Source organism: Sardina pilchardus, chromosome 15 (assembly GCF_963854185.1).
Source record: "Sardina pilchardus chromosome 15, fSarPil1.1, whole genome shotgun sequence".
NCBI classification, from domain to species: Eukaryota; Metazoa; Chordata; class Actinopteri; order Clupeiformes; family Clupeidae; genus Sardina; species Sardina pilchardus.
In genome coordinates this window covers 24,145,579-24,206,705 of record NC_085008.1, presented here as the reverse complement: position 1 = coordinate 24,206,705, position 61,127 = coordinate 24,145,579, and the positions used below count along the sequence as shown (strand labels likewise).

Sequence of the window (61,127 nt, the reverse complement as noted above, 5' to 3'; positions counted from 1 at the left end):
TCTGGTACCGAGGCCAACGCGTCAGCCTGATCTGACCCAGCCTTTAGAAGCTGGAACAGCTCTTCTCCCCTGCCCCAGGCAACAATGGAATACTTGACAGCATTCCAGCATCTCACCTCATACTACAGAACGCAATTATGACCGCAAGGTGAATGGAGTTGGAAGCAGACCAACAAACTGATGGTGTACATAATCAAGTCTACATAATTTATGTTTATGAGAGATATTAATAACCCATTTCAAAATGTGGACTTTGGGACGACAACAATAACCTGCTTCATAGTTATTACGTAATAATTTCTTCCCTGTGGAAAAGGAGGAATATCTAAGAATGGACATATTGGGAAACAGGGGGTGTGGAATTAAAAGTCCTGAAATAAACATAACATTCCAGGAACGGCATCTTTCACAGAAATCAAGAATGTTTGGACCTTTGAACAGCCTTTAATGCTGGCCTTCCACTTTCCTGCAAAGACTGTGCCAACACCCATCACACATAGATGACTCATTGAACTTAGAGTGTTTATCCCCTACATTGAATCATAAACAAGCTCTGTTTATTGACGGTAACTCCCCTGAAATGAGGGGAAAAAAACAAGTAGTTGTGTTTCCAGAAAAGACTGATAGGATGTTCATTAGTCCATCAATAAACTAATATCATCCACATATAGCATGAATAAATAAGGTAGTGCAGCAGGTCTGGGTCCCTGTTGAATGAATGTGAAAGCTGGGTAACCTGAAGACTGTGACCCAATCATAGCCTTTCCATGTACTGGCTGCAGAGAATACAGGTGTTTTGACCAAAAGAGATTCCTATCTATCGTCTTACTTACACACCAAAACAAGGAGCTTAAGATTGATGGGGACTGTCAGGAACAAAGAGAAACAAAAAAGACCTCCAAGTTCAGTCTACCAGGCTGGTCTGCAATGACTGTAGACATGCAGACAGCAGAAAATCAAGCCTAATTATCAAAGCATATTCAACATGGAAATCAATGGGATACTCAAAGCAAGATTCTGGATCCAATTTGAACCGGATGATTTATACTTGATTATTAAGGCCTTTAACCTAGGATAAGTGTTTACACAAAATACTTCCAGAAATAATGTTGGTGATATGGTTTGCATTTAAAAGTAAGAGATAGATTTGGGTTGTAATCAGAGTCTTGTTCAGTGCCAGAAGTCCATCTGGCACATTATGGCAGGTGAGAGGGCAGCAAATTGGGCAAAATGTAAGCTGGATTTTCTCAGAGGGTGTTTGCAATTAATGGCCTCTAATTGGATAAGGCACTCGCTGTATACAGCACACACACACAACTTCTATAAACAGTGAATTAACCTTGGGCCTCTTGATACGCCAAAGAAACATGTTCGAAAGCAAATATATGGGTCACCACCATTAGCTCCAAACAGCCTCCCCACACGGAAGACTGACTGGGGTTTAATGGCACTGACAGACAGTGCAGCTGAAGTGAGTTTATGACACGGTTAGTTCAGGTAGAATGGTGCACACATGGTCTCATTTCACATGGAGAGTATAGAGTACTTGGAGTATGATTTGAATGCATGTTACATTCACAGAAATTAAGTACATACAGTACCATGAGACCAAAGGTGTAAAGATATCTCTAAGTGCTAGACTTAAGCCGTACTCAAATGTTGTCACATGAATAAATGTCTCTAGAACATGGCCACTTGATATAAGTGATAAGTCATTTCTTTGATAGTTAAGCTCCTTGAAGTCAATGTCACAATATGTGTAAGGAATCTTGAGGCTCTTGAAGATAGACAAATAGAAAGACCCGCATTATTAAATACTGAGTTTTTTTTTTTTAATAGGCTTTGTCCCCTTGCTCAAATACTGCAATATATTGCGATGCAAATCAATTTTAAAACTTGACAGCAGACCAAGTGATAATTTCAGAATTCGTGGCATGTATACTTATTTTTGCATTTCTCAGGCTAGTTGAGGGGAATAAGCTCCGCGCTCGATATACATTTAAAAAGAAACAAATCAGGTTGACCATTGTATACAGTAATTCTACCCAATCAACAGAGCGAAGGGTACAGTGGAAAATCACAATCAAATGTGCTCTCTTTAATATCAGAGCAAATTTTCTCAGCAGAAGTGATATGAAACATTATACATGTGCGTAACAAGAAGCGCAGACAACGCAAACGATTTAAACATAACACACACACACACACACACACACACACACGCACACACACACGTGCACACACGCACACACACAAACACACACACTCACACACACAACAAAACCCCATACCCTCAGCACTTAGAAGTAAAATTAAATATGATTCCCAATACTGCTCTTTGGAAAAGAAAAAAAGAGAAGGTAAAACTGAATGAAAGCAGAGGACAAAGCAGCTTCTCAATGCAAATAACATTTTAAACACTTTTAAAGGAGGGCGAGGGTGTGTCATGAACGACTGCACCTGCTCCATCCCCCTACAAGGCGTGTGTGTATATATGAGATTGTGTGTGCACATGATTTTTGAGTGTGTATACATGATTTCTTTTAGTGTGTAAGAGTTTGTATGTGTACATGATTTTGTGGGTGTATACACATGTTTTTTTTTGTGTGTGTATGAGTTTGTGTACGATGTGTGTGTGTGTGTATGAGTTTGTGTACGATGTGTGTGTGTGTGTGTGTGTGTGTGTGTGTGTGTGTGTGTGTGTGTGTGTACATGATTGTTGTGTGTGTGTGTGTACATGATTGTTGTATGTGGATGACTTTTGTATGTGTACATGATTTTTGTGTGTGTGTACATGATTTGTGTGTGTGCACATGATTTTTTTTCTCCATGAGTGTGTGAGTTTTCCGGACGGTGACGGTCCTTTCCTCTACGCCCGAAACTGAGGCAGAGGGTAATGTAACAATAAAAAAGACAGAAAAAGAAAAGAAAAAAAAATACATACATACAAAAAAAAAAAAACCTCCAGTATCTCTTTGATGTTTGTGTTGTGAATACATTCAAGCACATGGGAGGAGAAGCGCTTCCTCCGGAGGTATGTTTGGCACAGACCGGCCTGTTTCCACCGTCTCTCTCGACTGGCTGTGCGGCAGTGGGCCTTTGGTTCCTAGCTGCTCTCCAAACCCCCCCACACCCAAACGCCACCCGCCCAAATACAGATAGGCCTTCTGCCATTGAGGGGCGGGGCAGGTCAAGTCCCGGCAGGGCTGGGGGGGGAGGCAAACAGTACTGAGAGGAGCCTGGGTGAGGGACGGTGAGAGGGTGGGTGGAGTTGGTTGGGGGCAATGCACTCCGCTGTCCCCTCTGGGGCTTCTTGTCCCTCAGGTCAGCAAAGAGGCTGGGCTGGGTCGGGTTGGGTAGGTAGAGGTGGTAGGTGGGGTGGATGGATGGGAGTGGGGTGGGGTTGGGTTCTGTCTCAGATACCATTGGTCAAGTCCTGTATGACCCCCGCCTTCACCAGCTTCTGCAGGAACTCTTTCTCCTTGGCTATGTTGTGTGTCCACGACTGCAAAAGGGAAACAAACGAGAAGAAAGCAATGAGAGTCAGTAGGTTTACATGTACAGTTTACATTAAGTTGAGCTGCGGCTACAGCCCCAACAGGCCATTTAATTGGACTTCCGTCCTTGTCCCAGTATACAACCACAGGAGGGGAATCAATTTACTATCGACGTACTGTACGTCCGACTCAGCTATCAGAAGCCCCCTTTCATTCAGCTTGTTAGGACAGACAGGGCATTCCATCCAGCACTCGCTCCTATTTGCACTTCTTTGGCACGACAGTCAGAACCCTGCTAATGCTGCTTCTTCTGTTACTTCCGATGTCAAAATTCTTGAATTTCCCCTTGGGGATCAATAAAGTATCTATCAATCTATCTAATTGCCAGTTTGGGTCTATATGTATACATGCAAGAATAATTCGACTACCAACCACATTGTCTGGGTGTGTAAATCCGACAGAGGAATTCCATTACTACCATGTTTAAGTGTGTTTTACAAGCCATGGTTTGGGTTGAATAAACCTGTTAATTAGTTGTTGCTTTTTAAACATAAACGTAAATGTAAATGTAAACGCAAACGTAAACGTCCTGAATGTTTGTGTGACAGAGATGGAGAAAAGGTGTGTACGTGTGTTTGTGTGTGTGTGTATATACACAGTATGTGTGGTTGGTTGCTGGAGATTAAACGTTAAGGAAGAAAAAACCTTGCTGAATGCAGGAATATCAACTAGTGGCTTACGCTCAAAAACAGAGCCCACTCCATCAGTGGAAACATGGAAAACTGGAGAAAACCCGGAAAAACACTCCGAGGGCTCAAGGGAAAGGAATTTCCTCAGACACATGAAAGACGTGTATATATGTTTACTAGCTCCACGTCCCTACTGGGAGCACACCAGACCTATTATGGAATCTCAAAGCGCTCAAACACAATCACATCCAGCTTTTCACTACACACCTTCCCTAAGCCCTCCGAGGAGTGACGGAGACAAAAGCTGCTTCTGTGGATCACCTCTGAGTAAACAAGCATTTCAAGTCAAGAGTCCATTGTGTTGCACAATAGGGCAGTGCTCTTAACATACAGCTCTGGGCTTTTATTTCTGTCATGAAAGCACCAATCGGTATTTCATGACACAGCGGAGGCCTTTTTCCACTGTGGGTGAAACCACTTGGAACCACAAAAGCCGGCAAGAGGACTGGGAGATAACACAAAGCTACTAGTCGGGAAGAGAAAAAATATAATAATAATAATAACAAAAAAACAAACGCGCGGATTGGAAAAGAGCCGTCATCCTGACAATAATCGTGAGCATGTGGGGTATGCGTGCTTATGGAAGCAGGTGAATCATGAGGTGTGGTGACTCTTTGAAAGTGATTGAAGTGAAGGGCAAGAAGAAGAAAAAAAAAGAGAGTGAGTGTACGAGTGAGAGAGAGAGAGAGAGAGAACAGTCTGTTTGCATGACTCAGCTGCGATACAGCTGTAGCTGTCGACGGTGAAAGTTTACTCTGCTGCCAAGCGTTCCAAACCACTGTTAACAAACCAACAGCTCAATGTTTTTAATTGACCGCACGGCACGTTTGAAAATGACCATTATAAACCTTAAAAGAGGGCCATCCAAAAAGAGAATTAACAAGTATGCGTCAAGTGTGTTGACATCTATGTATATGACTCAGTTTGTATGTATATATGTGTGTGTGTGTGTGTGTGTGTGTGTGTGTGTGTGTGTGTGGGGGGGGGGGGGGGTATATGTGTCAAAGCTTCAACAGTAGTTGCTGGTGGACTTTAGCATTTAAGCCGTGTGCCTACAGGGACAGCCAACTTTGATTGGCAGCTGACGGCGAGTCGAGCCGAGTGATGGGCCCCAAGCCAATAATATTCTACACGCTTGCCAACAGGGCCTTGGCTGGGCTGTCACTTATTTCTCTCTCCCTCTAGGTATGTGTTCTGCTCAGCCATCCAGCCCAAAGCAAGTGGCTCTGCCCACGGGCCAGGATTATCAGCTCTCTCTGTCCCATCTCAACCCCACTGCTCCGATAACCTCTACACACACAAACACACACACACACACACACACACTTCAACTCCTCAGCCGGGGGACACCTGAACTACTCAAAGCTCTCACCTCTTCAATCTTCATCTGCGGAATTTATGTTTACTCATTACGAAAGTACACGACTAAGTGCTTCACTAACTTGTTTACAAGAGCGTGTTCCCTAAATTTGGAAGCAGAAAAGTACTTGATAGTAAATATGCAATATGGATGTGGTTTTTGGAGAGGCTAACTTTTCCCCCCCTCCAACGTGTACCAAGAGGCTTTATCTTTGGCTGCGTATCTTAAAACAAACTAAGGCGGCACTCGACAGACAGAGTGTCTCCAGGACACCGGACACATGATATGAACGAGTGTTTCATTCCTGTTTTGGTTCATAAACAGTGGACCTAGACATCAGTCAAGTGCTTCCGATGAGCTGCGAGCCCCCTCCCCAACCCCCCCCGCCTCATCCCTCTGCTCTTGGATATGGGGGTGGGTGGGATGAGGAGAGTGTGTGTGTGGGGGGGGGGGGGTATCAGGTCTGCGCAATCCTTGCTCGATGCGCAAGGGTCTGCGAAGATCACAGGGTCGAGTGCCTGGAACTCCGTCCCTGCCCCTGGGTTACGCGCCAGAACAATAAGTGTCCTTGAATAATTCAGGAGGACGGAGGCTGCAGCCCGAGAGGTGGGCCGCTGTCACGGCGAGCTGAAACACAAGACCAGGGCAGGGTATGTAAGGAGAGAGAGAGAGAGAGAGAGAGAGAGAGAGAGAGAGAGAGAGAGAGAGAGAGAGAGAGAGAGAGAGCGAGGTGTAGGTGGAAGAATGAAGAGAAAGAGAGAGTCTCATAGGGTGAGACGAGTGAGGAGTGAGACAGAGAGAAAAAGAGGGTGAGAGAGGGAGAGAGAGAGAGAGAGAGAGGGTGAAGCGAGGTGTAGGTGGAAGAATGAAGAGAAAGGAACAGACACTGAGAAAGAGTGTCACAGGGTGAGACGAGTGGGAGAGATAGACACAGACACATACAGACAGACAGAGAAAGAGAGAGAGAGAGAAAGAGAGAGAGAGAGAGAGAGAGAGAGAGAGAGAGAGAGAGAGAGAGAGAGAGAGAGAGAGAGAGAAAGAGAGAGACGCACAGGGCGAGGCAGCGAATTGGGAGGGGGGGGTGAGGGGGTTGTGAGCGCGGTGACACTGGGTGCAGAACTGGATCACATGTCATGCTAAGGAAGCGGCTCTCCAGCCCGGCTGTCCCTCGGCCTGAGAGTGATTTACGACCTGTGTATTTAAGCGAAGGATCAGGTGGCCACGCACACTCTTTAGACACACAGACACACACTTCATATCTCCGCGAGCGACACCCCGGCGGCTCCTCAGGGCTCTCGAGCCCGCTCCGTGGCCGTGGCCGGGGGCGAGGCGTTCCCGCTCCTGTGGAGGGGAAAGTCGACGCGTCGCCTTAAAAGAGCACAGGAGAGAGATGGAGTGCTTTCCCAGGGAAAAAGGTCAACATAAACTTCCTCCCCTGCTGGGGTAAACTCTTAAAGCTAAACAGCAGGACGCATTGGGGACCGAGAGAGAGAGAGAGAGAGAGAGAGAGAGAGAGAGACACAGCGCACGCACACACACACACACACACACTCAGCGCGGAATGCTAACACCACGGCTGATGTTTCAGCAGTCTGGAGAGCGAGTGGGCGGAAAGGCGGTTCCCATAAGGGCACTGAAACAAGATGGTGGCCGGGGTCATGTGATTCAGCCGATGATTCATCAGCGTGAGGAGCCGGGATTCCCTGCTGCTCTCAAGCCAACCTGGGCGTTTCGCCGCCGCCATGCGAGCACACTCGGCCCCTCGTCTGAGGACATGTACTGGATATGTTCCAACCTGTTGCTCATTCGGAACTGGACGCCATGAAAACATTTGAAAAAGACGGATTAATTGAACTGTTATGAATGAATGAATGAATGAATGAATATGATTAAATAAATTCAAATGTTGCTGTTGTAAAATACACTGAAGTATAGTATTGTTTTACTTTCCCCTACCCCACCTACATTGTTGCGTTCACTTTCTACAGCGTCTTTCCCTTTTCAAAATCCTTTGTTGCATTCTAGAATAGCACAAGAGCCTTCCATAAGTCCTAATGTAGAGCCCTGCATAGAGACGAAATAGTTCAAATATTTCAGAGAGACGCTCCATTCATATGTACGTATTATTTATGTTATTGTTTAAAGAAAGACAAGCTGAACAGGTTCACTGGCTACACTAGCAAGCACGGAGCCATTCGGTCGTATGACCTAAAGATAATTTTAAACAAATGCTCGACGACTGCTGGAATGGGGTAGCACTAACAATACCACTTGTGTTGCCGCTCATCCTTTATAAGGACACGTCTATACCTTTGTCTCAGCGCTCAGGAACTTGGGCCTGACGCTCACAACACAATCAAGTAAATAAATACCCCCAGAGACAACCAGTGGGGACAGTGTCTCCCACAGACGCCTCGGAGTGGGCCGGGGTCAAACGTTTGTGTACTGTATGGCTGGGCCATCTTGAACAGATCATGACGGCGCTTTGGGTAAATGTCAGCCTAAGGCCTGGACGCGAGGACGAGGATGGTCGGCTGACTTAAACATGACACACTTCTTTCCATTCACGAGGCAGGGCCACGGCACGGCAGTGGGCGCTTTAGTGGGTGGGGGGGGTGGGGGGGGTTGGGGGTGGATGAGAGAGTAACAGACCGTTTGTGTGTGGAGGGGAGGGGGAGGGGGAGGGGGAGGGGGAGGAGACAAATGAAATGGAGTACCTCTTTGATGGCTGACATCTTGACTTTTTCGTAGTAGTGGAGCGGCGCGTGGGGGGTGTTCATGTCGTAGCCGAATCCGGCCACGGCTACCTCATCGCAATTATGAAGGGCCATCGTTATGGCAACGGTCCCCAGGGTAGGAATGTTCTGCAAAGGGAAAAGAGGGGAGGGGAAAAAAAAGAGGAGACACAAGTCATCCACTGAGAGACTAGTTTTTTTTTTTTTTCTCATTATCACATCTCATCTGGCGTAATCCGTTGAAAAAGAAAATTGGATAGGAGACGGAAGAGTAAAGGTCATAAATGAGAGCGGAGAGAGAGAGGTCCGCCTGATCATGAATGAAGTCAGGGAAAAGCACCATGTGGCCCTGCCGCAGCCCTTGTGGAGGCGGGTTATTCCCACTGGCGTGCGCTCACGTCTGCACAGTGAGTCCGGCAGGCTTGCTGATAAAGCCCCGCCAAGCAAGTAGCTACAAATAAGGGCTGAGGCCTGGGGAGAGCGCGGCCCGAGGTGGAGATAGCCCAACACCTTGAGTGATGGACTTATCAGCGGGCTGTGTGGGGATGAGCTTTATCTCCAGAACCGATGTTCTAGCACAGGCGTGCATGCACACACACACATATACTGTACACACACACACACACACACACACACACACACACACACACACACAGGGGCCCTTCTGACAGACACGTGGTGTGTGAGCAGTACAGGCCGTGCAGGTTCCTGCTGAAAGGCTTTATCTGCACAGAGCTCACGGCAGCTCTACTAATCCCCTTCAGCGGCCGCACTGTGTGGCCACCGATAACAGGAAACGCATCACACCTAAAGCCCTCTCTCTACCCAGCACACCCCCCCGCCCTCCTACAAAGCCTGTCTCCATGGTGACCCCAATAACAATTAGAGTGAGCGAAGGGCATCACTGATAATGCATAATAGAACTCTTGGACCTGAAAGTGACTGAGTCACTGCTTGACTCCTAGTGTCGGATTAGGAAGTTCACATCTCCCTGGCTTAGGGGCTGTGACATTGAGCGCTAGAGTCAAAAAATCAGCCTAGACCTTTTGTTATGGGTCAACATCCCAAACACTAATCTGGTGCTTTTTCACCCCCCTGAGCCACACTAAAAGGAGAGAGGTTGAGAAAGCATGAGAAAAGCTGAATTGGGAACCGTTCTCTTCAGTCTCAAAGTGGGCATTGTAAACCCTAAATTATGCTTAAACCCTGGGGCGATACCGAGGTCTAACTGAGGGTTACTGGGGTCAGGTGGAGTATGTGTGGGGTGGGGTGGGGTGGGGTATGTATGGTGAGGGGAACTTTGTGTGGTAGTCCATGGTCACATCTCCACTCACCCCTCGTCCCATCACGCCGTTGTTGAGCGGGAGGCCAATGAACTGGAAGGCTGCCTCCTGGATGAAGTAGGGGTTGAGGATGCGCACCTCGCTGGGTTCTCGAGGCACCGAACGGGCTACGGACTTCCAGAAGCCCTCTGTACCCCTCTGAGAGAGAGAGAGAGAGAGAGAGGGAGAGAGAGAGAGAGAGAAAGAGAGAGCGAAAGGGAGAGAGAACAAGGCAGGAACATTGAGAACAATTACATGTGGAGAACAAAATCCTTGTGAAAACTGATCCAGCCCATCTTTGGAAGCGTGCAAAACCCTCAGGAATCAGGAAGACTGCGCACATCACTCAGCGCGGCCTACGAGCAGCCCATTCTCCACAAGATAGGCTGGAGATGGTGACATGGAGCAGTCACCATGCAGCCACAATGCAGCAGTCACCTGTACAAATAACTCAAAGTGTTGCTTTTGTGATATCCCAAATAAAAGAGGCAAGCAGAGCGCTTTGATCTTGCCTGGCCCGGTGCCAAGGGCGAGCCTGAACATCAACACAACCTTTAATCGAGTGGAGAAGCCATTGTGCTTCCCTGAGCCTTCCCTGACAGGCTGGTCCACTGTACTGTACTGCCTGCACTGGAGCTCTGCACGGCCTACATGCACAGCCCTGCCACGGCCAAATACACACACACACACACACACACACACACACACACACACACAACACAGATTTCTTGGCATGCAGTTCAAAATAATCAGGTGTTAAATCATAACAACCATGCAGCAAATGGGATAACAACTTGCGGGAATTTGGTATAATACTTAACAAGTAGAGCGCAGCTTCGTGAGAGAGGGTGAATGTCTGTCTGCGTGTGTGTGTGAGTGTCTGTGTGTGTGTGTGTGTGGCGCAGCGTGGGGGGTGTACCGCGGGGACGCGTGCCACTAATTCAGGCTCATCTGTCTCCCAGCATGCAGCTGCGCTGGCCAGGCTGGGGGGGGCGGGGGGGTAGCGGTGAGGGGGCCCTCTCGGAGGCAGCTCTGGTAGTTTTACAGCTGGTGCGCGGGCAGCTTTAACAGGCTCTCACTTTATAAAAACACCCGGCGCGGCGGAGGAGAGGCGAGCGAGATGCCAGCGGCTCCGCGGATTCCACAGCTTTTATAGATGGCAAACATACCACAGGTACAAACAGAGCACGTTCCTCCCAGACCTCGTGTGCCAAGAAGTGAAAATGGGCCGCAAACACCATTCGTCTACCGGACGACTCTAGCACTGAGCACTGGCATGTTTAAGGGAAAGGGATGTGCTTAAAAACATCTAAATCATTGACCACATAGGTTCTTGACTTATGACATTTAAAGTGCAGTAGCCCTGAAAGTCGCTTCTCTAAATAACCCTTAAAGGGGGAAGGTTTACACACAGAAATACTTTAGATGATTGCAGTTGTGATGGGACAACTGTCGGAAGTGGCCAAATAAACTCTTAAGTGTCTCTGCAATTCCTCCTCAGGAATATTAACCATCCCATTACTTTACTTATCTTACTTATCATAAATGTATCAAACTGCCTTAGACGTGTGAATAAATACATACACTTGACACGGGAGTCAGTAGTTCAGTTGGTAAATTCGAACGAGTTTGTGCGCTCCTGGGACCGCGGAAACCTTTCAGCGTGATTAAGAGCGTTCTGGAGGTAGATGAAAGGCTCCCCGGAGGAACGGCAGACACCAGTGAAAATTTATCTTGACTCTAGTTCCTTCCGTAAATGTGCCAGCACACTCTCAAGACAGGCACGCCAAGCCCTGAACCGCGAAACAAACAAAAACGACTGCCGGCACGAACCTTCTCCGGCCTTTCGAAGCTCAAGCTTCATTTCCCTTTCTCTAAGAGTAAGAGGATCGCAAATTAAGAGAGGTAGCGGAACTTCTGGTAAACAAGCAATTTTCACACAACGAGCTTAGCCTGTGGTTTTCTGGTAATGACCAAGTGACAAAGCGCAAGTAAATAACGGCTATCAAAACCACGTGCTGAAATGAAACCCATACGTGCTGCCAGGTTTTGACATGTGGCTACCATTCCACTTTCCTGATGGGCACCATTGACGATAACATAATTAGATCAGCTAACCCCCATGCGTAAATTGCAGGACTGTCTTGGGACGGGGAGGGATGGAGAGGAGGAGGTGAAGGTCCTTGTGGAAATAACCTGGAGCCGTGGTACAACGGCCTTAAAACGCAGCAAGAAAAAAAGAAAAAAAAAGAAGGGCACGTCACCACGCATGGAAAAAGTGACGCGTGCTGGTTGTAGTGCAATGAAAGCAATACCCCCGCCGCCGAGGCAAGAGGGAAGAGAGGCCAGGGGTGTTTTTTTTTTTTAAAAGCCGCTGAAAAACAAGAAGAGCAAACAAAGCCACGCAGAAAAGGAAGACCCTGTATCAATATACCTGGGGCCATTAAAGTAATGAGGAGTGGCCACCGGCGCATTCCTGCCAGCTTTGTCGCAGTAGTTACCGGGATACATGTGACTAAGCCTCACTGAATGCTCCCGCAGGCAAAACATAGTAAACTGAGGCACCCAACCCACACACAGACACACACACACACACATACACACACACACACACACACACACTAACGCTGTGCTTGAGCACGAGTTAAGTCCTTTGCCATTTAGTAATGGCTCACTGCGACGGAGGGTAATAGGCCCCGGATGTTGTTGTGCTCCCTGAGCTCAGTGGGTCACTCCACACCGCAGCCCTGCAAGGCCGGCAGAGGACGACGAGAAACACACGGGCTCACAATGACCATAGTCAACTCAAAAGATCGCCACAAGCCTCGTCTCAAAGAAGAGACGTCGTTCATTTTTGGACTGTCCAGTAGTTTAACCAAGTTGAAAAGGATTCTTAACATCTGACACATTTTTTTGTAATGCAGGGGGGCCGGCCCCTCTAGGGGAACCACACAACAACGTCGTCCCCGATGTCTAAGACTTTCCCCTCCTAGGAGCGGGACATGAGAGTAATTTGCGCCGGGCCCAGGACAATGCTATCACTCAATCTCTGGCCCCTGGAGGTGAAAGCCGTGGCGGACCCATTATCTTTGCACCATCAGTCTCCAGCGGGCTGACACACTCGCTCATTCATACCCGCTGACAATCGTCACAGTTTGTGGTGTCTCATGAAGGGTGACCTCTGGCTTTGGTGCCCTCCGTCTCGCTATCCTCCTTCCTCCTCTCTCTTTCTCTGTCCTCCTTTCTCTATCCCTCCTCTGAACTTTAGGCTCTGTGCCACCAGCCAGAGGGTGCAGACTGGGTAGGTTTGTCGTGTAGGAAGATGGTATGTGTATGACCAGTCTTCATCACAGGGCTATAGTCCACACAGAATCGACCCATGCAGTTGATCGACCTCAGCCGACTCCAGAAAAGGCCCATGGTCAAAGTTTACAGTGACAGAGGAAACCTTGAATTATGTTAAAGGTTAGAGGGTTCATGGGAAAGAAACTGTGGCAGGTCTAATGTACTCTTGAACCCAAAGAACACAGTATTCCTTCAGTGTCATCATTGTGTGATAAATACAGCTCGCGATAAGTGCCCGTGTCCATACACAACAGGTCGGCCAGGCCCACAACAGAAGAAAATTGACCGCTGGCTTAGGAGCATCATGACTCCCCACAGTCTTCCTGTCTCCGCGGTCTTTGTACCTGCGTGGCTGTCGCCGTTTGAAAAGTGAGCTAGCAAGGCGGACCACCCTTGGTCTGCTGATCCAGTTGACAGGCCAGGTGATCCCAGGTTTCCCTTACACGGCGAGTGTCTGCGGTGTAACCCCATAGCCCTTTCAGGCTGCCAACGGTCACCGAAGCGCATCAGATTCCGTCCTCTGTCGAGCTGTACCGTGCCGTTGCGTGGCGTGGCTCAACCCCCCCCCCCCCCCCCCCACCACCACCACCACCACCACCACCACCTCTCTGCTCTGGGGTTCACGGCGACTGGCCTGAAGCGTGGGATGTACATCCCGTTAAACAAACAATGGAAAGAACACAACAATCTTCCACGCCATGCGCGTGTTTATGGCCACCTGTTTATGCTTGCTTTGCTGTGCCAAGTCTGTTTGAAGAACGGTTCTCTTTTTTCCCTCTCTTTTTCTTGTTTGTGGGAGGAGAGGGAAAAGAGGTCTTGCTGAAACCAGCCAGGCCTGTGTTCTACTCTGGCTGACGTGCACAGAGGCACGATGTGATGGCATTATAGAGACAAAGGCCCACAGGGAAAATAATTATTTTCAAGGATGCATGTGAAAGAAAGCAAACAATTAAATATTAAATACCACCAATGTTTCAGATCTGCTAAGAGCATTCTGCTACCTAGTATGGTAGTAGAAATTCTTCCTGCTTTGTTTGTGTGACATTCTTGCTTCGAAATGAAACCTGAGAAGATTTAGGAAGCTCTTCAAAGAAATCAAAGGGGATTAATATGCGAGCAAAGTAAAGAGTGAGGGGTTTGAAAGATGAGGCTGTATGTTTGGTTTCTATAAACTGTACGCGTTTGATGAGAGAAAGTTGATAAACAGCAATTGCATACACTTTGACTTGTGCTAGAGTAAAATAATATTGGGCTGTGTGAGAGATACATATAAATGATGGACCTAAGGTTTCATTTGTTCCTCTGAGTTCCTCTCAAACTCTTTCAACAAACAAGGAATATTGCCCTTTAAGTCATCAACCTTACATGGTATTAAAACCTACCTGACAAAATAAACCAATTTATTGGGACTAATTTCGTGGGAGGAGTGTAGCTACATCAGTATGGCAACAAATTGCTAGTTCAGTTGTGTGGCAGGGCATGGAAGATCAAAAGGTGGAACAAAACCCTAAAAAAACTAATTCAGCTCAAATTAAGCTCTTACTGCAAAGTAGCCTTGCCAAAAAGTATTTGGTCTTATCAATACAATGGACATGTGCCTTGTGGCAGTGAGAGGCTAATAGTTCAGGCACCAAGCGATAAAACCACCAAAATACTGAATCAAGAAAGCTCTTTAGGACGTTTTGTAGAAGTTTTGTAAGTTTTGTAAGTTAGACGAGGTACACATAGATACTCTTGGTCGACCCTTTTTAATATTTATCCAGCCTCTAAAGGACAGTAAGTCCACTTACGAAAACACGACTAGGGCTTCTCTCAGGGTGCTGAAGCCTACTGGTATACCTGTGTACAATTCAGCTACAACATATCTCACATATCTTTTAAATGTAAAATAAATAAATAATGATAATCAAATAAAGAAAGTGGGAATAATTTTCCAGTAACACAGCTATGATTTAGTTAACATTGATCATTTCTTTTGCAATTTTGCACCTGAAGTACAAAACAGTACACAAAGAAAAAACAGAGGGGGCGCTGCTGCTTACAGGATATCAGTAGCGCAATTTCATTTTCATAACAGGAACAAAAACTGCTTACTAACAGAGGCTCAAGCGACCCACACACCGCAAAGGCTCTACCACACAAATAAAGCCACTGAGCACGTCCAAATAGCTATTTTAAACTCCCACTGCAGGGAAACTTCTCACATCACAAAATAGCTAGCCAGCACTACTACCAACTAACACTTACTTTGTATTCAAACCAATGCTACAGTGGCACTCCAGGGAAACTCCGGTCTAACAACAAAGTCGGGTCTATTTTTGGATGATAACGAGTATACATTTTCATCTGTGCATGTCTGTCCTAGTTGATTATTGAATTCTCCTCTTCTTGTGTCCATTGACAGTAGCTTGTACCACAGTTGGTATTCGACTTGTATGGACTTTCTCCACATAAAAAATCCTGAAAGAGCAATGACGGTACAACAATTGTATATAGTTATATCTATCTATATACAAGCAAAGCAAATATCTTCCTCTCCATACTAGCATACATGCTTAATTGTGTTTTTGAGCCTAGTTAATAGCTTAAAAACGGTTTCATTTGATGTAGCGAAGTTGCCTACAAAGGCTATGCTATATGATATTCAGTTGTAAAAGAACATTCAAAACTGAGGTGGTTTGGGTCCCGGATGAAACTTTACATTCTTTATCATCCACAAACAGACTAGATTATTGTTAGACCCGAGTTTCCCCTTTAATTCAAGCTGACACTTGAATGAAAACAGACAGTGTTTTGGTTTGCCCACTCTAGGCCTCTGTACAAAACATGATGAGCTCCATGGAAGAAGATCCATCCCAAGTGTAAATACGAAGAGCTCAATCTAACAAAAACACAATGAATCCTAGTTGCAGGTGATTATACACAAATCTAAACAATTACTATAAATATGATATTCAATTTCTGCTAGTAGATCCCCCTGCACACCTTGCAAGATGGGTCATAAGTTTAACTGATAAACGTATTCAAATGTTAAAGACAGTTGAAAAGAAGGCTATGCAGCAGTTGATTGACATCTGATTGTTAATTGAAGTTAAAAGGAAATCGTAAGCTGTTCAGATAGTTTAAGAAAATCTATGCCACAGCATGCAAAACAAAAACGAAAAAAGTAGGCAAATCTTCATAGATTTAATGATACAGTGCCTATAGAAAGTCATCAGACCCTTTTGAAATAGTTACTTTTTTTGTCTTACAGCCTGAAATCAAAACCCATTTTAAAAAAAATCTTTTCCAGTTTTATTAACAAATTTAGCTGTACAACATCAAAATAATGGAAAAAAAAGTAAACAGTTCTGAAAATTAATAAAAAATGAAAAACTAGAATAACAGGGTTGGAAAAGTCATCATACCCCTGACTTAATACTTTGTAAAGCTTCCTTTTGCTTTCATTACAGCCATCAATCTGTTTGGATATGTCTCTATTATAGCTTTGCACACCTAGATAGGGGAACAATTTTCCGTACAGAAATGTTAAAATTTAGTCAAATTCTGTAGGGAATGGCGATGGACGGCTCTCTTCAAGTCAATCCACTATTTTCTATAGTATTTAAGTCAGGGCTCTGACTTTGCCACTCAAGGATATTCACCATCCTATCCTAAAGCCACTGCTTTGTTCTTTTGGCAGTATGTTTAGGATTATTGTCGTGTTGGAAGGCGAATGACCTCCCCATCCTCAGCTGTCTAGGAGAGGGACGCAGGTTTTCCTTAAGAATGTGGGTGTACTTGGCAGCATCCATTTTCCCTTCTATCCTGACCAATTGCCCAGTTCCCGCTGAAAAGAAACATCCCCACAACATAATGTTGCCCCCACCATGCTTCACACTAGGTATGGTGTGTTTTGGGTGGTGTACTGTGTTGGTTTTCGCCAAACATTGCACTTGGAGTTCAGTGCAAAAACACATCTGGAATATTCTGCTACCATGCGGAAAAAGCTTATATGGTCAGATGAGACTAAGATCGAACTTTTTGGAGACTAAGATTGAAGTTTTTGGACTGAGCTCCAGGCGCTAACCAAACACAGTATACACACCCAAACACACCCAAAACACACCATACCTACTTTGAAGCATGGTGGGGGCAACATTATGTTTTGGGGATGTTTCTCTTCAGCGGGGACTGGGCAATTGGTCAGGATAGAAGGGAAAATGGATGCTGCCAAGTACACCAAAATTCTTGAGGAAAACCTGCGTCCCTCTCCTAAACAGCTGAGGATGGGGAGGTCATTCGCCTTCCAACACGACAAAAATCCTAAACATACTGCCAAAAGAACAAAGCAGTGGCTTAAGGATAGGATGGTGAATATCCTTGAGTGGCAAAGTCAGAGCCCTGACTTAAATCCTATAGAAAATATGTGGATTGACTTGAAGAGAGCAGTCCATCGCCATTCCCTACAGAATTTGACTAAATTTTAAAATTTCTGTACGGAAAATTGGGCAAATATTCCCCTATCTAGGTGTGCAAAGCTATAATAGAGACATATCCAAACAGATTGATGGCTGTAATGAAAGCAAAAGGAAGCTTTACAAAGTATTAAGTCAGGGGTATGATGACTTTTCCAACCCTGTTATTCTAGTTTTTCATTTCTTATTAATTTTCAGAACTGTTTACTTTTTTTTCATTATTTTGATGTTGTACAGCTACATTTGTAAATAAAACTGGAAAAGATTTTTTTTTTAAATGGGTTTTGATTTCAGGCTGTACGACAAAAAAAGTAACTATTTCAAAAGGGTATGATAACTTTCTATAGGCACTGTATATGCCATAAAGTCTTCTGTAAATATTTTCACTGTCAAAGCACATTGGCCTCACACACACACACACACACACACACACACACACACACACACACACACACACACACACACACACACACACACACACACACACACACACACACACACACACACACACACACACACACACACACACACACACACACACACACACACACACACACGCACACACACGCACACACACGCCATGTTCTATTGCTGTCGTGTTGGTAGAAACTGGGATTCCAACACTGATGCTAACACTCTCTTATTTATGAGTCATAAACTCACTGCACTAACCCATCCAGTCCCCTCTCTACACACAAGCAGGAGGTCCATCTCTAACCAAAACACTGTTTTACGGCCACGGTTCCTAAATCCCGCAGGGAGCAAACAGTGGGTTTTAGTGGGGAAGCAGGATGCACGGCTCTCTCTTGCCCGCCCCTAATGGGTCTTTCCTTCGGCTGCAAGAATCCTAATGGACTAATGGAGGTAGTGTGCAGCTCCAGTCTTTGCCATGGGCGAAAGACTGTGCATCTCCACAGAAGTGTGGGGTGCCTGGGATGAAGCTTTGGCTTGTCATTTTTTATGAGCGTGGCAAAGGCAAACAAATAAACATTAAAAGGACCATCTGCCTGCATCTGATCTTAGCAGCCTCTAGAGAGCGTGCGACTGTGAGCAGTAGCTATTTTGATAGGCTGAGATGTGAATTTTTATCTGGTAAAACTGGGCAGTCTATTTCCTGCATGTACTCTACTCGTCGTGTAAAAGGAGTCGACTACGGAACAGGATGACTGTCAACAGTTCAGCGTACAGAGAAGGGGCACAGAGAGATAGTGAGAGAGAGGAAGCACTGCTTTGATAACCCTGTTCCATCCTGAGCGCTTCTCAAAAAGATGACCTAACAAAACTCTGCGAATGCCAGGGTAGTGAGTGGCCCCTCCTCCAGTCTAACGGACAAACAAGTGTCTACTAAGTTACAACACTGCATCCCTGATAACAGATGAACATCCTTGGAGTAAGCAATGATGGCTACATTTGCCATGGGAGAGACAAAGAGTCTTGAATACAGAGACTTGAGGCCAGATGTGAATCGCTGAGAGGCTGCTTTCTTTACCGGGGGCTCACACTGAAATAGAGAAGGAGCCAATTCACCGAATGGCCACTCTCTACCCTTGGAGGAGATAAGGAGTCTATTCACTGTCACAGACCTGCCAATTAAGCAGATCATTAAGTGGCTGTCACTCACCTGGGGGGAAATGGTACACTAGGCATCAGACAAAGGCAGCTGCCTCGTGGGAGCCATTCGACCAGGTCCCCCCTTCTCCTTTGAGAGCAGCAGCCATGAAGCCTCCCTGACAATCCACTGAATAGATGTGTTTTACTGAGGCGGTGGAATGTCAGCAAACATTGCTGGGTAAGGCATGTTTCGGGGAGCAGGACTATGCCAGTCTCAGCGGAGTGTAAACAAGATGTTCGCATTCAAAAGCCCAGTTGCCTAAGATAGCCTCCAGACAGCTTTGCTACTCTCCACTGCGGTGTGACGAATGGCTGATTGCTTTATCACTAACCTGCTGGCACTTGTCCCGCCACGCATATTGGAAGCATAAACGCCCCCCCGCCCCCCACCCCCCAAAAAAAGAACATGAATAATATTTTTCTTTAGAAAACCCCTCAAGAAGCCAGACAGGGTCTGTCATTACACAACAAATGGTTCACAGAAGTGGGTAAACTGTTTTGAACACAAGCGGTTGAGTTCAAGGAATTTGGAGTTAAACAAATGTGCGCGTTGTAGTGAGCTCCCAAATTCAAATTCATTTGGCAGACTTGACAAAACCGATCTCGCTTTCAACACTTACATTCCACACTTTGCTTACAAACAATGCCATAGTCTACCTGCACACCACTGCCCCCTACTGAGAGTTTGCCTTACCAGCCTCTCCTTGAAGACCATGTGTCGGAGCCACTTAAAGTCCAGGGGCTTGAAGGCAGAGAAGACGAAGATGGAGTCCTTCTCGTAGTGCTCCGGTTTCTGGATGGCTCCCTCGGGATAGGTGATGCGCATGGTGGTCTTGTAGCCCACGTCTTTTTCGTAGCCACTCACCGGGGCCTCATTCAGCCTGCAGCAATGAACCATCAGCATGAGAACACTCCGCACACACATGCATCTTCTACCACAGACTGGTGCACGTGTGTGTGTGAGAGAGAGTGTGTGTGTGTGTGTGTGTGTGTGTGTGGAAAAACCATAAGGCAAGACTGAGAGTGATGAGTGGGTTTTGAGGGCAGACCAGAAACATCATTAAGTCACAACAGCACCATTGTTTTACTGACCTGATGACGACATCGTACTCGTCTATCACAGAGCCCAGCGACTTGTTGGAGAGGATTCCACCATTTCCGATGATGATGCACTTTGTACAACTCAAACTAGAAACAACACAAGCACATTAGGAACACCCAAACCTCAAGATTTTCTTTTTTCTTGCCAAAGCTTAGTGAAGTACCACCCCCCTCCCCCCCACCCCCACCCCTCTCAAACTGTTTCGCATCAACCAGAGCACTACCTACTTGGTCCGCAGTGCTAGGCCGAGGTTTGAGAGTGAGTGACATCTCTACCAGGGCAATGAGGATGCGTGTTTACAAAGAGGAAAAGTTCACTTGTGGATTTCCCACATTAATCACGGGAGAGCCTGACAAGGCCTGATAGGAGCAGACTGTGAGCTGCTGGGGTTGTGGGTTGACTGGAAGGTCACTAAATGGCTGGAGGTCAAACAAATGAGAGAGAGAAACTAAATGCTCATGAACAATGGGCAGATTGGATCAGCGCTGATTTATAAGGTTTCTGTGACCCCAGTAATGACCTCAAAGAATGCCCAGTAGATGAAAGGGTAAGTTAAGGGGGCTGAAGGAGTCGGTGCCGAAACGTGAACATTTACCAGAGAACAATAACTGCACATAAGAACCTCTCTAGGTGTTTCCAAAATGTATTGGCATGCACAGAAGGGGCCATATGAGAACACTTTGTGTCTTTTACAATAGTCTATCCCACCAAATTCGAGTGAGAGTGAAACTACAAACTCAACATGCCTTGTTACAATCAGGGCAACACAATTCTTAGTAAGTGTAGTGAGAAAAAAAAAATGCTCTTCAGAAAGCCAACACGCCATGAATTTTTTCCACTCGTCAGAGGTTAAAACTTAAATGTAGGGACCTCATCCAAGATGTAAATGTATCCATTGATTACTTGTTATTATTTTAGAGGGAGCTGCAGAGTGGGAGGGGCATTCATCAGTGCTGAACTATTGCCCAGTAAGTCTGATTATTTTCTTAATTACGGCAGTCGATGCATCAGCTCTGCAGTACGGTTGTGCGAGTGAGGCAGGATTCCCGGGGGGCCTCCATGTGAGCCAGCCACATACAAGCCTCCATTCCCCATTACAGGATCCTGCACACTCCCACTTATCTCTGTGTGGGCCTATGAGAGGGTGATGAGTGAATCAGTCAAACATGGCTCTCATACCTGTCCAGCTCCGAGCCCAGCCCGTAGTTCTGAGTTGCTGATAAAATAACATCTATGATCCTTTCTGCAATCAGAGATAGGGAGAGAGAGAGAAGAGGGAGAGAGAAGAAAGTGTGAGAGAGAAAGAGAAAAAGAAAGAGAGAGGAAGAAGAGGGGTGGGGAGAAAAACAAGGGAGATCATGTAAACTCGAGACAAAGGGAGAACCAAAAACCTACTGACCACGCCGTCAGCGTGACACCTCACCTCTACAGACACTTTTCTACAGCACGGCGCTCTGATTCTGTGTGATAAATGTAGCAGGGCCTCAAAGCCAGAGGCTGGGTGGGCTGCCTGGCTCTGTGAACCCTGCCTCATGTTATACAATCATTTGGAGTGGGCAGGCAGCCTGTTGAGAGTGGGCCTCAGAAGCATGCTCTGTGAGGAGGATGTATACAGTCTGAGATACTAGGGAGTGGAAGGCGACAATGAGAAATGCCGGTTGAAGTAACGGTATTTTTAAACAAGCACATTCTTCGGATGACGAGGTAGTTTGCTGGCCCTCTGGAAAGCCAGGTTACATCATGAGTTAGGAACACCAAGCGTTCTTCCATGAGGGTCATCTTTTTCATCCCCCCCCCCCCCCCCCCCCCCATTCCCCCATTCCCCCCCACTCTCTCTCGTGTTCTCACGAATTAGTCCTTGTGTGTTTACAACTCTCCTCCTGAACTATTTTTAGTAGGATATTACAGATACATACACATTCCTCTGGGAACCCTTATGTTTGCTGGAGCAAGAGAGGAAGCAAAGCTTTAAGAGCAGTTGCCTACTGAAGGGTGAAACGGGAAGAGATGGTCTATAATGACACACACGATGCTAACACATCATTCTATATTAGCATTATACTATACTTGATACATGGTAATGATTATACACTTTTTAGTAAGATTTTATTGCAGATTCAGATTGATTTATTTAGTCGCATACACAGTTATACAGTAACAGTCATTTCACTACAGCAGGTAGTGAGATGTAAACCTGGTTAGCTCCATGACTGTGTAAAATAAAAAAAGAATATAAATAAGACATAAAGACATAAACAATTAAAAGCAATAGTTAATAATGATTAAATTAAATAATAAAAAAACACTAGTCCATTCAGTGCTTGGGACAACAGGCATGAATGCTCATATATAAGACACTGGTTAAGTCTACAGTACATCTAATTAAGACAGACTGCTTTTCCCCTCCACTCCATACTTGAAATCAAAGCCTGTGGCGTGAGTGTACATCTCTGTGTTTACAAAGACTAATCCACAGTATCTATTTTAAATTAGAGGTAATGCAGAAAAACAAGTCGGCCGCCGTGACACAGTTTGGTTTACGCCACCAGACACATCTGGTCCACGCCTATTACCAATGATGGAACGAAAACAAGGGAGTTGGGAAAGGATGGAACAACACCAACGCAAACTATTGCCATGACATTATGGACTAATTAGTTAGCACAAACAGGCACTCTAATCAATGTGGAAGGGAAGTGAAAATAATTGGTATCTCCACTGAGCCAAACCACAGAGGAAGACATAAGAAGAGGGGCGAAACGGGCAGCCATCAGTCAGTCGGAGACATTAATCTACACATGTACACCTAAATACGGAGACAGAAGGGGAATGACAGGAAACTTACAAAATTGACTCACTGACTACTCAATGGGTAATTGCAATGACTTACAGGCAGCCTCTTGCTTCATGTGACTTTTAGGAAGCTGGTTTATTTTTTGAGGGAAATAAAACAGCACATTTAGCATTTATAGTACATTCTTCAGTGAGCAAACAGAGAGTGATATGTTTGGGGTGGAGGGTGGCTCACAATCAGCAATGAAATCCATCATCCAAATCCATCATCATCCATTTCAGTCACTTTTGAAATTAAATTTGAATCACATCACAAAGCCACGACAATCACACGGTGCTCTTCAATATTATAATCCTTTCAAGGAATTACACAGGGTGTCAGAATTAGATCATTTAAAAAAAAAAAAAAAAAACCCACAAAAAAACCCTGTCCCATCGCTATCTTCTAGGAATCAGTCAGGCATCTGAGAAGCCAAACAAGAGAGCTCATCTCCCGCAACTGCCCTAAAAGGCCACAAAAAACATCTCATGACAATGGCAATTAGCCTGTAGCATTAGCATTATTATGTGTGTACAAGGCTTGGAAATACCTCACTGATTAGCACGGAGACAAATGACAAGGCGGTGGAGACTTTAAGAGCCCGGCGAGATACATTCTTTTAATGGGCTCCATAAACATTTCACCCAAGTACTCCCATGAGTTTTCAAACAAAACAATTCCTTTGATATGGACCTCTGGTGTGTGAGCATCAGCTCGGCTTCCTCGGGCCGAGGAGCCGGGGGCCTAATCATTACATGATGTGAATGCCGACTGGTGCCTTGGTCAACAGACTCGCCACTTCTGCACAGTGTTCAAGGGGCCCGAGACAAAAGACAGCAGACAGGTCTCTAGAGGAAGCATGCAAAATACCCTTGCTATGATGCTTGGCAAAAGCCCACAGGAATTAGGCATTAGTCCTTTAGGTGGTGCATGTATCCATGTTCCCCAAATTGCACAGTGGCCAGTAACTGACCTCATATCATAACAAATAACTATCCAGAAACTACTGTCTGCGCATGATTAGGGCCAAAGGTTTCTATTTTGATTGGTCTGTTCTAAAACGACAGTTGCTTTAACTATGGTTTATACTGTGCAAAAGGTCAGCTAAATGCTGTCTACTGCCAAAAATGATTAAATTCTTTAAAAGGCAGTGCATCTAGATGGGACACAGCTCTTTTTTAAAGTTTAGTCCAGCCAGCAAATTGCCACTTTTATCATACATTCTGAACATGTTTTTCTGCAAGACAATGGGATCCATTAGCTTTTAAGATATTATTAATAAAAAAATGTTTAAGCATATTTTTGGGGCTTTTTGCCTTGATTTGGAAAGAATTAGTGACAGTGAAGTCTGACAGGAAGTAAGTGGGAGAGAAAGATGGGGAGGGATCAGGAAATGGGTGCAGGTCGGATTCGAACCTCTGTCCCGATGGACAACTGGATCTGAACATACTGTAGTATGGACACTATAGTCAGTTGTGCCACAGGCCTTTCAGGATATTATTCAATTCTAAAATAATTACTGTATGGTTGCTTTATTTATATCAATTTGTGCAATATCCAGTGTTTCTTTGACATGTCTGGGTTTCAAGGACTTGTTTTGGGTTGTTTTGCTGGTTATCACAGGAACGCTATGTATGATGCCATCCCATCTTTTGAGTCAGTTAGTCTTGCTATCTCTAGAAGTACAGGCTTCTTGAGTCTGTGTGCTGAGGGATGTGGTCTTAAAAGAAATGCCTGTGACGATCAATCAAACTTTGAGGATATTTAATTGTGTAACATATTGGAAGGCCTAAACATGAATAACACCTGAAAGGTAAGGCTCTTTACATTCCTGATGTAAAAAAAATGACACCCAGATCAGAATAACACTAAGCAAGGGAGGTTGGTAGTTTAACTGATCATTTCTTACGATGTTCAAAAAAAGGTACTGTTTTGGGGTCGGAAGTGGGAGAGGAGGGTCTCGTGGTCTTTATGGTTTGGCTAAGCACACATGGTTGGAGGTGGCTAGGTTAACCCAATCATGGTGCAAAGTAGGTTAGTGCTGGTGCAACTCAGACACCACTAAAGCAATATGAGAGTTCAGTTGGGGAGGAGGAAGTGGTCTTGTGGATTTGACACAACCTGGGTGGTTACGGATATGACTCATAACAAGAGTGTGAGGTGAAATGAAAGGGCGATGCCAGAAAACGAATTTTGTTGTAGAGCACATTGTGGATAGTGACTTAACAAAAGAAGAATGATTGGGATAACATAGTTATGAATAGGAATGAAAATATTCAAAACCTATGGTGTCTCTATTTGTGTGTGCCTTCCCTATCTTTGTGCTTGTTTCTGCTTCTTGTGTTGATTACCAGTAGAACAATGTGTATGCTCTCTCACCACTACCTAAAGTCATTCTTGTTATCTGTAAGTACACTGACTTTTGTTTTCCTTGAACTGAGACCATCATGTGGATGTGATTTATCATAATGAGGGACTGTGAACAGATTACTTTTGAAACAGCATGACTCGACTCAAACATATAGGCTTATTCAATTATGCCCAATTCTCGTGGCTGTTGAAATCCAGCCTGGTTAAAATCCACCACATAATGACTCTTACAAGTTGTCAAAGAAATTCAACACACTGATCCACTCAATGCATCACAAAGGTCAGCTGACAGTTTTGATCATGCCAACAATCAACAGTTGGAGATGGTATGTTCCGACATATTAGATACATTTCAAAATGACAAAATGGTGTGTGTGTGTGTGTGTGTGTGTGTGTGTGTGTGTGTGTGTGTATGTATGCGTGCTTTTGTGTGTACGTACCAAGGACATCAAAGCAGACAAGATACTATGCTTACAGAGACAAAACAGGTGCTATGTTTTCATGAGCAAACTAAGGAATGCTCTGTTCTGGTGGGTATGAGAAGTGAGTTTTCACAATATTCTAAGCAAGATACCATTTACCAGGACACAGGACAGTTCCAAAAAGCTATCAGCCAATACCGGCGATAAATCATTGGTCAGCCTTCAGAAGATAAGACTGGATCACATCATTGTATGTGTCTGTCTGCCATGACATATTTTTCTTATAATGGTTCAAAGTGCAAAGTGTGCTTTGGCAAACTCCACAAACTGGCTTTGGTGGGCTTCCATCCCAAGAACTGAACAAACTGAACTGGGAAGATGGGTCAGACATTCACAGCCAGAATCAACCAACGAGAATTAGCAAGTGACACTGGTTGCCTTCATTAAATCCTCTATGGCTGGTGTGACTAAAAAGACAATGGGATTAGGTCTAACTATGAACTACTAGGCCAACTGAGGTTCTGGTATGCAGCCCACAGCTGTTACATGTGGACAATTACAGACGAAAATGAATAGTTTTGCACCATCACAGGCCAAAAGGCATCTTCTCACTGAGCAGCGCCCAGTGCAGTCAGCCAACTGACCACAGTTTGAGACATTAAGAATGGTCAGAAAGAGAGAAATAATAAACACTGATTATATACTACTGCGATTTCTACAAGCAGTGCATTAACAAGACTGTAAAGGCATCCAAACTCAGTGCACATAGCTTGGACTAGGTGACTTATTTTTGGCAGAGGACATGACATCTTTATTTGTCTCATTAAAGTTAGTTTGGAATATATGTCTTATATTTCTAATCAGAAAGGAGGTTTTGGAACTTTTCATTATCATCTAGAAGGAGTCGAGCAATCAACCCCCCTATAAAAACGTCAAATCTAAGTCTTAAAGATCTACACACACATAGCACCTCTTCAAATTCCGTTAGTAACTAGGTCACCCTGACATGAGCACTGCCCAACATTGAACAGCTCATCACTCACCAATCTTATAAAGACCTCATGGCACGTATCACAGGGAAGAATTTCTGCCAGTTTCCTCCATAAACTTGCCTTTTCTCTACTCAATGCCTGTAGGAGTGTCTGTCTGTAGGCCTTCAAGAATGATAAGTGATGGCTATTTGTGCTTTATGGTAGAGGTGTATTCTTTTTAAGAGCCATTCACTTGTACTGAATGTAACTAAACCCTTACTTATCTATCAGTCTGTCATGTACAATTATTCTGCAACCCAATCCAGCAGAAATTCTACAGTCTGTACATTTGTGAATACAGATAGGGCTGTTTGTTTGGATAGGTGTTGTGGCCACTTGGATAATGGCAATCAAATTTGATTTTTTCCCCCAAACCTAATGTCCTCTGATTTCAAGATGGTGGTTAAGTGAAACTAGTGATTCCACTTTGGATTCACGAGGAATGAACATATTTTGGCCCATTAATCAAACATGCATAGATCTAGCTTTAATTCAAAGCCAAACGTCAAATCAAATACTCAAGAAGTACCTGACCACATCTACATTACATACAATTGTGCTTGTGGCACGATTTTATTTCAGTTAGCCTTATAGCTGGTTTGATTTGCGTTGAGAGATGATTCACTAGGTATGGTGAAGGGTATGTGATAAAAGTGGGGTTATTTGAATTCTCTATGGGGTTATTTGAATTCTCTATGGAAATTTAACACAGGGGTGTGTATATACCTGTATATACATATTTATTTACGATACATTTTTCATTCACAAAGAAAGTTGGTGTCCTTAAAGGTTGGATTTTCCCTCTTATTTTTACTTTATTTTTCATTATTAAGATCAGTTTCCAAAAGATAACATTTTATTCCTCTATTTAGTCAACTTTAGCATGGGTTCATTATGAGCACAACTGTATACCACCAGAGAGAAAGACCTCCCTCCAAGTGTTTGCCTCTCACACATTTTTTCTGCTGGACTAGCATGGCCTGCTGACTGAGTGGGTGACTTGAGAGCTGGCTTGCCAAGGTGCCGCATGAAGGAACTCTGATGCTCCTGATAAGACCAGCGTTCCAACTCATGGTCCCAACACATCCAGTTCTCTTGGGTTTGGAGCCCCGTTTTAAGGCATTTTCCCTACACCCTGTGCCCAGCTGGTAAATGACCAGCAATTTGACAGTCTTTACAAAGAAAGCACTGTAAAACTACAAACTCAAAGCACATCCAAAACATCTGGACAGCTGGCATACAACAGCAGATCAAGAAGAAAAAAAAAACAGGTTTTTGTTTTCACCATACCTTGGGTTTTTATTCCGAAAGGAGGTAAATAACTGCTGATTTTTGTCAGGCGTTTAAAATTTGGATCCAGAAACATGGGAGCGGGTTTTGTAAACCTGGAGAGAGGGAAGAAAGAGAGAGAAAGTGAAAACAGGTTCAAACAAGCTAAATCAAGAGAATCCTTTGGGCCATAAATAATAACAAAAAAAAAAAAAAAAAAAAAAAACTATGATCAGCCCCGCATGTGCCCAGGAGAGATGGAGACTTGATAAATGGGATCATACTCAAGAGGATTAGAGAGTTTGCATTTCATGTAATCCACGAGCTGTCTGTGTCTTTATCAGGGTGGTGCCTAACCAGCGGCGCACAGGCAATGCATGGTCAACATCTGACCCGACCTTGCCTTAAACCATGGGAAGAAATGTGGAAATGAAGCAGCTGGCACCCTCTTGTCAGACTGGGAGCTAAACCTCACACTTGAGGGCTGCTCGTGATTCGTTAATCAGGAATGCTGAGCATTCTGAGCTTCTGGGAAGAGTTTGCTGCTGTCAGAAACAACCCTTCATCAATCCCCACTATGCTATGACCTCTGCTCTGAAAATGGCTGGCTGGAAGCACGCTTCCGTGGAGAGGGGAGGGAAAAAAGTACCACAATGTAGCCATCCTGGTTGACCTGGGTTAAGAAAAGGCACGTCTCAGTCCTTTAAATGAAAAACTTAAAATCCCATGGTCCTACTTGGAGTAAAGGCAACCTGGCATGAATATGTGATGTGACTAATGACTGAATTTCGCTTTGAACTTGCTCAACATTTTCAGTGGTCTGGCCTTTACCAGGTATTTCCCCTTGTAATGCAGGTGCATTAGTTAAGCACAGAGTGGAGGGGTATCGATTTCCCTCTGAACAGAGTGAACAAAGTGCAAGACTGAGGCACTGCCGTAGCTCAAGAGCCCTGGGGTGTAAATGAGACTGACAACCCGGTCCCACCCTGGGGGCAAAGCAGCCCTGGAAAGAAACTGGCAAGAACCTTTTGCCACCTGGATCCCAAAGAAAGCGTGGGGGGGGGGAGGGGGGGGAAAGACTTGTCGGCATGGGTCTTAATGAAGGTCATTCTCTGACACCCAACTGTTGGGACAAGCATTGGGAGTACTATTTCTGTTACATTTGGGGATACAAGCACAAGAACAAAAAAGAAAAGAAACTAGAAAAGTACTCAGAGAGCGCAGACCTCCGCCTGTATTGTTCTTCCTAGGTTGTCATACATTTGAACCTAAACTATTCAGATTGCCACCACGAGGCCATACCATGCCATTACACCACTAAGCGAAACACATAAACGGCTCCGGAATCCCGACGGAATTACGAATCACTCCCGTAATCGTTTCTTCCTTGGGTCAGGCCTGACATTCGCTGAAAATTTCAGCGAAATCCATCCATTACTTTTTGAGTTATCTTGCTAACAGACAGACAGACAGACAAACAAACAAACAGACAGACAGATAGAAAAACAAACGCCGGTCCCCGATGAAAACATAACCTCCTTGGCGGAGGTAAAAAAGAAAGAGGTGGACTGTTACTATGATAGTGAACGTGTTTCTAGAGCCCCAAGGTCATGTGATGCGACAAAAGAGAGAAATGTCCCTGCCCTGCAACACAAAAACGAAACAACGTGTGTACAGAGACTCACTTCGTGTCAACGCTACATTGTTATTAAACTCACATCACTCCTCCCTCTGAACACAAACACACATACACACTCACAAACACCATACGGGGGGCTTAGTTACAGTAAAAGCAGTGTTTATTTTTCCGGGGCTTAGGATTAAATCTAAAGTCAGATTCAGTTAGGGCACTTTAGAGGCACGTTCAACAATGCGTGTAAGATGCAAATTACACGCTTAACTAATTTTTGTAGGTTTAGTGTCTCAACAAACATTCAATATGTAATGGTCTATTTAGTGCTAGCATCTGTTTCCACTTAGAGGCCATCGCATCGGAGCAGAAAGGCTAAGGAGCGTTGCTCTACGGCCGGCCTGAGTGAGCAGCAGCTGTGATCTTAAGGCCTCTTTTGATCAAAAGCCAGTCCTTTGGTCCATTGCATTCATTTATACAAACCAAAAAGCCCCCACACACCCACCCAACCCCCAACACATCGAGGTTTTCACATAAGAATACAAAACAAAACAGTGAGACAATTAACTGACCGAACACAACAAACAAACAAAAAAAAGTAACATTTGAGCTGCGTTCATTATGACAGACCATTATTCATCAGGAAAATTACATACCCAATCCTAGCATGAGAACATAAAGTGCTAACCACATTCATGAAGTTCGGGGTACCATTTATGAATCACTGAGCTTAATTCGCGTCTTCCTGAAGATGAATAATCACTTCAAAGTGTTTTTTTTTCTGTTTTACGTAAATTTGTGCATCAGCAGCATTTACCATTACTATCATAATATAACCTGTATTACAAAAAACCTGCAGTTTTTTCAAAGTACTGTGCAGTTATACTACAGTACAGTACAGTACAGCAGCATTTTCATGTCCAAAATATACTGCATTTCTGCAAAAATGCACAGTAGGCTACTATGTAGTACAATGCATTTTTTTGTCCAAACTACTGTATGTCCAGCATTAGAAATGGGAATATTTCCTCTAAAACTACAGTAAGGGCTATAATACTGTAATTATGTCTGGGGTAGGCCTATTTGGTGTGTGTGTGTGTGTGTGTGTGTGTGTGTGTGTGTGTGTGTGTGTGTGTGTGTGTGTGTGTGTGTGTGTTGCTCACTTGCAATTTTACATGAATCAGTTTACTATTCTAGAATTTTCCTATTTACTAATTTTCCATAATCAACTCACAATATTAGGCTACAGACGCTACGTTCTAACTACTGTAGCTAATACATTAAATCAGCTAACATCAATATTTGACTGCCTTAGGTCGGCTTTGTGAGCTGGTGTTAACATCTGAATGTTTTTGGCTCAGATGTTGAATTATTGTTGACGTGCTGTCAGTGTACACCAGTTCTGCTTTGCAGTGGACACACATTGCACCTTGTCTTCTTTTCCAAATTTGAAATGATCCCAAAACGTTGGACATTCTCTGCTTTTTACGGAGGGTTTCTTTGCTCGCTGTGATCATGCTAACACCATTGAAAGTGGTGTGTGCATCAGTAATAACAGTCCCTGTGAAACAATAATCCCTGAACTGAACAGGCCACATAAAACAAGTGATAGGAATTAAACAAAGGCTTGAGACAGAATTTTCCTTGATCATTTTTTGTAATCTAATTATTCAAGTTACTCGAGTAATCGTTTCAGCCCTACTAACGAACTAACATAATTATGCTTCCCAAAAAGAAAGAGAGAGAGAAAAAAAAAAACACTGTTGCAATTATCCTCAAGACCCTGGTCGCTGTCCCTCTTTCTGTTTTTTGTTCAGCTGTAAATAATGCACCATCCCCTGAAGCTACAAAAGAGGACACCAGCAGACTGAACACTCGGCAAGCTTAGAAAACAGAACGTAATGGCCATCATTACAGGGGAACAAAATGTGGGCTACACTACATTAGGGCCATTTTAGATCAAAAGGTACATGTCCACATGTTTCAGCAATCAGGAAGCTAAGGGCATGCAGCAATGGCTAATTGGGAGAGCGCCATCATGATCAGTTAGTGTCCTTGAGCAACACGGAAATCAAGCGAAAATATTCTCCCTGGTGGACTTCCTATGTGTAGGAATGTTAGGACAACTACAGACAAGTCTTTATCGAAATCAGTGATGGGGATCGATGGAGTGATAACAAGATACTGTGGCGTCAACAAAAAGCCTGATGGAATTATACATATCTAATGATCTAAATACATGTCTTTCAACAACAGACCAAAAAATATATTTACACCTAATTTCTTGTGGCTTGATGCTTGAACTCTGCTGAGTTCATGCACACGGCGCAGCATGGCGTTGTTTTCACGGCCTAGAACCCACAGAAGCCCTGAAGGCTTCGCAAACTGGTTCTACTCAACTGTGACATCACATAATTAGAAACAAAGCAGCTCAGGTGTTTGGCAGGATTCAGATATTACTAATCAGCGAGTGCTGGAACGTCTGGAAAACAATTAAGTGGCAGAGGTTGAAAAGGCAGTCTCCACTCACACTCGGGCATCAACCAAACCTCAACACCTGCTCTTCATTTCCTGATAGACTATTCAAGTAATAAAGGAAAATAACACTTCATTTTGGGGCCAAACTTGGATTCCGCTCGTTGCTTACAGCTCAAACTAATCGTAACAAGCCCTGTGGTGAAACAATCTGACAGCATCCCTATGGCAGCTTCACCATCGCTTTCTTCACAGTGGCGGGGCCTCTACATTGACGTCGCCCCGGACGTCAGGTCCAGCATTGCGTGTCTTCTGTGCTTGATCGCGCCCGATAAACAGAGTCCGAAGCACATCTCCCTCTCACGCACAGGCGTGGTTTAAGAGCCGAATGGGTCAAAAACAAACAGCATGCCATTTGTGTGTCCCAGCAGGGACATAATCACATCTCTCCGTTCTTTATTTAACATGTCCTGAGAACACATCCCTGGGTGAAGAGCTTTCATGGTGTGGAGCCTTGGCCGGCCATGAATTATTCAGAGGCAGGAAAGGGGATCTTTCGTCTTTCATGCCACTCTGAGCCGACCTGAGCCACTGTCTGGAAACTACTCGCTTCCATATGACGGTGCTTCCCACTGCGTAATGGGTAAATGGCAAACTGAGCAGTGCACTGACGACAAGTACTTATTGGGATGCCTCGGTAAGTGACGGTGGTGAGGGACAGCGCACAGCCTGCGTGTGCTGGCGTCTTGGAAGATTGTTTATCTACCGACGCTCGCAATAAAGTCGTCCACGCATCTGCCCTTTACATGACTACCAACCCGTCAAGCTCAGTGGGGGTAATGAATAATTTTGCCTGAGACAGTCTCAGTATTAACATCTGTTTCCACTGGCTGGCTGTTTGAAGGAGATCAATGGTATTTAACTCTTGGCAGCAGGAGCGCGGGAGGCCAGCAGAAGGGCAATGCCTTCACCAGGAGGGGTCATCGATTGTTCCATGTAACCTCAGCTGTCAGACCAGGTCCTAACTCCAATATGTGCTAAAAAGTCAAAGGTCAGGTCACCCATGGGCCCTTGAGGTGGGGACGATGATGATGCGCAAGCAAGGCCCGCCATGCAGGGATACCACATCTCATGACTAGGGCTTTTTGAGATGCAAGGCGCAAGAGTGACTCAACCCCTGCAGGGAGGGAGCCGTGGTGTGTGACCTGCAGGGAGAGTGACTGTGCATGGCCAATGGGGTTACTGAGAAGCACTGTGCAAGAGGACAAAAATAGAGGAACAAAGTGGGTCATTGCAATATGAAGGAGGCCATTATTAGATGACCTCAGTGCTAAGTTGAGTTTTGTGTGCCAGATGAGCGTAAACAGGAAATGAGACCTGCCTAATAATGTGCTTGATGTGCACATAGTTGAAATACAAACCAGAGTTACATCTTTTGCAAAACATATAGGCACTCATTTCGATGGCATGCAAAGAAAAAAGAGGCAATGAGCAAGTGTCTTGTACTTGCATGGGTGCACCAACCTGACCCAAAGTTTGCACTTAGGATCTTGTATATGATACTTTAGACACACATTGCCCATAATCTTATACGTTAGGGCCCATTAAAACAAAAACAAATAATGCTTAAAACTTACTTTGGATAAATGGCAGTCATTTTGGCGGCAGCAAAACCTTGCTTGCAAGCTCCCTTGCTGAGATTGCCGTACTTGTACATAAGGTCCAAAGGCCTGCAAACATTAATATAAAAAAAAACAAAAGATAAAGGATGAGATGAGAGCATTTGAATGGAGCACAATGATACAAAAGCTGCACATGTTTGTATTACTGTCATTGCCATATTACATTCAGTAAGAGTGTAAGCCTTCAAGGCAGAGGGCAAAACGTCTTACCCAATAGGTACATAATTTAACGTGTGCCTGGTTGATGAAAGTTGTTTGTAATTAGACAGGCTGTGGACAGACAATGTCCAGCCTGTCCTTGCCCCAAGATGATAATAAATGGTAGATGGTAGCGCAAAGCACAGGTCACATCGTGTCTCACCCTCAATGGTAATCAATGTTGACTTAACAATTACACTTTGTCAGTAACCTCAAGAATAAGATTGACCTGTAGTTCGCCTTTTGTAGAGGCACTATTATTTTCTTACAGGTTGTAGATGACTCATCCATCCCTAACCTGGATGTGTATGCTTTTCTGATTCCATGTGTATTACAATCACTGGCTGTGGGCAAATTATGTTTAAGTTAAAAAGAACAATTTGCCGAAAACTCTGAAACTCTGAAATTTTGAGACCAGCTGTAGTATGTTAGCACACTTGCAATAATTGCTGGTAAAACCCTGTAAGAGGGTAAGCTCCGTCTTTAAGGCAGTGTTTATTTTTACATCAGCTCTTGTCTAAATTCACTGAGTCTCCGAAATCAAAATAAGACATTTCTCGACTTGACACACATATGCTGTACTAATAGGTCTTCGCCATGGCTTAAAGGGAAATGTGTTGATTGCGGAATTTGCACAGGTGGAAGAGGTCCTTTGGCGTATCTTGAAGATTTATTTAACAAGTTTCTCCACAGGATCTCCTCGGATCACCCAAGAAGCCCCTTAAAAGTGATTAGGGCCAAGACGTAAAAAAATCATTTGTATTAAAGGTGGGCTGGGGTGGCATCCGTTGTCAGCAGCTCATTCGTTAGCCTTTGCAGGCGACCTCTGGAATGGAAGGGTCAGGCCTGTGCATCGTACCACACACACACACACACTGTCCTGTTTTATTAATCACCCCTGCACACAGCAGCCTTTAACCCAGGCATTAATAACTACCTCGGCTCGGCCTTACTTAAATAAACAGGGAGCAGAGAGCAAGTCGGCCCTGAGAGGGGAAACGGCAGAGGGAAGAGCCTGACAGCTCGGAGCGGCGCAACACGCCGCCTCATTTTCAAATATGCAATAACACGCAGACATGTAAACAGCTCACACTCAGACATGAATGCCGATAGGACACGTATCCACTTGTGGCCCACAGGCAGTGGGCAGATGGATGTGCTCATGATCGTGAAAGCGACACAAGATAGATTTTTTTTTCCTTTTCTTTTTTTTTTAAAAAGGCATTTCTTACTCTCCTCAATGCTGCTACCGCGCACCAGTGACCCAGAGACTATTTTGTCAGGACCATTCCGAAGACATCAAAACCTCATTGTTTAGTCTGATATCTCCCTTAGACAAATGTGGTGCTTGACAGCCAAACACAAAAATTTCCATTCTTTAGAGGAATTCCAGTTGAACAGGAACTCCAAGTAGCGGAGGCGGGGGGTTGTTGTTCACTGGACACGGTTCAGATATATAGCTTTCAGGGTGCTGCGCTTGACACGGAACCAGACCTGCTTTCGGAGATCACGGATGGGTGCTTGCTGGGATTCCATTTGTGTTTCTACTTGAAGGTCAGATTCAAGACCCTACAACTGCCCCCATGAAAGGCTCCCATCATCAAAGTCAAGTGCCTTAAGTGAAACACCATCTTTAAAGAGGTAGAGGTATTGCACTTTGTGTGTTACTGAGAAAAGGGAAACATTCACACAAGGTGGGCAAATTCTGCTATGCCAATTTCCTTCTAATTAAAAAAAAAAAAAATAGAAGACATAATTTATCTATATATCAAATGCTCCAACTTTTGTTCATGAAACTGAAACTGACACAATTAAAGGATGAAACATTGAATACTGTAGAGAAATGGTCATTCGTACTGACATCAATCTTAAATGTTTTTGGAGACAATCCATGAGTAATCACCTTATGATCAGAGCACAGGGAGAATACCAGAAGAGATGCACAGAGAAAAAATCATTCAGCAAAGCTTTTTACACCATGGAAATAAAAAAGAATGTGTTGTACAAAAGTCTGTTCTGCTGAATCAGTGAGCTTCTAGATAGAAATACAGCTACAAAAGGTTTGCTGAGATGCAGTAGATCGACACAACAATAGTATACGCACAACAACAACAACAACAACAAAACTTCACATGTTGAGATCAAATTAACACCATACTGTATGTCAGTTATAAAATAATAAATACTCACAGTTTGCCATCTAGCTTCACTAGGAATCCCTGCTTGTCATACACTATGGAAAGAATGGAAATAAATTAGCAAAAACAAGACAAAAAACAACATTGTAATCCATGTCAGGAAGCTCTGAAAAAGTGGCAGCAATTACACAACTGCATTATTAAGCACTACACAGAACAATTACTACATCACCGAATGAGCGGTTACAAACACAAATAATCACATCCTACATTAGGAAAAGGTTATCCTGTTGACAGAGGCAATGGTTTAGGGTGATTGGGAACTACATACAAGCCAGGAGTTATAGGTTAAAATATACTGGTGAATATACAGTGTTAGGGACACATTGGTGAGAATAACCCCACTAAGAAGAAAAACACCTACACTGAATCCGTCTGAAGTTATTAGATGTAAGCACATTAATGCACAGCACAGGTGTTGTACTGTCTCATAATTACACACCAATCTAATGAGGGATTCTTTGCAGTACACACTATGAGGGGGAAAGAAACAAGAGTGGAACTTTCCATCAGTACGTCATGGACAAGCAGATCATGGAGGAAAAAAACGATGCTGATTAGGTTAGACGTAATTTCATCTGAAACCCCAGTCTGTGTTTAACGTGTCCATCATATAAAAGGTTGTGTTTTATCCCAGTGATTATAATTTCCTCCCTGCCCTTTGGGTTTAGTGTGCACTCCCAGCTTGCAGTGGAACACGTATAGCAGTGCATGGAACAGATATGATCCAGAGGATGATATCTGTTCTTCCCAGTGACTTAGTCCAGGGGAGCTAGCGAAGCTAACATTGACTGCTAATAACTAGTGAAGCTATAGGAAATGTGCTGAGAGTGACTAGATCGGGGATGGGATGAATCCATGGGAAATGTGCTAAATTCCAGTAACATCCTGCGGTGAAGGGAGTCAGCTGGGATCACATGATACTTTACAATCCATGACATTGCTGCACCGTTTCGTCATAGCCTATGCATTGCATTTTGGATTAATACAAGCATAAGGTACAGACAAAATGTTTAATCAACTCACCCGTGACACATGTCTGGCTTGGATTGTTAGTTCTCAATGCTTTATAATGCCGTTTACAGTCACAAAGAAATTTTGCATTGTGGAAAAAAATATATATATGTATACCATTAACAGCTTTTCACCAGAAATATCAGGAAAATATGACAACAGACTGTAGAAGCACATCAGCATATTTCTAAGAGAAATTAATGTTATCCCCAGCCCTACAGAGATGAATGTTGGTCATGCTGTTCTGTCAAATTATCACATATTTAACAGATGGAGACGATCTTGTTAATTAGCATTACAGAGTGGGGGAAAACTAGTCAAGTAGAGAAGAAAGCTGAGCAGAGTTGACTAATACCTGCAATCGGCAGCCTGGGTTCTGCCTCAAGGCATTACAAAGTAAGGTCTTATTTTTCCACATCTGCCCACAGTTAGTTCCCTGATTCATGCATGTTACTATATGTCTACCATGCTGATAACGACAATAGTATGGTCTCCCAAAGACCCTTTTTCACCTACTGAGAATCGCGCCTAACACTAGAATTACCAGTCCCAAGTAATGCACAGAAACTCTCATGCTCAGAGAGGGGGGGAAAAAAGTCAGCATTTGTAGACAGAAAGATGTTGATCTGCTGTTATCCTTGTGGTTAGACAGTCTCTAAATTGGAAAAAGAAAAACCCGCTTGTAGGGCAAGTCTGGTGCTAGAGGGCTAGAGGATTAGAGGGCAGATTGGGAGTCTGCTGTGCAGCATTGTAAAGGATGTGTGATAAGGTCGGTAGTGAGTGCTACGGGCTGGTATCTGCAGCAGGCCGAGCAGCACGTCCACTCTACCTCAGGCCTGTGGGCTGGATTAGGACAAGCCCAGGAGCGAGGCCTCTTACAAAGAACACCGTGCTTCTGTTCACCGACTACATGATTTAAACCATATCTGAAGAGCAGTTTGTCAGCTTATACACTGAGGAATTTAAGAGACTTCCCTCAGTTGGAGAACAAGAGAATTAAGTTCCCTTGGACAGGCTGAATGCCCGAGTACAATAGTGTACTGACTAGTAGTTAATATCAAATGACTTTGGTCAGTAAACATATGATATGACAGAAGCACAAGGCGTGGGTCTTTGTAGTTGCTTTCAGGTAGAGGACAAGCTTGCGGCAGGTTTAAACTGGTGGCAGTTTTGCAAAGCTTTGCAATGTTGGGAGGTTTAGCTGTATCAGTGTGCAAAAAGGGAATGAACGGTGAACTAATGGTGGTATACATGAAACAATGTTGCAATATAATGTTTATATACACTGTGGGTATGGCAAGTATTCTGGTGCAGCAACCTCCCAACATTATTGCAAGGTTAAATATCTCAGGGTAAGTTGGACCTATACCTGAAGCTACTACTCGTCCCACGGCGAATACATTATCCATTTCTGTCTCTGCAACACAAGAGGTTAGGTGAAGCCAGTTAACTGGCAGTTTAGTGATTAGGTTCAAAGGCAAAGGCCTACATTGCGGATCAGAAGACCATGCCCAAACAGTCACCTCAAACTTAAACAGCACTACTCTACTCTCATATCTACATCTTTACCTGTGCCACAGAAATGTCAACCTACAGCACTCCTAGGCAAAGCATGATGCAAGCTCTCTTCTCATTTCTTGAAATTCAAACACTGATCGCTGCAATTACCTGTAGCTTTGGATACAGGCGTCCACTAAAATGTGAGTTAAATTGCACTCACATTTAGATTTACCTTAAATCCAATGTTACATTCTGAAAAATTGAAACCTTGTATGTTAGTACTTGTGAGACACTGGCTTTTTATTTCCTTCCCCCACCAACACATTTTGTAATTTCTTTGGGCCCTATTTTGGCGATCAGAAACGGACGGTCAGAGCCGCAAAATTTATATACACTAGAGAGAGACGTGGCCAGTCCACATTCATTAACTTAATGGAGTCATTTTGTGATCAAACGCTGGATGCCGGGTGCAAAAGGGTTGGTCTTATGTTGAAAAGACCATCAGTCATTCCTTGAACAGTTCTACAGCTATTTACGTTCACTATTGACTGCCAAGGGATTGCCATTGCCTGAAAAAAGCAACACTTACTCCAATAATGTTCGATGGACTGGATAAAAATCCTAAGGATATTTATCCTGCAGGGGAGTTGCTGCTTACATATCTTCACAGTGGGTCTTCAGCTGTGCACCATGACCACACCTTATGTCGTTAACTGCCACACCCCTGGTTGCTAGGTTTAATGAAAGTGCATGGCGAAAAACTCCTCACTTATTGAGTGTAAGATAAGAATAAGCATTGCGCCACCTTGCGCCGGGTGCACCACAGGGCCCTTTGTGTCAAAGTGGTTGATTTGATAACATCTGGAGAAACCTGACGGTACATTCTCTGGTACAAACTATAAGAGACAAACATCTCTATAAAGCATTTGCAAAACCTCAACACTGATTTACTACACATCTACACACACGCAAATATAAATTAATAAACAAATTAAAAAATATATATTATATAAATTAATTAATTCAAAGAAATCTAAGCAAATCAAGAAGACACAAATATGAGGCAGGAGGTGATCTCTCAGATGTACAGAAACATGTAAACATGTGACCTCCTGTACCCAAAACATGTTATTTTCTGCTGTACAGTACGACAGGATACAGCGTAAGCAAAAAGAGCCACAAACGGACATTCTACATAGTTCTGCAGAAAGGCGAGTTGTAGGTGGGAAAGGGAAGTAGTTGACTTTTGGTATCCCGCAAGAGATTCAGTGCAATGAAGAGAGAGCAAGTTTATCCAGCTTAAAAATAAATAAATAAATAAATAAATAAAAACACTCAGGCCATTTCACTTCAAGGCTGGAATAAGGTTGGCAGAAAACAGGCATTCGTCCAGTGTCGGCTTCTTGTTCTCCACCTCTATGGTCTTTGAACAGCGCAAACATCCATCTCAAATTGCTAACAAATGCTTATATGCCTGAGGTGCAAAAATAATTTTCTCTTTGGAAATAAAATGCATTTGCCCAGAATAACTAAAAAAAAATGCTGGAAATGCACAGAACCCACAAACAGACTCCTTCTTATGGTGGTTTACACATGTATCACATGTAGCAACATGCAGGGATCAACATATCAAACCGAAAAATATGTGACTGACTACACAGTATATGAGAATGAAGCACCTATGTGAACTATTATTATACTATTATTATTATTATCCATTTGCTGTGTCACAGTTTTGGGGTAATTTATTAGTGTGCGTGCTTGGCAACAAAGCAACAAGACAGTCTTTTATCACACAACTGATGTCCACTGTCATGGATAGCATGACACATTACTCATTCATGTTGTAGTAGACTACTGGCTAAATTCTATGGTGTAACCAGAGCTCAACTCAAAAACCATGTTTACAGTAAACATGACATGCGAAGCTGGTTAAAACAAGACTCCCTCATGCTAATAAAGCAAGCAGTGTTTAAGCGTACGCACATTAGACTAATATTTCTGAGCTAAAACCAGGCAACTTCCTCTGTAAATATAAGATGACATTTATAATATGAACATCGGCCTTTCAGCAATGTGTGGCATTCAACTTGTCCGAAACAAATTCCTTACATTTATCTACTTATTTTTGAAGTAAGCTGAAGTAAGTATTAGGTGAAAAAAATAACCTTAACCAAGAAGACTAAAAGAGGCAGTATATTATAATCTATCTAATCTATCTAATATCAAGTCGTGTCATCTGAAATGTGACAGTTAGCTCTAGTCTTCTAGTTCTCATACTGTTCTTCAAAACCAAGCCCTCAGAGAATGCGAGCAAGCCACTTACAGTAATTCACTTCATGTCTGGCATGGCTGAGAGAATATCTTAGGGTCCCTGTAGCCATTTCAGTGAACTATCTCCCCCCTGTGGTGACAAACTCCAGTTAGGAAAATATTTTTTTGTACGTTTTACTGACGGTGTCAACTATGATACTGTCTTCACCTTGTCAATATTTGCGCAAGAGACTGTTTAACATTAACCAAACAAATTCTGAGAAATGCTATCAGATAAAAGTCACACAACAACAGAACAACTACAGCCCCAAGATGGAAAAGACAGAGAAGTAACTTCCATTTAAAAATATGAATTACACATCGCAAAGCCTCTATCCAGCAATGGGTCAATCATAAGCACACATATTCGTTCCATGGGATTTTTGTTGCTGTTGTTGTTTTAAAGGATTACTTAGAAAGGGAACATCAACAGGGTTAGAATCATGATGGCATTGGTAAAGGCCAGTGTCAGACGGACTGGATGCTATATAAATGTGATCTTTCACACTCATATCAGCTTTCACACCACATAGAAATACCAAATATCCATGTCTGTCTGGTGCTGACTTTAAACATGAGGCAGTGGTAAATGTAAATAACATAACTGTACACAACATATGCCTACATGCAACAATGTCCGAGCCAAAATACGTTCATACTACAACAGACGAAACAGCAGGTCATGATGGTAAACAGAGAGGCAGGTACATTGTCCCATATTCTATAAAACCCTGAAAAATGCATCAGAAAAATACATCAAGCAATGGGCTTCATCTTAGGCTTTGGGCTTCATTTTAGGCTTAAGCACACACAATTGTCTGCACTTGAATTTATAGGTTTGGCAAAAACAAAGAGAACAAAACACCTCATTACTAGGTCAAACTAACTCTGACACCATCATGTAGAAATACATCATATCTATTTATTTCCCAGACACTGCTGCTGCTAACTAGGCTGTACACTGCTATTACATTTCCCCTTCATCCAACAATGACATGACAAAAAAAACTACAGAAACATGGTAAAATTAACAACTTACGTGATTTCTGGCCCCAAACACGCAGGTGCAGGTGCAGCCTCCCAGAAGAATAATATAGGAATCCCAGGACCAGCATGGGACAGAGCACCAGCATCAGGTTGCGTGTGGGCTTCATCCTGCTCATGTCTCACATTGTACCATCAGCAAGAGATTACCTGCACTAGACAGACAAAATTGTTGTATAAAACGATCCTCAACTGCTGTAACCTAGAACTTCGTGTATTTTGCCCCACTAGATTTATTTATTTATTTGCTGGATTATTTATTTATTTATGTGGCAGTACCTGCCTCCACCACCAGTGCCATTCATGTGCTCGATTGGTGGAGCATGTATGTTTTCAGTTTTAATACATTTTCTTTCTTTTGTTTACCGGTATGTGTTGTTTACGAGGGAAATGTCATTTCAAGGAAAGTGAACAACAATCCAGCATACACTGTTGGGTTAATTCTACCACTGCAGTCACTCAAAGCAAAGCAAATCCCCATGATATTGGATTTTCAACTAACGTCAGTTTAACGTTACAGATGTGGCCAACATCTATCTGTCCAAAAAACTGTGACATTTTAAAATTCCTACTTGAAAGAGCATGAATCCTAACGTTACCAAGCACACACACAATGTTTAAGATAGAACGTGCATGATATAGCATGAACGAACGTCACTGAACATTAGGAAGGGGAGCGGAGTGGACACCTTGTGGTCCCAACATTTGTAGATTTGTCTATGTATAATTATTAAGGGCATGCAACATTATCTAACAATGTAATGGTAAAGCCAGATAACGTTATTATTCCAGGACAGAAAAGTAGCATTTAGGGTCAAGGGAGAGGCCTGCCACCCACAACAGGCTGGCTCACAAGCTGGGCTAGCCTGTTTCCCAATTGCATCGTTAAATTATTCAGAGATATGTCTAATTAAAGTACTGCTAGCTATTTCCTAGCTAGTGTCGCTTCACAAAAGACTAGTCGGTGTTATTTACATAAGATGGCGACATAGATCGGTAAACGACTGGCACGCACGGTACATTTGCCAAAACATCGTACACGACTTGTCAGTAACATTAAGCGTTGTAAGGACGGTAATATTACCTTGCTAGAAGTAGCTAACGTTACGCTACCTACCGAGACGCTAGCAATTCAACATCACAAATATTCCCGTCTAACATGACACATTGTCAAAACATTACGCCCAATAAATGTTAACGTGGAAGGTGAACGCAATACCTGAAAACCATACCCCTGTACCAGATAAATAATTCGTTGAAATTTAAAAAGACACGTGTTAAATCGAACAAGCTACGTTAGTTGCTAACATTATGAATGATTCTGAAATGTTAGCTGATAACGCTAATGTAAGACAGTAGGCTAGCGTTGGCTAGCTAACAAAAGTTAGCTTACTTCACTTACCTTAAAATAACAAAATGGCAACGGCGCTCTTAAATGAGTGAGACAGTTATGTCAACAACAGGTCATTACATCTGGGGGAAACGAGGAATCCGCTATCTGATTTGGCCATGATGCATAACTGTACCGTTATCGGTTACAGCAGGGATGGACTGCATTTTACCCCTCCGACATCTGAGATAACGGAATCGCCAGCGCCTGTGACAAGTTATTCAGCTAAGGTTACCCATAGCCAGTTAGCTAACCCACCTATCGTAGCAGCTATTGCTGTCTTGACGTTCTGTCGGCTTTGGTGGCTAAGTAGAAAATGTTGGTCATTATCAACCGCAGTGGAGCTATATTTTTATGCAATACAACGTGAGAGACTACAAACAGCCCCAAATAGACAACTAAGAGCCCATTCTGTCAAGCAGTTTTCTTAGCAAAACAATACTTGCTTACATCCTGACATGCAACTGCAACACCTAGCTATAGTGATTGCTAGTGAGCGTCGCAAGAGGAGGGAACAGAATTCAACACTTTTCGCTCATTTGTAACTTTTATACCTTGTTCATATAGCTACTGTTTTAGTTTCCCCATGTCTCTGCTCCACAAACCCCAGCCTGTGTGTGTGACATGTATAGACTGACCAATGAAACTGTTGCGCATTTATTTTGACAACTTCTCAAACGCAAAGGTAAGCAGAGGCATGAATGTCTATTATCATAAATACACAACTGTAGGCATAATGACAATGGCATGATTGTGGTCAGTAGGTGATGATTACCCAAGTTGCCCAACTGGTTGTACACGACTGACTGTACACACCACACAAGGTAACGTGGTTGGTTTCTTTTAGGTCTGGGTTGGCCCCAACCCCCAACGTGGTTGCATCACATACCACAGAAGTAGGCAGGCCGACACACTAGGTATCTGTGGACATGCCCCAGCAGGCAGAATGCTCGTTAAAAAGGACATATTGGGTAAGTTACATTGTAGGAAAAATTGAAGCCTACACCAAAGAATAAGTTTAGGTGAAGAGAATAAAATAATTAGTTAGGCTGATAAGCAAAACATTTGTGCATTTTATGACTAAAGCATGAAAGTTTCACCATATAATCTTCACCCCTTAAAGTTGAATTTCAGACGTGGAGGCACTTCAGATCTGACTTCTACGGCTAGATATTTGCTGTACAATAACATCTTTGAGGAGTAAAATATTTTTACAAGTCATTCCAGAATTCTACTGTGAAGATCTAGAACTTACACTGCCATTCAAACGGATAGCTTGATGACAGTGTCATATGGAACCTTTAATTGGCAACATTCTAATCACCTGCAAATGTGATTTCTTTTCACCTTTAGGCCTAGACCAGTGTTTCTCAACCTTTTTTCAGTCGCGGCACCCTTTACATGATTGAAAAATCTCAAGGCACCCCAAACTTTTAAAAAAACTCATAGGCGCGCGCACACACACACACACACACACACACACACACACACACACACACACACACACCACACACACACACACACAGGAGTGTGACTTACAGTACTTACACTCAGTGAGAGACTTGGGCCTGCAAGGATGAATACAGCTGCTCTATTCTCGCAGGAATGAATGACAGACACACTAGCTCCTGGTCCACAGCTCTAAGACGCTCTCTGTACTTGAATCCGAACGTGAGGTAGCATAATTGTCATCATACTGACGTTTCTCAAGCCGTTTTCAGACAGACGTGTTTTTCGCAATGTTCACGCCACAGACTTTTTTACTTTTTTTTTTTGTGCTGTCTGAATTCTTATGTCCGTATATCTGCTAACGGAACTTTTCCTACTGCTGACCTAGTAATTTGGCCGTAATGTTGCCACCACAGCATGTGAATGCAATCGCATAAAAATTCTGCACTTGTCAGTGATGATCGAGGGAAGTATTACGTGTATAAAGCGCCCTAATGCCACTTAACAGTTTTGCATCTTTCTAACACGCTGCTGGTAATGCAGCAAGGTTAGCCTCCTCCATACTCCCGGTGTAAAAACTACAGTAGCCTACACTCTTTCGCATGCACAGCAGACAGCGCGGCCGCATTTGTCAATATCTGCCCAGCAAAACAAAGTCCTTGCTGACGGTCTCTACCTCCTTCACTGAATAACCACACGATGAAGAGAGGATGACGTTGAGGGCACATGTTCAGATATTGTTTTCAAAAACCTGGCCATGTTGCTAATTAACCGCTACACAATAACGCTATGACTTGACAACTCATCAGATATCGCACGCAGTAAACAAAAGTAACCAATTTATAGACGTCATACAGGCTACGGATTGCAGTTTCAGGGTTAGAAAAAAAAATCTATTTTCTCTGATGTGTCCGCAATTTACTTATCTGCGTGATAAAGCTAGAGGAAAGATTCCGAAATTATGCCCTTTTTTCCCCTTAATTTGATTAGCCTAGTCAGTTTCTGCGGCACCCCTGAGGAGGCCTCACGGCACCCCGGTTGAGAAACACTGGCCTAGACTACTGCTATTATGCCTATTGCCTATAGATAGATAGATAGATAGATAGATAGATAGATAGATAGTAGAACAGATGGTAAATAATATGATAAAGAGCAATTGAATAGGGAACCACTTTTTACAAAACACAAGTATTTGTCTCAGCAATGTCTTATGATATATAATATACAGTGGTGTATATGTATATGATACCATGCTAAAGTTGCCTAAAAAGAGGAATATAAAATCATCATTTGAAATTGATCTTAATGCCTTAATTAAAAAAAAAAAATGAGTACAAATCAAACCGCTAAGGACACCAATTTTCTTTGTGATTGAAGAATGTATCGCAAACTACATGTTCTTCCTTAAATAGGGGGAAAGAAGTATTTAACCCCCTATGTAGCATGGGAATTTAACACAGGGTTAATAGGGGCAGGCAGATTTTTATTTTTAAAGGCCAGCTATTTCATGGATCCAGGATATTACGCATCCTGATAAAGTTCCATTGGACGTTGGAATTAAAATAGCCCCACATCATCACACACCCTTCACCATAGCTAGAGATTGGCATGGTGCTTTTTCCAGTAGGCCTATTAGCCTGTTTGATGCTCATTGAGCTCAATGCAAATCAAACAGGCTAATAGGCCTGTCCCCAACAAAAACAAAATCATGCATGGAATTTGTCTGGGAATACTGAATGTAGTGGTGAGCTACTACTATACCTCTCCGCTGTGTTTCATTTTGTCTTTGGTTAAAATATATAGGTTACATGGTATTTTGCAGAGATGTAAAGTAAATAAGTAAAAATACTAAGTACAGTATGAATGTATGAATGGGGAGTATCTGTACTTTACTTTTCCCCCTACTTTTACTTTTACTTCACTTCATTTTTAAAATGAAATGTAGGCCTATACTTTTCATTAGCAGCAAGTATAAAGTAGGCTAAAATAGGGTGCAAATGAAAACAAGTGACCCTAAGATTTTCAGACCTGATGTCACCACGGGACACAGCAATGAATTTTGACAGTGTTAAGGCATTAGGCATAGCACACCAAGTCCTAAAGTCCTATGTAGGCTGGTGTAAGGAGCTGAATTAAATTAAACGATTTCTCCACTTTTGTTTAGGCTTTCAAATAAGATGCAACATTCAACATTTCAATCTTTGTGAACTTCTGCACAAAGTTAAAGGAATACATGTTCAACATTCAATGTCTGGACATAGCCTGACTCTCGCCAGACCCTTGTAGTTCCGCCATGCTCCACCAGAGGCGTTTCGCTAAGCTCCACACAAGGGTCTGGACGCGAGGGCAATCCAAACCCCCGTGCCAGTGATCAAAAAATGAGCAGCCAATCAGGAGCGCCGAAGCGAGTGTTTGATTCAAATAACAATGGCGGCACGCAGCGAGGAGTCTTGTGCTGACATTGATTCTGCTATTTCAACCGTTTTGTCGCATCTATCGAGTATTCATTCTTTCAGAGAATAGTTTTGAAGACATTTATTGGTGGCAAGGATGTTTTTACTCTTCTTCCGACCGGGATTGGCAAGTACTTGAAGAAGCCTAGCACGTCATTCAAGATAACAGGCAAGTGGTTTATCAAATCACATGCGAGGATGTTTTACAAGGACCCGCCTTCAGAAATACATCTCCTATCGAGAAGTCCCAGATCCTTGTGTGAAGCAGACAGCGAACTACAGGATCTGGCGAAAGTCAGGTTAGTCTGGACAATCGTTATGAGGCATAGAGATAGGTAAAGACCTTTTTTTATAAGTATAAAAGACTTATTTGGGAACTGAAATAAAATTGATATTGTGGATTTGCATACATTTGGATGGATTGTTTATGTATTACTTATTTTTTATTACAAAGGTTATGTGGCTATGGTGAAAAGCAAAATGCCTGCCACGGCCACCAGGAGGGATGCATGATGTTGTTTAAATGGTAGCTATCATAGTAAGCCTTGATCATCAAAACATAGCGGTAGACATAACCTATCTGTGCTATCATGGACATTGCTGAGACAAATACTTGTGCTTTTTGAGAGGGGTTCGCTATTAAATTGCACTTTATCATATTATTTACCATCTATTCTACTATCTATCTATCTATCTATCTATCTATAGGCATAATAGCAGTAGTCTAGGCCTAAAGGTGAAAAATGAAATCACATTTGCAGTCAATGTAAGTTCTAGATCTTCACAGTAGAATTCTGGAATGATTTGTAAAAATATTTTACTCCTCAAATATGTTTATATTGTACAGCAAATATCTAGCCCCAGAGGTCAGATCTGAAGTGCCTCCACGTCTAAAATTAAACCTTAGGGGGTGAAGATTATATGGTGAAATTGTCATGCTTTAGTCATAAAATGTAAAATACTTCTCCTTATGTGAGCTTAACCGCTCCACTAAATGTGCTAATACAGTGTCTGATCCGATGTAGACATTTGGGTTGTCTAAATATTTGCCATCTGATTTGGCATGAGTCATCATAATACCAAAAGGAAAACACCAAAATTCGCCTGGCCCGCAGGGCCTTCACTTATGGATACAGTAGGCCTAGGTCTCCACCACCCTGGCCAACTCACTGAAAACTGTCTTTCTGTTGGCCCAGGTCTGGATTAAATTACTCTCTGCCCCACACACTAAATTTGTGTTGGTGGGAAGGCACAGTAATCTCCCTCAACAATGGAATTCTCTTCTCTGATTGGCTGATGGGGTGGCCATTAACTTCGTATAACCTGCTACCAGAGAGGGTTCAAGGACCTTTGCTGCTACCTTGCCCGTATCCCACATCTTTGATAGAACCAGTATCTTTGATAGAACTAACAACTGGCTTTTGGCCATAGCAACCAAAGATTCTAGAATCTTTGATAGCAACCATCCATTTAGAACTAGAACGGCAGTTTTGTCCTGCAAGTAGAAAGTTGATATGTGGTGGTGGAAAGTAGTTCCACAATCAAGACAGTTTTAGCGATGTAAACGTTTACATTGTAATAGGAAATTAACACTACACAAGTGGCAACGGTGGAATAGATATACCTGGGATGAATACAAACGGGAGAAGCGGGATAACGGCCTTCGAGGTCGACCGGTTCGATGGAAATAATGGCACGGCGGAGGTAACTTCGTCTCCGTGCTTCGCACGTATGTTCGCACGTCGCCGGAGTTTTAGACCTCCACCTAGCCATTATTTCCATGATCGAACCGGTCACCTCGTCGGCCGTTATCCCTTATGGCCAGCCAGATACGGTTTATAAAGCGAGACGACTCATATGAGGGTCAATTCCGGTTAGCTGCTACCCTGCCCTAAGAGGCAAACGGGAGAAATAAACCTTAGGCTATCTCGGATTATGACCATTCCCTTAGCTCTATACATTCAGCAATGCAAGTAGGCTAACCCATATTCTACAAGGCACATGTCTTTCTAACATTCCCACATTGAAACCGTATTTTCCAGCGTGATAAATACATAGAAAAGTAACTTTGTTCACGACATGTCCCTGACGTGACCTGTCTCCGCTAAAAGCGAGGCCACCTGTTATCAACGGCACACTGCTTCTGCTGCATCTACACTGGTCTAAACAAAGTATTTTTTTCAAGCCCTCTCTCACAGTCGTTTCTAGCACAAACTGCATTTTCACGTTTGTTTGTTAGCAAGCTAGTCGTCAGGGACTTGCCAGCCAGGCAATCATTTATAGCTTTCGGTATCATTCTCAAATTAAACACCTTTGTTAACAGCTTATTGTACATTCCTATTAGGACAATCACACACCTGGAGACACTTCGAAGAACATACTAGCTCATCCTGTAATATAGCCTACATAAAATATCCTACTGTAAGCTAACGTTACATTTGCAAGATATCCTACCCATAGATGTATGTCTATGATCCTACCTGTTGCTGCATCATCGTTTATTGGCGTTGTTTGAGATTGTATTCCGTATTCCAATGGTGTCAAAGTCTAGATCTATAGCCTATCGCCTACATTACCTGCATTAGTGATATGAATGAATGAATGAATACTTTATTATCCACAAATTGTGGAAACTTGTCTTCAGTCCACCATATAAACATAACAGATAAGACAATACAATAGCACAAACAGACACTCCATTTCATGTAAGATAAAATCCGCAATATAATAAATAAATAGATAACCCTATAATGTGCAAACTGCACTCTTGTACGCAGTTTCAATTATATTACTGTTAACTCCAAAACTGTTTAGTTTACGTAACAAGTAGAGACGTTGAGAGCACTTCTTAAATATAAAATCAGAGTTTACCTTAAAATTAAGTCTGCAATCAATGTGTGTACCAAGGTATTTAAAATCGGTTACTATTTCAACCTTCTGTCCTTTAATGAAAAGCTCCTGTTAAATCTCTGTCAGCTTGGATATAACTCTTTGGTCTTACTGACATTGATTTGTAAGTAACTGGACTGGCACCATTCTTGTAATTTTGACACATGATTGAGATATGAGTGCTCTCTCTCTATATCCCCTCTCTGGAGTAAACCTACCAAAGCCATATCATCTGCATACTTAAGTAATCTAAAATGATCTTGGTGGATTGAAAACTCATTTGTGTAAATGGAAAAAAGTAGGCTAATGGTGAAAGAATTGTGCCCTGTGGTGCTACAGTGTTCACCACAATTCCCCCTGACTCACTACTTCCCCATATTACTTTTTGCGGCCGGTCAGAAAGGAAGTCTCTAATCCAATGAATTATACCTCCATTAACCTTAAGGTCCACTAGTCTCTGCAACAATATGTGTACTTGCATGGTATTGAATGCAGATGTAAAATCTATAAACAAAATCCTCACATAGTGTGTAGAGACTTGCAGGTGTTTAGCTATGCAATCAAACAAGGTCACAGTTGCGTCATCTGTCCCCCTTTCACATTTGTACGCAAATTGTAGATGGTCTAAAGAGCTAGACACTGAAGATGTTATGTGTCTGCTAAGGACTCTTTCCATGCATTTACACAAAATGGAAGTTAGTGCAATTGGTCTAAAATCATTTAATTGCTTTGCTCCCGTTTTTTTTGTTTTTCAGTTTTACAATTTAAAGTTCAATGCAATGCAGAGGAAGTCTGCCATCTTTAAACAGTCCTTGAGCATATCAGTGATTCATGCCTCAAACCATTGAGTGATTAGATTATAGCAGCACTTTACAATTTAACAAATCTATTCACTTGAAAGCCAGTGTTTCGATTTTAGAACAAGAATAATGTGAGCTGTTTTCAATGGGCTTTTGTCATCTGAGACATGCAGCTATATCTGTATCAATAGATCTACGTATTGTTATTATGTAGAATTTGGCCCAAAGGAGCTCTGATATACCAAGAAACTTGAACGTAAAATGCACATGTAGCCTAGCCTGGCTAGTGCCTACCACTTCTCAAATGAGACGTGGTCTGGCAACCAGACGTTCATTTTCTTGTATTTGAAAAAATGCTCGGGTCCGTTCAGATAGATAGATAGATAGATAGATAGATACTTTATTGATCCCCAAGGGGAAATTCAAGTTCATTGGGCGCCACGGATGTCATCATCATCTTGCTTTCCCCCCTGTTCTGTGATTGGTCCCCTATCTCAGGCAAAAATGAGGGCGGTAGTTTCCAGACTGCCTTAGCAGCGTGAATCAAATTGCGCGCAAGGCAGCATGGGAACACCCAGGCTATATGTAGCTAGGGGTGTAATGGTAAACAAGAGGTGGATAAACTCTCAGATAAATTCTGTGATCAGGCAGACCATGATGCGGTCACCGGTAAGGCGGACCATGGTATACCAGTGTGAATCCTGACCACATCACTATAGGCTCATTTAATGGTACCAAGGGTATTCATAGGCATATTCACCTCATAGGCCACACAATCACTATTCAATTCTTACATTAATCTAAGGTCATATCTCGAGAGGGAATAAATATGGTTGAAATATAAGTGTATTAAATTGCAAAAAAGAGATGACAAAAATGTCAGTATGTCAGAATGGCCTGATCACCATGAAAAGTAAGAAATATGACTATATATATATCTTACAGACAGACCGCCTATAATGAAATAATAATCATTTATTTAGTATGCATTAAGTGCGTAGGAGTGTCTATAGTCTAAATGATGACTTACTGTCAGGACCACCTGGCTCACAGCAGAGCTGACATAGGGGAGACCACACTGAAACTAAGGTTTAAAGTAAAATATGTTTAATTAACGCATGAGCATAACGAAGTCAGTAAGTGGAAAGCTAACCAAAAGTGTTGTGCATATCAGTATATGTAAGTGTAAAGTGAAAGGCAAAAGGAATAGCAGCGGCGACCACAGCCAGCCTCGCGTCGTCAGGCCAGAGCAGAATGAGAGAAAGAGAGCGAGCAGACGAGAGGGCCATGGTTTTAAGCACCCTCCCATCAGCGCACCAATTAGTCCGGCACGGCCCACCTGAACAGCTCTACCTAGAGGCGATACAGACATAGGTAACAGACAATGCAGGCCAGGGAGAGACACACTCAGCACGGCATAGCCATTTCCATACTGACACTTTGATCCAATAACCGCTCTTGTCAGGCCCCATCCCTCCCATTTTGTCTCAGAGCCAAGATTCTGTGATCTAAATTGTAGCCTGAAGCTAGTGTTGAATACCCCTCACAGACATGTCAGGCCAACAGTTACCACACATTTGCAGCAAGGTCATATTTTTGCTTGCAAATTAGGTTTTTGGCAAACAGTTGCAGTTACTTTTGGCAATGTTGTAGCAAATTTGGTTTGTCACCAGAAGTTCACTGGACGTTTGTGGCAAACTTGTCTTTGTTTCTAGAACTTTGCTGGAAGTTTGTCTCGGCCAATATTGGCAAACTTCTGGTAACATTTGCTATAGTGAACCCATTTGTGTGCTGCAACCATTTACATTTTGTAAGGGGCGCTGAAGCTGGTGGTGCCAGTCGTGCAAAAAATAGCATAGATGTAGGAGTTCTACAGTATCCAATATGATATTAAGTCAGGAACAGGTTGAACTTGAAGGAGGAGATGTAAACAAATATATGGGCATTAGAGCTAACCACAAACCACTTAAGCCAGCAATGATAAAAGCTAATTGTCCTGAAAAACACCAATGCTGCCTGGAAATATATTTGTATTGATATGCAAAAAGGATGTTTATTTGTTGCTGTCACTTAGGTGTGTCAATTCAATTATGGAGCAGGAGCTTCAGTGAACTCTTAACATGAGCTTAACATTAAGTTACTCGAGTTCAGGTTTGAATTAATTGTTAGCATGCTGATTTTATGTATGCAAGGTACGTATGATGAAGAGTTTGAAGGCAAGGCAGAGAATTGGACATTCTGTTTGGGGTCCGAAATGTATAAAATTACCTATAATATTAAATGGAAGTATAAGGTTAGATTTTTTTGGTAAGAAAAAACGTTAGCAGCTATTTACATTAAACTTAAATCTCATGACAATGCATGACTTACTGTGGTGTAGCTAACACTATGTTTTTGTAGCGTTAATTTGAGCTATCGCTGCAATTATAAGCACTATTTTAAGTTTATTTAATGGGCTTCGCATTCTATCTCAAAGTGTTATTAAGCAACGTTTCATTGTGATAAATCAGTTACATTTTATACCCTATTACATGATTTTTTAAAAATGGATAACTGGCTACAGTTGCCTGGTGACATGCTGAATACAAGCATGTATTTTGTGACACAGTTGTGTTTCACCTAGTACCTACTGGGACAGAACAGACTCTTTGATTGGACCTGCCGGTGACTTCAGGACCACCAGTCACAAAGCATAGCTGCTCCTGATGATATGATGCGATGTCCAACGGTGCAAAGTCATGTTGGAACAGGAAGTGGCCATCCCCAAACTGTTCCCACAAAGTTGGGAGCATGGAATTGTCCAAAATCTCTTGATTAATGCTGAAGCATTCAGAGTTCCTGTCAGTGGAACTAAGAGGCCAAGCCCAGTTTGGGAATGGCCCCTTCCTGTTCCAACATGACTGTGCACCACTACATGTGGGAACAGGCATGGTGTGGATGAACTTGACTGGCCTGACCTCAACCCAACAGAACACCTGGATGAATTAGAGTGGAAACTGAGAGCCAGCCTCATGAACACCCCAAACCTTGTGGAAAGCCTTCCCAGAAGAGTTGAAGCTGTTATAGCTGCAAAGCGTGTGGACCAACGCCATATTAAACCCTATGGATTAAGAATTCATATGCGAGTCAAGGCAGGTGACCTAATTCGTATGCCAATATAGTGTAGTGTATGCATATCAATTGCACAAAAAAGGAGATACAGATAAGTTGACCCGTGTCATTTATTTTTGTGGACAGAATGTGCAGAACTGAGCAGTGGTCATATTTTGTACCACCATGTGGTACATCTACTCAACACACGTTTCCAAGCGAATACTTCACAACCTCGACATTGTAAAAAATGTAATGGGTCCACTGAGTTTCAACAACCTAAATTGTCTAACATTAAGACCTGTATTTATTTTGAAGTTATTCAATCAATTACGGTGCAGATCTGTGAAGACGGTGAAGACAAAATGTGGGACAGTCATTATTTGGCAGCTAAATATTCTGCAAACATTTGAGCAGCCCCACCTCTGAAGCAAAACCCTTTTTTTTCTTGCAGATATTTCTTGCAGATATATCTTGCAGGTTTTATTTTTACTCATTTTTTGAATGAAGACATTAAGATCAATTGTCAAATGATGATTTTATATTCCTCTTTTTAGGCAACTTTAGCAAGGTATCAAATACTTTTTCTCCTCACTGTATTTCCCAAATGATACTGATATGTTTTGAAATATAAAACAAATCACCATTCTCAGTTGCTCTCCTTCTCATAATTTCTACACTGCATGCACCATTCAAGAAGATTAGTAGGCTACATTGATGCTCTGTAAGATATTGCCATGCAAGCATGTGAAATGAAGTTACAAGAAATAAAAGACTTTTAAAAACAGGGGCTTACCTCTGTTGTGGGACAGCAAAGAGAACAGACCATGAGAGTGCCACTCCCCAAGAGGTATTATTTAAGCATTATCGCACGAGTGGGAGTGGTGTTGTTGGCCAATATCGCCACGGCTGTGGTTCGCCGCAGGCACGAAGCCGAAGGCTAAGTGCCGTAGGTAGCCTAACTACAGCCGTGGCGATATTGGCCAACAACACCACGACCACGAGTGCGATAATGCTTTTATACAACAGTTCCATTGCCAACAAAAAAAGATACCCGAGTGCATTTTTAGGAAGGATAATTATTATTTGCCATCGTTTTATTTAGCCCAGTTCCTCCGCTATGCGAAGTAGGCCTAGCTCAGAACGCTTGAGGTTGCTATGCAACTGCTAAGTCAAAGAACATGGAATGCGTCTCTGGTTAAATCAAAGCGAAGAATCAACCGTCGCGGAGTGATTATTAGCTGTGAAGAGTCACCAGTGGTGATATCGGTTAATATCACCACTGATAGAATGCGTCTCGTCCAATCAGATATTGCTAAATCGTTCGACCGGACCTAACTGTTTTATAAAATGTAATGATGTAATGATAATATAATGATATTATAATTTCTAGAGAATTATTTTAGAAAACTGCACTCATTTTCCTAAATAGTCATCTCATTTGACTGTGTGCACAATGTATTATGTTATCTGCTCGTTTTACTAAATTAAATTAATAAAAAAAAGTTTCCACTGCTCAACAGCAGATCTATAAAAGTGATGTTTGATGGTCACAGGATATGTTTATTGGACATCTTTATCAAGATATTGCACGCACGCACTGAAACACTGAAACTTTGAATTGTCCCACAGACCCAAAGACCATAACTGCAAGACAGATGCCCCTTGTTACTGAAACAGTATAAAAAGACAATATAGCCTAAGTGTATAAAAAGGTAGGCCATCTGTTTTACACACGTAGCCTACCATATGACACTGTCACACAGTTTACAGCCTATAAAAAAAGTCTATAAAAGCTTTGTGTGTGTGATAGTCAAGGAAGAGGGATATCTTTATTGTTTCCAAAGAGCTAGTGTATGTACATAGGAAGTAGGAAGTAATCATCTTCTTTTCTCAGATTAATATTTAATTTAAATCTCTCACTCTGGCCTATAGGACACTGACTGGATCTGCTCCTAGCTACTTCAGTTCTTTGATCAAGATGTAGGCTACATTCCCAACCGCCCATTGCGATGTTCTGAGGAGCGTCTGTTATGTCGACAAGCCATTCATGCTAGGTCAAACTGTAGATCCTATTCTTCAGTGGTTCCGTGTTGGTGGAATGAGTTGCCCAGTGCTCTCCGTTCCAGCAACAGTTTTGGATCTTTCAAGAGGGGTCTTAAGGCATATTTGTTTAATATGCACTTAGTCTTTTGAGCGTTTGTTATGTGTTATGGTTTGTATATTAGTATTGTTTTGTTATAATTTGTCCATTGTTAGAATTTGACATTTATTCTGCTATTGTCCTTAAATTTAGCCTTACCATGCTATAGTTATTGTTATTATTTAATTAACTGAGTGACTTATTTGATTGCTATTCTCATTTCATTGTTTTATTTCTCATTAGGTTAGTGCTTAATTGATTGTTTTATTGATAATATTGCTATTCTCCCTTTTTGTAATTGTTCACTGTTATTTAATTGTATTGTTATTTATTTGTATGTCGCTTTGGACAAAGGCGTCTGCTAAATAACCATAACCATAACCATAACCATAACCATGTACAGCAACTACTAAAAGACATGTCAGTTACTGATATGGTATAAAGGTATAGTTATTTTTCTATTTCACTTTGCAGAATCAACCAGAACAAAAACTGCCAAGGAAACAGCTACAGTATCACCAAATCAAATTATTGATTATGGGATGAAGTTACACTTTAAAGTGTAACTTCACCCCATAACTCCACCCACTTCTGAAAAAGGCTTTCAAAATGCAGGACGTTCTGAAATGTGGAAGGTAGTGCAGCACTGCTGCAGCTAATCAACCATGGTGATTTCGTGTCAATCTGGGAATGAGTGCTGCAGACATGGCTTATCACAGGTAGGCTAATCAGGGCAGCAGGTGTTGGGGCGTTTCATTCCTAATTTATAATGACCGGGTGACGTAGTCTCGGGAGAAAAGTGCAGGACTACGTCAGCGTTCCAATTGCATTTTGGACCAAAATTCCATGGCATGTTTCAATCTGTAGAGGGCGCGGAGAGCTATATCTCCAATAGACCTCTGAAGTTCGCCTACAAATAAGCTACCATCTTTGCCCAAATAAGGAGATCCGGTATCTTGAGATTTTTTCTATGGGAAAATAACATGATTTTCAATTATCGCACCTGTTGGACTCTGGGGATGATGGCATTGGAAATGCAGACGTTTTTCGCTACGCAGTTTTGTCCACCGCCGTCTAGTGGATACTGTGATCTTAGGTGAAGACGGCACACTTTGATCTTTGCTACCCCAGAGCTAACTTACAATGCAACTTGCCATAGGCAGTTAGCTTCAATTAACTCCCGGATCTCCTTGGGCAAAGATGGCAGCTTTGGATCCTTTTTGTAGGCGAACTTCAGAGGTCTATACAAAATCATACGAAATGTTACTTTTCTCGGGAAACGGCTCAAAAACAGCTCAAAAAACATATTTTAGGGTGCAGTTACACTTTGATCATTCCCTGAGCTGCTGCTACAGCCAGAACCACAACATCTGATGACCAACATTTCTTACTTTGTAGGTCACAATATGCGGCTATATCAGCTTCCTCATGTGTGTTTGGAGTAACTCGGAGTTCAGGTAAGGGTGACTTGTTGAGAACTTCTTCATATGTAGGCCTAACAACAAGCCGTGGTATCCTTCTGCACAAAACCAAACCATTGCAGCAGTCAGTCAGCAGTAACTCAGTCTTGTTGTGATTGACTCTGAGAAAGTTTTGCCAGTTCCTTGGGATTGGCTGTTGCACTTACCACACATCTCTATACCCCTTCCAGACAAGTAGCGGTCTTGCACCAGATCAAACCTGGTCACATTTTTAAGCTTTCTGGACAGATTTGGAATGAAGATGTCATAGACGTATTCATTCATCTATTCATCTGGCCAGTGGCTGCCCCATCTATAACTGTGCAGGTCACTTTGGGGAGTGTGTACTCTAGGCCTGAACAAAGATCACTCCTCACACTCAGGCGGAGACCATCCACATCTGACAGTGCTAGGGAACATCAAGGTTTCCATCTCTGTTCCTCAATACAACCCCGACAAAGAGATGCATATGTTGTTTTAGAGAGACAAATAGGCTATATGAAAGGCTCTTCAGGTAGCTAACCTGTATTTATCTCCGGTGGAGCTGTGTTTTAGCGGCATCTTCTGTAATATTCTGCTCCTTACATCTTTACTCCGACACTTAATATCTTGTTTGTCCAATAATAACAATTTTAACACATCCATAAATCCCTCTTCATCATAACATGCTTATTCTAGGTGCAACACCCAACTGTGTCCATGTAGACACTTATTACATTAAAAATGCTTGCACATTAAGCCTCTACCCAAATAACTTCCTCCTGTACTGGTTCAGTCATATACTATAGATAATAGACCTATCGTGGCCATTAGCCTACTTCCTGTAGAATGCCATGCGAGGTGGAAGACAGTTTTACAGGGCATTTAAGCTCTGGAAAGACAGACAATGCAGCCTTATACCTATTTCCAGCAAAGCTATACAGTGTCACAGCCCGTCAATGCATGAAACACTGGAAAAACACACACATAAATCATTCATCATTACATGCCTATACATCAGGTGCAACATCCAATCAGGTTTGAGTAGACAATTATAGTGGCAGGTTCAAACACACCTGGCTCCACTGTAAATTTGAAGCTCACTGAGAGCTTTTTGTGCATAGCCTATTGCCAAGTTGGATTGACAAAAACAATCATCTTGTCATGAACTTGGCTGTTTTCGTTCTAGAAAACTTTAAATTGGTGCTCTGTACATCTAATCTTCCTGACTGCCTCAACAGCTGAAGGACCAGCAACATATTTGGAGTGGAGTACAGTCAGGTCTTTAGTTTTCTCTTGAAAGAAGTTTCCAAGGTCTTCCATGACACTGATCTGAGAACAGACTTCCTTGATGAATAAGGACTAGGTCTGTTTCATCATGATGATGTGAGTCATCCAGTCCTCTGGATTTAAGAAAAAGCCTCAAACTCCTGAGACGGTGCTGCAACAACCCCCATCTAATCTGACACATGTGACCCAGATTAGACCTGTTTTCAGGTTTAGCTTTATGACGTCGTCATATAGCCTATGATTCATGGAGGATGGAGGACTCTGAGCTATGGAGGACCCACTCCAAGATCACAGATACTGAAACTACATATCAGTCTGTGTTTTATGTACATGTACATTTATTATTTTAGCAGACGTTGTCCAAAGTGACTTATGTCAACTATATTACAAGGAATTACACTGTCCCCATAACTTGGGGTTAAGTGCCTTGCTGAAGGGTACAACGGCGGAAGCTGGGAATTGAACCCACAACTTTCAAGCTGCAGTACTGCATGCCCAGCTTTATACACTACCTCCGCACCACTACCATTATTTTAGGTTACCAGCCCCAAATGTAGAGCCTTACAGTTGAAGATAAACATTCTCAAACACTCGCACAACAATCTGGGACTAATCACACACATGCACACGCACACACTCACACACACATGCAAATACACTATCCTGCTTCACTGATGCTGAGACGCTGCTGGATACAGCATGGCTGAGGGACAAGTGTAGGAAGCAAGGTGACCGTCTCTTGGCCTTATTGAGCCAATGGTATAGGTACAAAATAAATAAATACATACATTTAGGATATAAAGTCTCTGTGCAATTGACTGTAAACTGTGCATTGTCTCTCAGAATATTTGTGAGACAAAGGGGAGTTGTTGTAAATTAGCAGTGGACAGACAATTACTTTTGTAAAGGGGAAAATCCCAATACGACACTGGGAACACGTCTGACTTTCTCCCATGAGGTGCGAGTGTGAACAATGCACCAATAGGCTGAGAAGTTAGGTGCTAATGTTATTATGAGAAAAAACATGATAATCTGACTCCGTAAGATGAATAACTTGTACAGTATCTCTAACAAATCACCAAATAAGTTTGTCAATACGGCAGGGCAGGGCACACTAGACTTAGAGATATGCAAACTGGTGGGTCAATGAACAATTTATTAGGCATTAAGCTTTAACAGCAAACGTAAAGTATCACTTCAGTAAATATCCTTCAACAAAGGAACAGAACAAAGTAAACTTAACCTCAGGCAAACTTGAATTTAAACTTAACAAGTTACCAAGTTAGAATGCCAGATAAAACAGTAAATAAAGAAAGAAAGAGATAGACTGAGGCCAAGAGGTCAGTGCGACCTCTTGCCAATAGCAGAGGGAAGAGAAGAGAAGAGACCTAAGGAGAGAAACATGCATCTCCCCTTTTGCCATTCATCCAGGCCAGCCCCGACTCAACAGGACTTTGGTTACCTGAGAGCTGTGGGTGTGGTATATTTCTTACCTGAAAGACTCTATAGTTCTTATTCTACAAATATGCACAAACACATTAGATTGTGTTGAAACCATGATCAGACTGTTGCCCACATTACAAATATTGATTCAAGACCAAAACATGAATGTATTCATTCACAACATACATGTTGCAGATATTTGAGAAGTTGTCATCAGACCAGTTTGGTTTTCACAGTGGATGAAGAAGATGAGACTGTGGGGTTTACTTGGTGGGGTGACTGGCAAGCTATAAGACAACAGTGAGCAATCAAAAGCTCACACATATGTAAATTATAAGGCATGCGGCCTTATCTGCTTCAGTAATGCAAAAAGCTGGCCTTACACACTTATAACGGTCCTTATTACAGCGAAGTTGAAGCAACCTCCTGCGAACACTGTTGCTGATTCAGGGGATGTGAGTTATGGTCCATAATGATAAGGAGGTTTTGCAACATCCTTCTCTCTAAACCAACTCTAGGGGCTCTCCAAGCACAGAGCCAGCTCTTTTAATCAACTTGTTTCTTGTTTAATCAACTTGTTTTTT

At 42.8% G+C, this 61,127-nt stretch overlaps 1 protein-coding gene and 1 long non-coding RNA gene across 7 annotated transcripts; one reads left to right on the top strand and one right to left on the bottom strand.

The window, feature by feature from the left end:
- Window positions 1-1,818: 1,818 nt before the first annotated feature.
- Window positions 1,819-43,782, bottom strand: st3gal3a (ST3 beta-galactoside alpha-2,3-sialyltransferase 3a). Of its 5 annotated transcripts, none has more exons than XM_062556782.1 (13): window positions 43,560-43,782; window positions 42,153-42,312; window positions 38,670-38,717; window positions 37,313-37,351; window positions 36,279-36,321; window positions 33,846-33,938; window positions 28,125-28,219; window positions 21,358-21,421; window positions 20,169-20,264; window positions 19,771-19,957; window positions 9,676-9,822; window positions 8,324-8,470; window positions 1,819-3,505 (listed from the first exon to the last, which is right to left on the bottom strand). In XM_062556782.1, the coding sequence occupies exons 2-13, from the start codon at window positions 42,274-42,276 to the stop codon at window positions 3,416-3,418; spliced, it is 1,173 nt and encodes a 390-aa protein (XP_062412766.1). In that variant the 5' UTR covers window positions 42,277-42,312; window positions 43,560-43,782; the 3' UTR covers window positions 1,819-3,415. The 5 variants fall into 5 exon arrangements, with proteins under 5 accessions (XP_062412766.1, XP_062412767.1, XP_062412769.1 ...); XM_062556783.1 differs by having other exon boundaries at window positions 42,153-42,307; XM_062556785.1 differs by lacking the exon at window positions 37,313-37,351 and having other exon boundaries at window positions 43,560-43,778.
- LOC134102625 (uncharacterized) lies at window positions 43,647-56,699 on the top strand. Of its 2 annotated transcripts, none has more exons than XR_009941535.1 (3): window positions 43,647-44,232; window positions 44,395-44,518; window positions 56,164-56,699. It is a non-coding gene; the product is annotated as an uncharacterized LOC134102625 (long non-coding RNA). The 2 variants fall into 2 exon arrangements; XR_009941534.1 differs by lacking the exon at window positions 56,164-56,699 and adding an exon at window positions 47,161-48,069.
- Window positions 56,700-61,127: the final 4,428 nt, after the last annotated feature.

Coding starts and splice junctions, on each gene's coding strand:
- st3gal3a (XM_062556782.1), bottom strand. CDS start 42,276: ATGAGCAGGATGAAGCCCACACGCAACCTGATGCTGGTGCTCTGTCCC. Junction 28,220..33,845: donor ATGACTGCCATTTATCCAAA/GTAAGTTTTAAG, acceptor CCCTCTCTCCAG/GTTTACAAAACCCGCTCCCA. Junction 8,471..9,675: donor ACGGCGTGATGGGACGAGGG/GTGAGTGGAGAT, acceptor TTCCCTTTGCAG/AACATTCCTACCCTGGGGAC.